This window comes from Numida meleagris, chromosome Z (assembly GCF_002078875.1).
Source record: "Numida meleagris isolate 19003 breed g44 Domestic line chromosome Z, NumMel1.0, whole genome shotgun sequence".
NCBI lineage: Eukaryota > Metazoa > Chordata > Aves > Galliformes > Numididae > Numida > Numida meleagris.
This window is the reverse complement of record NC_034438.1, coordinates 31244163-31316251: the sequence shown is the minus strand read 5'-3', so window position 1 is coordinate 31316251 and position 72089 is coordinate 31244163. Positions and strand designations below refer to the sequence as shown.

The 72089-nt window shown below is 38.6% G+C and overlaps 2 protein-coding genes across 2 annotated transcripts; both read right to left on the bottom strand.

Moving 5' to 3' along the window:
* Window positions 11067-34612, bottom strand: LURAP1L (leucine rich adaptor protein 1 like). The gene is made up of 2 exons (XM_021381089.1): window positions 33998-34612; window positions 11067-11819 (listed from the first exon to the last, which is right to left on the bottom strand). Exons 1-2 carry the CDS (start codon window positions 34214-34216, stop codon window positions 11445-11447), a joined length of 594 nt encoding a protein of 197 aa, XP_021236764.1. The 5' UTR covers window positions 34217-34612; the 3' UTR covers window positions 11067-11444.
* Window positions 60233-70289, bottom strand: TYRP1 (tyrosinase related protein 1). The gene is made up of 7 exons (XM_021381223.1): window positions 69825-70289; window positions 66991-67313; window positions 65498-65702; window positions 64012-64179; window positions 62468-62647; window positions 61012-61158; window positions 60233-60482 (listed from the first exon to the last, which is right to left on the bottom strand). The coding sequence occupies exons 1-7, from the start codon at window positions 70204-70206 to the stop codon at window positions 60277-60279; spliced, it is 1611 nt and encodes a 536-aa protein (XP_021236898.1). The 5' UTR covers window positions 70207-70289; the 3' UTR covers window positions 60233-60276.

Sequence of the window (72089 nt, the reverse complement as noted above, 5' to 3'; positions counted from 1 at the left end):
AAAGAAGTACTGACTCTTAAAGTAATAGAACAACTCATGCTTTTTGATTACCATTTTTTGACGGAATCCTAGTACGATAACAATCTTAATGACAGTATCAGAGAATACTGCTGCTTGATTATCTCTGCAAAGATTAAAAAAAAAAAACAACAGAAAATTGAACTATGTTCCTGCAATGTGATGATTACAGAGGCATTTCAGCAAATAAAAACATGAATCGGAGATACTAAGAGAGACTTCAGGAAACTGTTTGGTAAAGTTTTATTTGGAAAGAAAGAGTCTCCTCCGTGCAAACTGGAAGTAGAACCACCAAGATTTAGTTCCTGATTCACCCAGGCTTTTAAGGACAAGAATAGTCCTATTGAAGTCAAGGAGATTACTCACATACTTGAAATTAACCACATACTTAAGCGTCTTTCTGTAATGGACGCCTACGCTTGCAAAACAGTAGTAGGAAACATATTTGCCAGAGAGTGGCTACAAATCAACTTGTAATGTTTGTTTGTAGAGATTGTCAGAGCTTTCCCATGAAAGGTAGACCTCTGCACCTCACTGACTGCCAGGATAGCTAAGGGTAAATAGATAAAACAGATAAAATAGTCCTTTGACTTGTTCTTTAAGAACATTATGCTAGGGCACAGAGTAACCTCTTTTCCACTTGTCAAGTGAGCCAATCTTTTTTTCTAGATTTGATTTCGTAGTATCTGAATCATAGTAAGTGATCTTATTACTGTAGGAAATCCTCCTCCTGGGAAGCTCTTCTAAAATTAATTTAAAGAACAAGTGCTGTTCAGATTGCAAGATTTGCTAATGCAGTTGCTTAAATATGCCCCAAATATTCCAACAGTATTCTTCAAAAAAGCTTGAAAAGAAGTCCCCTGTCACTGTCAGTGATTAGCATTCTCAGGTGAAAAAACTGAATTTGAAAGGGACAATAGTACATTCTTTCTCATTTAACTTAAATTTGAGCCACAAAACTAAAGAGCCATTCTTCTAAAGACACCTAATACCTGACAAATTACCAAAATGAGGCTATGTATTCAATAAATGACTAACTTATTCATCCAGAAAAAATATTATATTGTATTGTATTATATTATATCATGTCATGATGTTACATTATATTGTATTGTATTGTATTGTATTATATATATCAGACAAAATACTTGGAATGTGGAAAGTTTTATACGGTACTGAAATTTTTTTTCCTTAGAAGCTGAAAATCATAAGTCATAACTGAGACTGAGATACCTATAGCAGAGAACAGCATCTTGTCAGTAGAAAAAAAATTGTTCTTGATAAAGATATGCAACTCTAGATACTCTGGGTTGTATTTCACACTGTACTTTGAACTTCCCGCATTACCATAGAAAAGAGTTAAACCTTTGTGTTTTATCTCTCCATATAAAAATATAAGTAAATATTTTATTTATTTATTATTTATTTATTTATTCATGGCAAAAGCTAGACTTTATTACCCACTTTTCTGATGTTTAAACACAAAAAACCCTCTATGTATGTATTTGTATTTGTGTATGTTGGGTGCTTTACAAACTGCCAAATCTTAAATAGAATACTGACTCTTGCTGAATTAAGGAATTACAGAATCTACAGACTTTGTCCCCACAGCAATATTTTTTTGGCAAATACTAAAGCTGTGTTTACTGTACTGTTTAACATAAACCAGCATTTGGCAAAACCCACAGTGAACAGAGAAGTGAAGGTAGATTCAGTTGTGGCCAGTTCTATTTCAGGATTTCTTCACTGATTTTTAAAAGTGGTGTGCTAGGGTTTCTTTCTTTTCCCAAGGAAGAAAAGGAAAGAACACTGGGATGAGGGACAGAAAAGGCAAGCAAGTTGTCACATTTTATGGGATTCATTAAGTTATTTCCTATATGTGTAAAAATAACAAATGAAAGGGAATGATGTCTTCTGATTTTATGCCTCAATACCCCACATCATACACAGCCATGACACTTCCAGTGATGGAAATGAGATTTGCAAAATAAATGTGATACAATTCTCTTGCTATTTCCTGTCTTTCATGACTGGTCCTGCTTTGTGCTTGTGGTTCTCAACCACCGTCTGGAACCTACACTGAACCAGCATCTGTTGTCACTGGCTTTGTTATAACCCTTTTCCCGCTTCCTCCGACTCCTAATCTTTCTCGCTACAGTTGTCTTCCATATTGCATGCATGCCAACAGCCCGTGAAGTTTTGCATCAAATAATCTTGCACTGATAGAAACGTGTGTTCCTTTTCTAGGCCTGTTTGTGAGAAAATTCAGCAAAGCAAGTCATGAGTTTTATCTTAGAACGTGGCTTCTATCCAATAACGTCAAATTTGTCGAAAGTGTCTGACTGAAGCCCTTTATTATCACACACTGGTGAAATGATTTGCCTGAAAGGGTAACAGAGCATTAATAAAATGAATGAATTGCACATTGTTCATGAGAGCGTATAATGGTACAGTCTTCTGAGTATTGTACATTTCAGTAACTACCCCTGGCCCTATCTAATTAATATTCATGTGCATAAAAGCATAAGAATCATCTTTGAATTGGTAGCACAAACCAGTCATTCCTAGGATGCCTCACAGAATGTATTTCCCAGGCTAGATCATATACCAGCTTGTGTTGAAGCATAGCAAAACATCACTTTAATATTGTCAGTGGTTCATCATGACATGGTAAAACTGGCAATCAGTGCTATAAATCTTCCTGTCACAATATCAAGTTTAACATACATTTATAAATGTGGAGAAAACTAAACATAGACTTTTCATGGTCCTGATGGCCATACAGTTTGTTTTCTAAAAGAATTGACATGTTGCCTTGCAAATCTTATATTATTTTTGAAAATGTCTGTCTTTCTAAAAGAATATTACATCTTTATGAATTAACAAGGGCTTAACGGTTTTGCTAGAGTTTTGCTGGCCAAAATGATAAAGGGTAGAGAAACAAAGCTCTATAATTTCTTGTATGTGAAGGGAGAAAAAGAGAGCAACAAAAATAAAACAAATTATGTAGAATTGCAAGGAAACCTTGGTATGAGAATGATTTTCAAAGTAAATCTACTTGAAGTCTGAAGTTTCCTATTGGGGAAAAAATATATATATATTAAACTATACTATGTATGCTTATTTAAAGGTGTAGAAATGTCAGCATTTCAACAGACAGCCCAAATCCAACCATAGTTTTAGATGGATCAGCATTATCCAGTGAATGCCTTACTAATCTGAAACTTTTTGAGGAGCTGCCTTTGTACCAGCTCTGATAGCCAAGCAATTGAAAATACAGACAGAAAAAAGAAAGAGATTTTATTTCCTAAGCCATGTGTTGGCAGAAATGGCTGAACCATTCAGAAAGAAGCTCACACCAACCAAACTGAATCAGAACAAAAACACAACCACCAGTCTCTACAAATAACATATCAAATTCCCTGTCCTGTGTAAGGAAATCCATCTGTGTGGCTTCCAGGACCTTTACTTGTGCATAGGTCAACACCACCAGGCCACTGGTCCTCTGCCTATTCAAATTATTCACTCCATGTTGACTACCTTGCAAGTGTGTCCCAGTTCATCAAAAGCTGAAGTCTTTGGAACGGTTGTATACTCTCAAAGAAAATACTAAGAAAGTATGTTCCCTTTAGCAAATTCAAAGGTATATTCTGAATTTGAGTTCATTTCAGAGGAAAAAGAATACTGATAATATTGTCATAGCTGTTACGACACCCTTCTGGTTTCTGTAGTTGCCACAGTAATTTTAGCTACAGCATGACCAGTGGAATAAGACAGAAATCTTTAGGTTCACCTTAAAAAATGTATACATATAAAATTACAGTCAAAAACCTTTCCCGAATCTGCTTCTACTGGTGATAGTGCTTCCTGAAGAAGCAATCTGCTCCATGTGAAGTTGAAAATTAGTTGGTAGCTTCCCATACAGCACTATGACTCATTTTGGAAACATGCGCTGATATCAGCATGTCACATGCCAGAAAAAAAGTGATCCAGCACTGACTTTGGGTAGCTTCATAGACTGAAGCAAATATTTACATTACTTCAGGCAATGGGCAGGTGGGGTGGCACAATGAAAGCCATATTTGTCCTGAAGATTATGTCACTGCTCCAAACACAGCCTCTCTGTGCAAAAAGCAGGGAACATTTTAATTGCCCTTCTCCTCCCCCATCATCAAAATATTTTTAGGATTACTTGTCTGTGCAAACTGTTTGATAGCTAGTTGTTAGGAAACAAAAGACTGTATTCTTGAGGGAAAGAGGCAGTCTTCAGAGCAAAGAAAATACTTGAAGATGCACAGAATGTGAATAGGTACTCCCTAATTTAATCATTTGTTATATCAGCTGGGAAGTTAATAACTTTGCCTGAAGAACTTGATTGCAAAATACATAAATACTGGCAGAATGCTCCAAGGTTCACAAGAAAAGCCTGCCCTTTAGGAAAAATAGCACTAACTGCAAATAAGATATGACTCTCATATAATGAATAAGGAATAAAAAATAAATAACAAATTATTAATGACAAATTAAATACACTTTTAGTAAATATTCATATTTCTGTACTACTTTAAGATAACTGTAGCACTTTGCCTTCAAACATTTGAGTGATCCCCTGGAAATCAGTGTGACTTAAGGCATGAGAGATCTATGGAGTCAGGCTGTCAGCTGATAGTCTTGGCAATTATATTTCATGGTTTAACTAATAACTAAGACTAGAGTTCAGAAAATGGTTTGCAATGGTAAATGCACAAGAGGCATTCAGATTTGTTTAAAACCTTTAGGCTTCCCCCTGCAAGCATGATGCCATCATCAAACAGATGATGTGGTCAGCTTTGTCTTTACCTGGGAGATGCATATCACCAGATATACAGAGGGCTTGGCTGTTTTTCTCCACTCTCTCTCTCTCCTAGATTTTTTATTTGTTTTTGTTTTCTTGACCTCTTCGCTCCCCCCTACCCCAATAGGCAGCACAACTGCATTAAACTGCATTATTACAAGTAGCATTTCACACTGTATTGTTTAATTCTGTTTTGCTTGATAAGTCTATATCTCATTGTTTAGACACACATTCAGGAAAACCATAGGAACATTTCTGGCAGTAAAACCTGAGCAAACTGTCTACAGATACTCTCCCGTTTAGCGTTTGTTACTCTTTTTCTATAGCATTGATTCTTGGAATTTTACTTTGAATGCAAATTTAAGAAGACATGAGGGTCAGAATTTTTTTTTTTTAAATGAAGTTAGCAGTGACAGTGACACTGCCCAACAGTTAATAATTTAACACAAAAGATTTGAAATTTTATTGTGCACTTTGTCTTTTGAATTTATAATTCATAGACAAAATTCACTCTGTTCTATCAATATATTTTTTCTTAATAAAATCACAGCAATATCCTTTCTACATTTAAAAAGTTTCCTGAATGATAAATACAATGATCATATGCAAGAATCTTAATGCACCATAACGTTATAACCGTTAGTTATAAAACTTTGTCTACAGCAATGCTGACTAATTCGCATAAATGATATGTGTTCTGGGCTCAGTCTGCTGCTTTCTATCCACATAGATGTCACAAAGAGATGTGATTACAAATAAACAAACAAACAATAGCAACAAAATAGCTCAGGGATACCAACACAGTTTCAGCAGCCAACTAGTGAGGGAGAGGGAAGTGAAGCTGTGTTACTTATTCTCAGACATTTTTTATCATGTGGCCCTCTACGAGTAACTAAGAGACTCCTTTTGAATGTTTCTTTCAAGACTGAGTCAACAAGGCTAAGCAGGATGGTAGAAAAATGTCAGTCCTGAAGAGTAGGTACACTTGCTGGAAAGGCATGCTTTCAAAAAGATTTCACAGCAATTATCTTAGTAGTAGTATGCAACAGCATACAAAATTCCATGGGGAAAATTTTTACTGTAGATACATTTATTAGGCAAAGTTAGTCCCTGCCTGATAGAAAGCTCAAATGCAGACAGCATTATTCCCTTTTTTCTTAATGTAAGGGAAAAGCACCTATTTGTTTCAGGGCAGGATATTCTTACACTGTTTCTATAGAAAATCCATGACTATTCTGGGAAAGACAAACTTTCTGTAACAGAGCACAGTTAAAGTAAAATAAAGCCTCTTTTACTGTAAGGTGATGGATGTTTTCTATTGATCCCACTGGGTTTACTGGGTGCACGTTAATTCTTTATATCAAAGACACATCCTTTAGGCTTGGTTTAGAAGCACCGGCAGTGTGGAAAATACTAGCACAGGCTTTCTAGACAGCTTAGTGTCTGCTTAAGATTCATAAACAAAAACCTCACAGTAGATTATATAGGCATATCTGAGATGCTACATGGTGTAACCAGACATTATTTCAGACTGCACTTCACCTGCCCTGACTAACTAGTTCTCTTCTTCAAAGAGAAATGCAGAGAAAGAAAAGTCTGAAGCTTCAAACTTTCAAACATTTCACCAGCACTTTGAGCCCTTGAGCGGATGCATTTTATGACTCCCTGTAAAAGTCACAGCTCATTTTAACAAGATACACCAGACTTCACCCTTTTTTATCATCCTATTCCAATTTGCATGGTAATGATAGCACCCCTTCCAAAGGCAGAGATGCTGTTTTATATTTAGTTGCCTAGAACATCATTTGTGGCCTACTGATGGATCTAAGAGCTTCTGATCAATTCTACATGCTTTCACAGCATTTGTGAAGACACAGTCAAGCAAACTTGAGATCAACACTAAATCTGACAGCTGGCAGAGAGTTTCCAAAGAATTTTAATTGCTATTCTGGAACTGCAATGAAACTTCACATCTAGACTGTCCTGCCAGAATCTTTAAAGCACCAGTTTTCAGATGTGAAAGTCTGAGCTTTTCATCTCAAATAGTTTGCTTGTGAAACACAGCACATGCATTTACTATTTGGTTCCCCTTATCAGCTGGAAACAGTTATTTTAAAACAGACAGCATACTGAATTTATCTTTTGTATTATCCACTATTGTCTCTGAATTACACAGCTTACATAGATAGCAGAGTGTCTGTCAAAGACAAAACTACAGCAGCATTGAACAGGTTTTGCTCACTGCCTGTGATTTCATAAATTGTTTCAAAATTGTCTGTCCTGACTAGAAACAATCTAAACGACAGAAGAGCTTAAGCTATAAAGAAGTAAGCAATAACAAAAAATAACCTCTTCTGGCTACTTTTCCACATGTCTTCTGGAAAGAAATCTGCTTTTCTACATTTGAAACACACATAGGATTATTAAGTGCTTTCAGATACTATGCCTATGCCCTATGCCGCTACTTTTTTTTTTTTTTTTACATGTATGTAAATGTATACATTTATATGGATACTCAAAGCAAAAAAGAACCCAACTCTGCATGAGTTGGGCATCCAGATCACTTTTTAATAGACAAAGATTTTATGAACCAAGGTTGATCAAGTCAAAAGGAAGCCCGAAAAGATACGTAAACTGTTTAAAAGCAAAACTAATTTCCCAATGGTATATTTTGATACATATCATTGTACTTTTTCAGTTGTATATATAGGGAAATTTTAGTTGAACTGCAAATTATTGGCTCCGTAGGAGATAATTAGATTTCAGTTTGTCTTAAGCTGGAAGTCAGAGTAAATGATTATCTTCTAGCTATGAACTCTTATTAAATGCAGTTAAGAAACCTAAGCCAAACATAGATGTCTGACGTTTTTATGCTTAAAAAAATAAAAAATTCAAGGTGTTCTTGCTCCTGGACACAAGAAACATATTTCCTTCTGAGACTTTCCTGGCATCTCTGTTTTGTCCTTTGCACTCTTTCTCCACTTCCAATCAAGATACATACAGAAATAAAATACATGGAAAAGATGTACAGGAAGAATTTCATTTCACTATTTCTAGTAGTAGGCTATTTTTTTTTCTTTTTTCTTTTTTTTTCTTCTTTTTTCCTACCAGCTTTAATTCCCATGTAAATGAACTTTTCAATTATAATGTGATAAATCTATCACCAGTGCAATTACCCTTGATCCAGTATTACAGCTGTGAGTGGGTGGGTGACAGTTACAGCTTGTGTTTTCTTTGAAGTTATTTCAGCATAACTGTAGGGGAAATTTGAGAAGGTATGTTAATAATATTTTTTACTTTCCTTCATAGTAGAAAGATTTTATGTGCACCTTGGCGTACTGCCCAATCATAGAATCATAGAATCATAGAATGGCTTGGGTTGAAAAGGACCTCAAAGATCATCAAGTCTCAACCCCCCTGCCAAGTGCAGGGTCGCCAACCACTAGACCAGGCTGCCCAGAGCCACGTCCAGTCTGGCCTTGAATGCCTCCTGGGACGGGGCATCCACAACCTCTCTGGGCAACCTGTTCCAGTGTGTCACCACCCTCTGTGTGAAAAACTTCCTCCTAATATCTAACCTACATCTCCCCTGTCTCAGCTTAAAACCATTCCCCCTTGTCCTATCGCTATCCACCCTCACAAACAATCGATCCCCCTCCTGTTTATACGCTCCCTTCAATTATTGGAAGGCCACAATGAGGTCTCCCCGGAGCCTTCTCTTCTCCAAACTAAACAAGCCCAATTCTCTCAACCTTTCTTCATAGGAGAGGTGCTCCAGCCCTCTGATCATCTTGGTCGCCCTCCTCTGCACCCATTCCAACAGCTCCACGTCCTTCTTGTGCTGGGGGCCCCAGGCCTGGACACAGTACTCCAGATGGGGCCTCACAAGAGCCGAGTAGAGGGGGACCACCACCTCCCTCTCCCTGCTGACCACTCCTCTTTTAACTTAGCCCAGAACATAGTTGGCCCTCCGGGCTGCCAGCGCACACTGCTGGCTCATGTCCAGCTTCTCGTCTACCAGGACCCCCAAGTCCCTCTCCGCAGGGCTGCTTTCAAGTACTTCTTCCCCCAGGTTGTATAAATACCTGGGATTGCCCTGGCCCAAGTGCAGCACCCTGCACTTGGCCTTGTTGAACCTCATTAGGTTCTCGTGGGCCCACTTGTCCAGCCTGTCCAGGTCCCTCTGGATGGCTTCCCTTCCTTCCAGTGTATCGACTGCACTGCTCAGCTTGGTGTCATCTGCAAACTTGCTGAGGGTACACTCGATTCCATCGTCTATGTCATTGATAAAGACATTGAAGAGCACCGGTCCCAGGACTGAGCCTTGGGGGACACCACTCATGACCGGCCTCCACCCTGACATAGAAATATCTCAGTTGGAGAAGAAAAGACTGCATATATTGCACATTCATTACATTCAGGTGCAGTATACATCCCGACAGTTAGCTTCCATGCCAAACAAAAAAAGTAGAAATACTTATCCAAAAGACTCACAGCTTTAAACTATGGCATTAGTTTTGTTCCCAAGATTCATACAACTTAGAGTAACAAAACCTATTTTGCATTCACAGCTGACGTTCTATTTTGCAATATACTGAAAAATACATTTTCCAAGATTTTTCTTATGACTTTTCCCCAAAATTATGTCCAGCTGTCATAAAATGGGGAAGGAATAAAAAACACTTTAAAAGTTAAGCCCACACAGTATAGCAATTTGAGGGCTCACCTCTGTTCTACTTCAAACAATCTGCAATACCCTGGTTTATCTCAGAAGTTACTTCTGAGGTATCTGCAAAACTAATTGACTGAAGACACCTCAGATTGCTAAGATGCGTTACTCTTGACAATCATGCATTTCTTCACTCTCATTCAATTTGAATAAATCATAGTGTCTGAAGTAAAATACACATGTGGCTTTTTAAGTTTGATGGACACAGAAATCTATCTATTCTACTGAGAAGTAATGGGGTTATTCCCAAAGCACAAATTATCCCTTTTCAATTTCTAGACTTTTTACCATTTTTTCCACATTGGAGGTTGATAGAGCCTGGATAAAACAGATTCCATGATTTGGAAGAACAGAACCTTACTGGACTGTTACTCTTTCTCAGCATCAACCAGAACAGTTTGACTGCGGCACTGTTGACTTCATTGCTTCAGAATGTGTAAACAGTATTTTGAATAGGTAGTCTGGCAGGATTCTGGGCAGGATTTTCGTGCTTTATTGGCAAATGTAAAGAGATAAGACACTTTCAGATGATATGTAAGTATCAGCACCTCCTCCATCAGGAAGTCCTGGAAAGCTGGAAATACAAATTCATTAATCTTTTTATGAGAGTTCAGATCAACTACATTTTTTTTTTCTTTACTGTAGGACAAAATCTTTTTTCCTTATAATTCTGAAGCAATTAAAAAAGTTCTGTTTCCTATTCCTCCGCACAAAAGCATGGGCCAGGGATTCTCAAAGCCTGAGTTTGTTACCATTCCTCTTCTCAGATGCTTCCAAAGTAAAAGACTAGCTTTTGTATGACAATGGACAAAAAGGTTAGAGGAACCTCATACTGTAAAACAGGAAACAAAAAGACAGCAGGGCAATACTTTCTCCTTTTAATAACATTTGGTAAAAATGGAGTGAACTTGTTAGGGGTGGGATAGGAGTGTGCGTACAGAAGCAGAACAGGATATGTCTTTTAGCTAGTTTCTCTTGTAAAATAATTCACCAGTACATACTAAATCTTTCAAAATTTCAAGGTAAAAACTTTCGAGACTTTTTAAAAATAATTCTCCTGAGTAATCTTGGCCCAGTATCCAAACCATTAGAATTCGATACCTGAATGTGGGATGTCTCCACTTTTTCTTACAGATATATATTGTCCCAGTAAAACAGCAGGTTCAATGAAAAGGAAAGGTACAAAGCTCAAAAATGAAACACACGCTCATGCAGAGCTTCCAGCACTGGAGTGCACTTCAAGACAAGAACTTGAGATCAAAATTAGACAACAATCATGAGAACATTCAAGAAGAAAGAAACTCCACATAGAAATGTTTAGGATACCTTATACTCCAAGAGAAGACAGTGTGACTGAATAAAACATCATTATTTAAAAAAGGAAAATAATTTTGTAGAAATATTTCCAAGATTCAGATTTAAGGCTCACTAAGAATAGTGTCTTTGGAAAGGCTAAACCTGGTAGTCAAGAAAATTTTCCACAACTTGTATTTATCAGAAGATATTTTATTGCCAACAGGTACAAAATTGATGCTGTCATTCCCTGAAGTCTTATTTTAAAGATAAAGCTTCTCCTTCACCACTTTCAAAGACTTGTAAATACAGTAATGTTAAAAAAAAGGCAACAACAAGAAAAATGGCAATAATAAATTAAAAGAAAGAAAATGTGAGGAGGAGAGGAGCAGACAACTCGCTGAGAAGGAAATGCATTAGAAGCAATCAAAAAGCTCTAAAGTGGGATCAAAATATCATAGTATTTTTTTCTTCCAAGAGAAGTTTGGGGTTTTTGCATGTGAAATAAAATAGCAGCAAAGAAAAAGGATAAATACAAGTGCATATATGTCCCACTGGAACTTGCGTTTATTAACCAAAACAGTAGTACTCATCTGAATCAGTTTTGGGATGCTTATGCAGAGGTTGTGAGTCCTCCATAACAGAAGAATCACTGAACTGGTCTACATCAGAAGGTGTTTCGTGACCAGGAACATCATCAACTAAAGTATCCAAGTAACTTCCCACTGATATTCCATCCAGACCATCACTACAGTCTTGTAAACTGTTACAGCTGCCGTGGAAGGATGTGTCCTGACTTTCCAATAAGCTGCATAGGCTGCCACTCAAACTGCTCCCTCTGCTGGCAACGGCTTTCTCTTCAATCATCCACTTGATTGATTCAATACTTTCATTGATGATGAGTAGTTGTCGCATAAGCTTGACATCAGTGGCTCGGAGATTAATCTACAAGGCAAAAGCAATAAAAAAGATTACTGACTTTCTCTAAAATTGAACTCCAAACAATGGGCTGGAGGCAATAGTTGGATTAAAAGCTCACATTCGACCTCTAAGACAGATCTACTTAAATACTCAGTTAAAAGCAAAAACAAAAACAAAAAACAAAAGTAGAAGTATTTATACATTTTTGTAGAATAAAAAAATCTCCAAAGTTGGAAGGGACTCACAAGGATGATTGAGTCCAACTCCTGGCTCCACACAGGACCACGCAAAAATCAAACCATATTTCTGAGAGAGTTGTCCAGATGTTTCGTGAACTCCGGCAGATTGGGTGCCATGACGGCTGCCCTGGGGAACCTGTTCCAGTGTCCCACCACCTAATACTCAATCTGACTCTCCCTTTCAATGAAGTTCAAGAGGGAATCTGATCAGGCTAAATAAGCAGTGCATTAACAGAAATGGTAATCAAAAAGATTTGCACACAAGGTACTACAATGTTATTAGATGAAAAATTGCTCCTATGACAGTTTCTGGGGATTACTTTTCTTATTCAGAGAAGCAAGACACAAACCCATGTCCTCTTACAACTACTTTCAGCAACCTAGCAAATATAAGTAGCTAGATGTTCACCTCAAATTCTTCTTGTTATGCCTATTAGGGTAATCTAAAATTTTCAGATGTGTGCTATTTGGAAAAAGGCTCGTGGATCCTTTAACATTTATTCATGCTGTACCAGAGCTCATGTTGTAAGCTGCAATGCAAATTCTTTAAAGTTGAAGTAGATGCACTTACTTATTAAAACTGTAAATTTCAAATTATTTAAACTCATATTTGATGAAGGTTCACAAAGTCTGCAAGAGTGGCAACTTGTGAAAAATAACTAAATAAAAATACAGACTGAACACAGAGTCCTACTTTGCAACTTAATTGCCGTGGCTGATGCATACAAATAGAAGTGTTAAAAGTAAAGGATTAATGGTAATGCCTAATGCATATACCATGTTAATGGTGAAGGCATATTACAGTGCTGCATTTCACAGATATAATAAATAATCTTTATGCTTTTCTTATTAGACAAACCTAACAAATCATTTTTATTGAAATTTCCACAATTTGATGACACATAAAGGTGAGGCCTAAGTGTTTAATTAGTAATTTCTTTCTTTCTTGTTATCTGAAATATGATGAGTGTTTGCAAAAAAATTATCTGGAATCTCCTATTCACCACATGAAACAAGTGATAACACTGGAAAGGTAATCTAACAAACCAAGGATGATTCAGGGTTTGCCTACACAGTCAAGTGTGGAGAGCCATAAGGTACTGCCATTCCTGGTGTGATGTGTGAAACAACGGCTTAGTCACACAAGTGCGTCTCCTGATAAGTGCTAAATCCTGATAAGAAAACAATGCTAGCCTGCAGCCTCACCAGTGCTACTGCCCTTTCCAGTAGCAGCTCAGAACTACTGAACATCTGACTTACTAACAGAACAACTTCCACAGTGAGATCTGGGCCTAGATAAGCCTTTGGCACGGTGCCAACATAGGGCATGCTTGTTTAAAACCACTGGAAGAAGACTTCATGAATACACAGGATATCATGTCCAGCATGTAATCTGTGTCATATTTCATCATGTTCTTTAATTGTACTTATCAAGCACGCTACATGCTTGATACATAAACAATTTAAGACATGCACTGAGCATATTTCTCCACATAAATCTGTGCCACAATCTCTAATATATTAACATATATTAAATACTTTTCTTCCATGGATCACTAACATCATAGCTTTCCAACAATTCAAAAGACAAAACAGTACGTTGAAAATTTGGACAGCTTTAGTCAAATGAGATACAAGGAAGAAAACAAGTATGATCTGTTATGCCAGACAACAAACACTTTATGCTATTCTCCAGTTCCATGGTTATTACATAAAAGTCGTTCTTTCCATGCTCAAATGCCAATTCTTCTCAATATCCCAAATTACACTGGCATTTTTCAAAAAAACATCAATGTATTTTTATTCTGTTAAATACAACAGAAGATTGCACTGGCTCTGGTTGGGATGCTTCAGAGTGGAGAAACTGTGTTTTAGCTCAGTGAGCAAAACAAAGAGCACCAACGTTTTAGTTATTGCTGAACAGTCCTTGTGCAGTGTCAAGACCCACTCTGTTTCTCACTGGCAAATAGGCTGGAGATGGACAAGAGGTTTGGAGGGGACACAGTTGAAACACTGACCAGAAACGACCAAAGGGGATATTCAGGGCCACATGGCTATGCTCGGCAATAGAAGACTGGTTTCATTTTCCAAGTAGCTGCTGCTTGGAGACTCTCTGGCCATCAGTTTGCTAGTAGGAGACAATGAGTGATTACTTTTCCTTCTGGTTTTGCTAGTACCAGACCATCTGTATAATTTTCAGATGTGCTCCCAGTCTTCTTATCCAGTCCCTAAAAAGACTTCTGTAGTACCCTCACTCCAGTACCAGAGAATTCAACATAGCTGATCTTGTACTGTGCAAAACAGCTTTACCTCTTACTGTTTTAACAATAATAGTCCATCTATCATTGTTTCAGATGTGAGGTTTTGAAAACAGATTGACCATTTTGTATCCCTCCTGTTCAAGCCAGTTATTCTCCTCCTACCCATAAATCACTATAAATCATTTGCTCAGCAACAAGGCTGTTGTGACAGCAGCAAATTACCCAGCTTCTCAACTGCAACTGTAGACTTCAGTAATTTTGTTGTATATAAGCATGTTTGGAGGCCACAATTTCCCAAAAGGCTGATTAAGGCAAAGTTTAGTGGAGCTAGCACCAATACACCACTGATGAAACAATCACTTTTAGATACAATGGACATCTCATATATTTCAGATTCAGTTCAGAGGAAGTAATTTTTTGCTCTTAAGATACCCACAGCTTCAGCATTTCTGCACAACAGCCTTACTTGAGTAATTCTTTGCATTCCTGCTGACATGATTCCTTCCTCCAAACTGCCATTTAGTCCCAAGTCTCCTATACCAAGAGTGTATTTTCCCAAAGCAAACACTAAAAAGAAGTCTACCAAGTGTCATTTTTCTTTAAGAATATTTATCTCATTATTTAATAGCATAAAATGTTACTATGACATTTCTTGTCTCTTATCTGCTTTGGCCCAGGCACAATCACATATACATAGCTGCAAGTTATGTGTCTGTTAGAGCAAATAAGTCTGTTCTAAGGGGGTTCAGTTAGAGAGTCTAAACACAACACAGTCTCATTACATTTGACAGCTTCATCTGTTATGCACAGTAACAGGTGCACTTCAGAAAAAACCTGAATGTGTTGAACTGCAGCTAGTATAGGTATTCCAGAAGAGTTTAAGGTAGAGCACAGCTCCACCGTTAAGACATTGTGGTAAGACAGAGAAACTAAAATTCTGGTTACAGGCTTGCTTATGTATCCTGTTGGTTGTTTGGATAATCACAATATACAGATCCCTCAAAAGATCTTAAATGTTTAACATTGAACAGATAGTCATGGAAAGAAAAAATACTGAAATGAAGGTGACAAGTGAGCACCTCTTGGGTAACACAGTCTGGTAGCGTAGTCTGATTAGTACATAACAGATTAGCATTCAGACACAATCAGACCTTCAGTCTGGAAGGGATACCTGGCCTGAACCACCCGTACAGGTTTTAGACACACCCTCCTCCACTGGTTGTTCTAACAAGATATTGCTTCCCTTACACACATAGCCCTGCTTATGGTCTTCTATAATCAGAGGTGCAACACTGTCAGTACACACCTGACTCTGTTACGCAGAGAATTTATTTATATATGCATATATATATGAACGCATACGTGCGTGTGCACACACGCATCTATGTACACACACATAGAAACACATAGATATAACACAGACATACACAAATATTTCCATTATTTCTGTATATACCATGTTTTTCAGAAAGGATGTGAACATGTTACGGATTTTAGAATAAAACTCACAATGATTAGTGCTGTTAACAAAGACAATTAACATCTCTTGGCAATGGCCCAGAATAATGCATTAGCTGTCCTAGTCTAGTCATTTTACCTTTGCATCAAAGTTGCACTTGTACCTTGGCAAAACGGATTTGTGTTTTTCTACTGTATGTTCTGCTGGTATAGTTTCCAGTCAGCTCCACACACTGTGAGTCTCCCTCCCCCCCAAACCAAGAAAGCTAAAAAATCTGTCAAACCTTCCTGCATCACTAGTTCCGTTCTGCAGTTTGCTTTCTTTTAGATTCCTGGAATCATGTGCTTCTTGTTCTTCTCGTAACTACAGGAATTCTGCAGTGATATTAACGACAATTATAAAATCTGGTCTGAGGAAAAGATATTCCTAAGTTTATTTAAAGCTATTAATTTCATTTTTTTACTCAGCACCTTTATGCTGTGTGTTGCAATGAACGCAGCAGCAAAGGGAAAGAAAATGAGCAAGTATTTCCTTTAGGACTGATCATTTAGACAGAGCACAATGAGGTAAGTCACAGTAAGACAAGGAATCTTAAATCTACAGGCTAATGCATTTGAGGAGTTCAGAAACCAAGCTCTGCACAGGATCTCTTGCAGGACTCAAACAGTGATCAAGGACTGGATAGCACAGAATCCATCCTTCTGAAGCAGTATAATTTCGACAGATATCACACAACAAGTGGGAACTGCATGAGAGTAGTAGAACAGTACGTCACTGCAGGCAGCTTGGTGGCTCAAAGCATGAGCAAACTTACAGAAGGAATTCACACAATAAAAGGTTAGATGCAATGGGTACGGGAGCTAATTCCACCTGTTCTTAATACTGACACATCCATCTGTACTGCAGTTTTTACAAACAGAATTTATACTAAGAGAATCTTTCCATGCTACACAGGCCTTTGTGACTACTACAGTTTAGGAGTATTAGTGTTACTGCCTCCTGACTTTCCAAGGGTGTGTCAGGGATAGCTTTCTGCTTTCCCATTCAGTTTCCCATGGCATTTAGGGTAAACAGTTTTACAGTTACCCACCTACGCCCACAACCCCTTTCTTTCTTTACCTCAGTTTTCCATGAAATAATGAATTCCATGAATTCATTTGAGATATAACAGATATATATATGTCAATGTCCAAATAATAATTTATTTTGAATTCTGAGAAGTCAGCTTCTTCATGAGAACGAAGCTTATTTCTGTTTCTCCTGACCATACTTTTACCATTACAAATATTGAGTAACAATTTCCAAAGTAACTAAGAAAAATAATTTCCACAGAACTGACTGTCAGAGACAAAGTAAGCAGATCAAATTCAGTAAGCAAATACAAAAAAAATTTAAAATTAATAAGAAAAACATCAACCTATTCTGTGAGAGAATATGCATAACAAGCTAGAAAGACAATAACCAATATCTTCCATTTAACGTATCTAAAATAAAACCACATATTACAAAGAAGGATAAAACTTCTGATCCTTAAAGATACAGAATAATTAATAGGCTGTGCATGAGTTCCAACCCACTTTAATTAGTACATACACATGTGCAAGATTTTAAATCTCTTGCCTGCTTCAAAATTGTCTTACTTATTCAGGATGTTTGCATGAGGTTCTTTACATAACTAAACCACTTTGGGCAACGGTGTTTCAGGATCAAGATGAAAAAGCTGAGTGCCTAGTCTGACTTCTGAATTTCAATACAGTCTTCAGCATTACCTGTCAAAAATCCAGGGAGATTTTACATCATAGAGTGCAAGCACACAAGTTAACCATACCCATCTGGAAGCAGTCTACCCAGAGGTGAAACTGTAACTGCATGTCAGAATGTTCCACATCAACTCCATCACAAAGTGAACTAGTTTACTTTAATTCAAGCACTACAGAAGTTCAGTCTAGTCCAACCATCCTGATACTGTATCAGCTCTCTCATTTAATAAGTTTCTTAACATGCATATAAAAATGAGGTGGAAACAAAAGTTCAGCTGAGATTGTCAATAGGTTGAGGTAGATGCTCCATTTCTCATCCATGCCATGTGTATCAGACTGTGGTTTACCTCACACTGATCTATGTAAAACACACCCCTTCTTTAAATTTCAATCAATAGTTATATATGTGTGAGGGCTGTTCTGAAAGTAATGCCTCCTTTTATTATGTTTGCCCACGACATCAGAGCCAGATGTTGGTGGTATGGCAGTAGAGGTTGAACCTTCCCACCAATATTCCATTACATATTGTTGCCATGTGACAGATGGCAGCAGAGGGGCACTCTGACAAATTGGAAGTGTGGATGAAGCAAAGGTATGGAACTGAACTCCTCCATGTGGAAAAAATGGCACCCACTGACATTCATTGGAGCTTGCTGAATGTTTACGGAGACCAAACAGTGTGCAGTGAGCTGGTGGGTGGTGCATTTCAGCACTAGTGACAGCAAAATGAAACACAAACCATGTTCCAAAGGCCATGCAGATCTTTATGAGCATGGCACGCAGGCTCTTATTCATGCTGGTGAAAATGTATAACTAATGGTGGTGACTGTGTTGATGAATAGTGTTTTGTAGCTGAGAATTTCCTTCATCAAGCAGTGCTACTGTGGTCTTTGTATCTGTTGTCATTTCCACGGAAACAAATACGAAGCGTTACTTTCAGAGTGACCTATGTAGATTAATAGCTTTCTGCACTTCTATTTTCTTCTAGCATAGACTTGAGTCACAATGCATTGCTGAAAGGTTTTCCCATTTCTTCCTTGTGTTTTTCATGCTTGTGGTAATCCTCAAGCAAAACGAGGCACATACAAAGGCTACCTACACAAATTTCACTTTATCAGATCTATCTATGATTTGTAGTTACAGTTTGCTGATCAAGTTTATTTCTGCAAACAGAGCAAATTACACTGACCTTTCTCAGCTGCATTTTTGTAATGAGTCACTATAAAGACATTCTGGCAGGTTACAGAAGCATTCTTGACAGCTTACTTTTTCCATTCTTTTGCAAAAGCGATTACTTGTTTTTATGTTTCTCATAAAGACTCCAAAAATTAAAATTCATAATATATCTTCTAGGTAGCATTCACTACAACCACTGAAGTCCCAGCTGCTAGAAAACAAGCAGTTATTAAGTCTTCAGCTTCTGTCTGTGCCCTTGACTTTGTTAGTTTAAAAAGAGGTTACAGCCTAGTCATGATCTCTTTTCAACCTGCTGCAATCCCAAAGCAATCCTGCACCAAATGTTTACAAAACGTATTTCTGCAGGTCCTTGTACAAAATTTGGTAGCAACATAACATAGCTTTGCAAACACGGTTTCTAAACTTGGAAGGAGAAAGAGAGGCCATACTATCTGATGCCAGCTAGAGAGTATTCTCCTTCTGTAAACAGAACTCTGTACCCCAAGTCAGAGGAAGAAAAAACACCTGGAACCAAAATCTCATTAACTAAAACAAGGAGGTGGTTAGGTCAGATCTGAGCCACCACCAACGTAATCAGGAGGTACAGCAACTCAGTAAGCACTGAGTGTAAGTAATTCAATGAACTAGTTTCAAAAACATATCTTACGAATGTATGAACAAAAGGATATGCTAGTATGGTTATCTTCTGATGTAATAAACTACAGTATCAGTCACTTACATTTCTCCTACAAAACTCTATTTTCATATATGAGTTTTATACATACTACTTGATCCCTTCAGACATGGCAGGAAAATACAAACCATCAAGTTGTGCAATTGTTAAATTACATTACCTCTCAAATAAAAAAGTGGATTTCAAAGTCTTCTTCCTCCTTCCTGGAATCTACATCACCCTTTCCTTGCTTCTGTCTGTGGGCAGCCTGTCATTTGCATTAATATATAGTAAAATCTCCATGCTTCATATGAAACATTAATACAAAATAGTACAAAACATTAGTACATAAACCATTAGTACAAATATATACATATTTTTTAACATTATACTCTTTGAGGTATCCTATGCACTTCAGTGTAATATTTAATTCTCAGGGGAAAATTTTTTTTTTTTTTAGGTTTTTTTTTTGTTGTCTTTTCACCTCATTGTGAAAAAGAAGAAACTGAGCATAAAATCTAAGTAGATATAATGACTGTTATCAGGGAGAAATATGCCATAGAGCTAATAGCAAATAACAGAAAAAAAAGAGGTATTTGTTTAAGTCTGTACTCTCTTCCTGCCTCAATAAAATAAAGGCTAAATCAGAACTTTAAATATTGAAGTACCACATAGAGAAAAATCAAGTCTCAGAAGGACGAGTGAATACAAAACTTGCGCCAGATTATTTTAAAGCTTAGCTGAATTTACATGAAAGGGAGCAGTGAGAAACTGTAGCTGTTTGAGTAAAAAGCTTCTAATGCAGCATGAAATTTTCACTCAATATTTCTAACTATCCCACACTGTAGTCATAGAAGAGACATATGACCTTGGAAATTTATCTATTACGACAGAGGTGAAAGTGTCCAGAAAAAATCCATGGTATGGACCCACATATGTTGACAGACAAGATAATGCCACTACAAACATCCAGGTCAATAAGCAGCAGAAGCAAATGGTGTCAAAAAGTGTTACTGTAGATAGATGGACAATCACAGCATCATTGTGGTGTGTTCTGGCCATCTGCCACAACACAGGACTGTACGTTTCCTCTCCACCAATGTAAGACAACACTGGAGTGCAATAGCATATTGAAACAGGTTTTCTTTTTCACTGTGTTTAACTGTCTGCCTTACTTCTGCTTGTCATGATCAAAACATGCTCCTAAAAATGCACAGCAAATACTGCAAAAAATATCTGTTCATTTCTGAATTAGGCTAGGTTACTGAGGACTTCAGCCCTATACTCAGTCCTTTAAATTACTTAGTTTTAATACTAGCACTGTGTAAATAGGTGGAAAAACACAGAAGTAAAAGAACAGTGATAGAAGACCATGGATTTTTCTTACAGGTATATACAAAACTTCAAAAATGATGCTTGTACATAGACAACAGTGATTCTCAACTTATTACTCTTGTTAAGAAAAACCAGAAACAAAACCCAAGCCAAACTAATGGACCAAACAAAATCACCTCCAATAATGCTTGTTTAATTCAAGTCAGAACTGAGACATGACAGTATTACTACTGGGAATAAATCTAAACTTTCTTGAAATTCAAGTCTAGTTTTGCAATATTACCAGAGAGATACAAGATTAAAAAAAAATTCAAATATTTGTCTGAGTCTCTCCAGAGTTTAAAGTCGCATTCTGTTTGTAAAAATTCTGTGGCCTTGGAGATGAAATAGGTTTTATTAAAGCATATTTTTAATCAAAGAGCCAAATCTTTACTAAGAGCAAAACTCCTGTCTCATTTAATGAATGTTTATCTGAATAAGAATAAAAAGGAACTTCAAGATAGCCTTGTAATTATAAGTGATCACATGTCATCTCAGAACTGCTTTAACACAGTAAAGAAGTGACATGCTGATCTGTTTCCTTCTCTATGGAAAAGTTACAAATGTTTCTGTGTTAAATCTTTTAAAAAGTATGTAACAAAAATTACTGTACATTCTATCAAATAAGTCTCTTATCTTTCTCCCTTTAGTTAAATTCAATCTGAAGACTATTAACAGTTTAGTGTCTTCTAGATTAAGCCTTACTTTTTCTTTTAAAAGAAAAACTTCACCCACCAGTGCAACCAACATCCTGCAAAATTACTGTTTATAACTATATGTACATTAGCTTTACGCTCATCAGCATGTACTAGCAAATTCGAGATCTCTTAGATAAAATGAAGCAAAATCACCTATTTTTGGTCTTTCAACCAAAAATATGCTTCCAAACTTCCAGATATCTATAAATAGCTCCTTTTATCTCTTTCTTACTCATTAAGAAAGGGTTGAACAACTAGCAGTCAATCTGTATCTAGGATCTCATGTTTAAAAAACTAAAAGCAAACAAGAAACTAGTACCATTTCAGCAAGCTGAAATGTTCAACTTGGCCAACTCAACTAGCCAAGTAGGCTGGCTGCTGCAGACCATATCTTCTGCAGTTTTTAAGTCTTTTTCATAGGTATGCTTCTACATAACACACTGAATTAATGTGTTCTGGAGGTTGCAAGGCATGCATCAGTACAGGTTAGAAGCTGACCTTCTGGAGAGGAGATCTGCAGAGAAGGACCCGGGTGTTCTGGCGGGCAACAGGCTGGCCACGAACCAGCAGCGTGCCCTGGTGGCCAAGAAGGCCAGTGGTAGCCTGGTGTGCATTAAAAACAGTGTGGACAGCAGGTTGAAGGAGGTGATCCTCCCCCTCTGCTCTGCCCTGGTGAGGCCACATCTGGAGTACTGTGTCCAAGTCTGGGCTCCCCTACTGAAGAAAGACAGGGATCTCCTAGAGATAGTCCAGCGGAGGGATACCAAGATGCCTAGGAGCCTGCAGCATCTGCTGTATGAGGAAAGCCTCAGAGATCTGGGACTGTTCAGCCTGGAGAAGACTGAGAGGGGACTCTATAAACACTTATAAAATATCTGAAGGGCAGGTGTCAAGAGGATAGGGCCAGTCTCTTGTCTACAGTGTCCAGCAACAGGACAAGAGGCAGTGAGCACAAACTGGAATACAGGAAGTTCCATACGAACATGTGGAACAACTTCTTACAGAGCACTGGACCAGGCTGTACAGAGGTTACGGAATCTCCTCCTCTGGACATATTCAAAATGCACCTGGACACTATCGTGCGTGAATTGGACTAGATGACCTCTAGATTACCTTCCAATCCCCTGCGATTCTGTGACTATCCAGGTAAAGTGAAAGCACATATTAAAAATCAAACAAACAGAAATTCTACGCTTCTAGCTAAAGACATCTCAAGTTAAGGTAGTAGCAGTAAAAAAAACTCCCATGGCACTACAGACACCTGTCTTCCCACATTTTTTGATCCCCACTCTGGTTAATAACCATCACCCATTCTACCTGGTGCAGATTTCAACTTCTCCTAGACCATTCTGGCTCAAGTTGTAATGTGCTTTAAATACCTGAGCATGTTCTTAGAGAAGATTTCTACATAACAGATGACTGGAACTTAATCCTAGTTCAGCACAGAATATTAATCCTTAGTAGTAAAACCAGTTTCCAGAAGTAAGAGTGCAGTGGAAAGGAATCCAGGTAATTGGTTACGTTCACCTTTACTCTTTCTACTGAGGAAATATTGGCTAGTTGGGGTGCAGAAATAAAGTGCAAGACTTGCATTACATGGCTAGGAAAAGCCTTTAACAATAATCAGACTGACTTGGGAAACAGACAAGGAAAGCTGGGCCACAACTGTGCTGGACTCAGTTTGAGAAATGTGGCTTTACCTTAAAAGGGTTGGACAGAGCTCTTTAAACGTGTCACTGAAGTTCAGCAGAACACAGATTAAAATAAACTAAGGAGAGAAATGACCAAGCTAAAGAAAAAAAAAAGTTTAAACAATGAGGTGGGGTTGGGGTTGCTTTATTTTTTCCTCTGAAATGGGAGGACTGCTGCCCTGCACAGGTGAATAGGAGCTGATGGTCACTGTGAGTTAATTCATCTGACTACAGAGAAAACAGCAACTATCCCCACTTCACTGTTTCAGCCACAGCCAGTTAATGACAGGAACTAACAAAGGAGTAAGTAAATTCCATTGGAATTTGGTGTGGAGGAAAATTACTGTTGTTTTGGTATGCTAGTAATGCTGCTCTTCTCTTGCAAAGAGTCTTTATTCTCTACTCTTGAAGGATTTACAGTTTTCTTTTACAAACCCTGCAATTCTAGGAACCTGCCACAGGCCACCACTTCAGTCTGAAGTATTTCAGTGTCTGGGAAGAGTCAGGCCTATTGATGGTGACAGGGTTTGAAATGCCACTGTGAAGGCCAAATGCATTTGTAATCATAGATCAGGAAAGTCCTCAAAAACTTACTACTCTGATTTCATGTTCATTCCCCTCTTAACCAAGCAGTTTTGACAGATCTAGAACAATAGTTGGAATTCTTCTGAGTCTACAATGACCCCTGGTATAAGCTCTCAAATTCGGCAAGTTTTTGCACAGAATAATCCAAACTTATTTTAGTTAGAAGACCTTGCTGCCCACAGAAAGGATACTTCTGCACAAAATTACATAAAAACTCTGTGTTGCCGTAGTTTTATTTTCATGTGTGCTTTGCTCTAAATATGTATTTTTTGGCTTTGACCAACAGAAACAACAGCCTGTGTTAGCATCCTAACTTAGAAAACAAATTTGGGCTTGTGATAGGACTGAAGAGCCACTGTTCTCTAGGCAACTTTCATCTCACTTGTTTTCAGAAGTAGAAAAGTGATGTAGAAACCATGTCTACTTATATAAAAATGCTTCAGTTTTCTCGTTATTAGGACTGTTTTTTCCTAGTAATTTTTAATTACTGGAAGAGTCAAGGTCAGAATTTGAAGCTTCATAAGCTAAATTTCTTTTCAGCAAATACCAGCTATTATCAGGGCTGTGTATAATGTTTGCTATGCCTTATACGCACATATCTTAGTCACAAAAAGGAATTCAATCATTTCAAACAGAACATTTCTTTAAACTAATAGAGATTCTGCAGAAGATCAAAAAAAAATGACACTGACAGAAAAATGCAAAGCAGTGGAGCTGTTCTTAACTCTTGAGCTTAAACAAAGGAGCTTGGAAGTGCTTAACCCATTTGTTAAATCATAAGTTTTGGATGTGCACCTCCTTCTACACCTAGAGGGTGGCAGGCCAAAGAGGCAATGCAGTAAAATGACTCTCCTTTTGGAAGCATTTTAGTCATGAAAGCAGCTAGTATCTAGCAGCAGTGAACAAAATTACAAATTAAGCCAGTAAAGTGTTTATTAAATCCAAAACTCCCAGTATTTAAACAGCAATTCGGCATTGCTTCACAGGCACTAAATGCTTTCACTTCACCTGGCACTGCACCCAGCAGGCCCACACAGTATTGCAGGGAGTTTGTTTTACAGCACAGTAAATGAAACATTCAGATAACTTACCCTGGCGGCTTAATGTGTCTGTGTTTCCTATTACATAACAAATATGCCGTATCATTTTTTGACAAAGTATTAAGAATTGCCAGGTTGGTGGGAAGGGAGAAGAATTAGACTGGTGTGTACAGGGTTGCATAGCTGCGCCTGTATTTCTCTTCTCCATACTTACGGAAGGTCTGGGTAGTCATGAAAAACAGAGTGGCTAACAGTAATGCTTGGCATATATATATATGTCACTTAAAACTCTCTAGTGTTCTTTCCTCAATTCCTCTTATGGAAGGAGAAAAATATCCTTTGGAGCAAAGTCAAGGAGGAAATCCTCAGCTGGATTTTATTTCACACACTCATCATTCTCTGTTGGAAGACAAAGGCACTCATTGCTGGAGCAGTGTGTAGGGTATTTCTGAAACAACTGACCATCCATATCTGCTTCTAGATTTGATAAAATCTTGAGGTGAGTTGCTCATATCTCTCAAAGCTCTATAAATGAGGTCTACTAGAATTCCATCCAGCTGGCTATAATGAACTCTTCACAATAAAGAGTCCTGTGGAGCTTGCAAACTATTGAGGTACTTGACTGAATAGCTTTTCAGAACTGGAAGACAGCATCACAGGATGTGCTTAATGGGTCCACTGCTCACTTTGGACATAACCCAGCTCTCACTAGAGACAAATACAGACATGGAAAGAAAACCACTGATGCCTAAGCTGCACACAACTAATGACAAAGAGAAAACATTTAAAAAACTATGAAAAATAGGATTATTTCAACTAGTAAAATTACTATTTTCCTCCAAAACACATCCTCCAATAATAGTTCCCTTATGAAAAAGAATCCAGACATTGCAGGTACAATCAATAGAGATGCCTTAATTTGGCAGAAACTGCTACATAGCTGTGAATTCAACAATTACTGAATTACTGAGTATTCTAGTCAGGCACCTAAGGACTGCAGAACATATGGCAATGCAACTAGATTACAGTGCATGCCTTTCAACAGAAACACAAAAATACTCTCTGTCATCATAGGTTCTACTAGTACAGCTACAGCTTGTTATAGACACAAAATAAAAGCACAGATCACTCTAGAGATGGCAAGGTCCACATGGCTCTGCTACAGTGCAAAATCAAGACCCAAAACTACCTATTCAGGGCAAGACTTACTCCATGATAAACAGCATTACTATGGTGAGTGTAGGTAGAAAAGTCTTTCCAGCTAGATCTGCTATGCAGTCATTCAGCTGATAACAGAAGAGAGCACCAGTCATATCCTTAACTGCAAAGTATAGATGTGCGAGAATGTCTTACTTTCTACATTAAAAAAACATAATTGTTTTAATTATTAATCTCCTCCTTGGCTCTTACTGCAGACAGTATTTCAGAACAAATATTTCAACTTCTTCCTCAAATTCCGCAGGTGTCACTCCCACCTAGTTCTCCCCAGTCCTTCTCCAGTCCTTGAATAACTTAGCCTCTCTGCCACTGAAAAGTTAATATTTATTAAATGACTGAAAAGGTCAACATTCACAGGTTTAGAACTCCTAGTACTAGGTTTCCCTTTTGTCATTAACTGAAGTTATACAATGACAAAGATGATATTCCTGAACAGTGCTTGGAAACAAGGCCACAGCACAGAAGGGCAGAACAGCTTAATGTACCAAAGTACACCCAAGACTTTCCTAACAAGAAAGCCAGACACATGAAATGTCTTAAAGAAGTTATTTTTTCTAATGCACCCAGGAAACTTACTGGCCCAAACCAGGTAATCCTGTTCTTTATAATTGCTCTGCTGACAGATGTCCTCACACTTCAGTCCAAATTCAAGTTTCTCCTGCTTCCTTCTTTAGTTTTTTTTTTTCCTAACATCTGTAATTAGCAGTTCTTCAGCACTGAAGATGTAGTTAATAGCTTTATGATAAGCCTACAAATAGCCTTTCTTTTTTTTTTTCCAGTTATTTTGCAGCAAGGCTCAGTCAAGCTACTTTCGGTCATCAGGACTCACAAAGTCACAAATTTTCTATATATCTCCAGTACAGAAGGTTTGCATTCATTAAAAAAATATGCTAAGTTTCAAGCACTGCCTGTTACCTATGTTTCAGTTAGAATTTAAAAACACCTATACATAAAATCACAGACTTTGTAGAACGAAGAACCTCTGACCTGAGGTGACCTTACTATTACTACGCATAGAGATTTTACAGCCTTCTAAGAGTCTAGGTGCCCTACTAGGTACTGGCCACAATCCCACACTACTAAGGGTAATGGTAATTGAAGCCAAAATTCAACAGAAAATAAACAGTCAACATGGTGGAAAAAAGTAATCCACCACTAGTAAATTCAGCACTGAATTTCACAGTCCTAGTTACAGGGGTAAGGACTGGAAAGGAAAGGCTACAAGTCTACATTTGCACCTAAATTTTCTTCTTTTTTATTACGAGATCTCCTACAAAATTTTATGTTCAGAGGACTTTATCTTTACAATTAGTAATCTGGGAACCACCTCTGGTAGCTGGTTATATGTAAGATGCCCAGCTGCGATGGTTATAAATGCAGGTGAAAATCCAAGAGAGAAACTGCACTTGACTGCATCAAATTTCAATTACAATTCAGCAGGTCCTATCTTCTCTCTTTATACTCCTGTATGTTCATCGTCATTTGCTCCAGATTCTAGAATCCGGTCTCTTTTCTAGGACATGGACAAGAATGAAACTCTTAGGAAATAAACATATTAAATGCTGAAAGTTTACGAGGCTTCAAGCTTGAAAGCAGAGACCAGACAAAGAATCTTGCAATTCTTAAATAAAATGAAGTTAAAGTGCTTTTTTTTTTAAACAATTTACTGTTAGGGATTTTTTTAAAACAAAAATTAAAAGTGCACTTATGGCCTGGTCATCTCTGGTAAGTGTATGTATCTGGTATTGTGCATTTCAAGCTTTTCCAGTTTACACAGAAAAGATTCTTTTTAACTATTGTTAGTCATAAGTATCCACATGAAGTCATGCAGTTCTGCTGATTTCAGCAGAAAGTTTGCCATCTATTTGCAAAAAGATACTGTAAGTCACTTAAACTGCAGAGCTCTGTGCATATGCCACTTAGCTTTCAACAAAACCCCACATTTTTTCATTATGAATTGTCACTAATCAGATTTTAAAAAACAACTTCAAAGCCACATTCTACCTCCATCTTTGAAACAAAGTAATCAGGAAAGAAACATTATGAAATGATAATGTACATTTTTTCAAATCAGGGCTGTTAAAATATGTTATCTGTAATCTGACAGTCTAACTGGATCTTTGAGTGTAGTGAAGTATCCATAATACTACTGTGACAGTCTCTTTGTAATTATTACATTTCAGACTGATGCTGCTAGGTCAGGTATCTGCAAGGTTTCACTGACTCTTGGACAAGCAGTAATTAATAAAGTAAGCATACATGTATTTCCTGGGGACTTAAATCCTTCAGCTGCTGGTATAGCTGAGTAAGAATGACCAGAAGTAGAGACTGAGTGAAACACAGAGACATTCCAGAATTCAAGCCTTTATCAGGCACTGCATGAGATTTGCTAGTAGAAGTATGCTTAAGTGTAAATTTAAAATTAAATAAACTTGTTCACCTTGTCCTTCTGAAGATGGTCTTGAAAGACAAATAATTTGGCAAAGTTCTTGCAGAAATTCATTTCTTGATAGATTTGGTCATTTTCCCAAAGTATCAACCTATAAATCCCTTTCAACAAAAACACTCTGCCCACTCAAAATGCTACCTAAAAATTGCTAAGTCCTGCACCACACCTTGCAAATCTGAGGCTACAATAGAGAGAACTTGTTACCAAGACCAAAGACTACCACCATTTTCAGTGAAATTCCACTGGACCTATGGAAATAACTTAACTTCTATTTCTGTTTTCATTCTAGTCCTAAAAAGAACCTCACTTCAGGGATTTACTGAGTAACTGCTCACTAAGAAACTAAGGTTAAACAAACCTCCTACCCAGGCTTGAGGCTTAGCCACTAGTAATTTCATAGTTAAGATTTTATCTTCAATCAAGTGTTTAAACAAACATTCCAATTAATCTAACAGAAAATCAACATCTGATACAGCGCTTTGCACTGCTGACTAGACACACTAGAGCAATGAGGCTTTTGAAGAAGCAGTGGCAGTTAATCTCAAAGGTTTTCAGGATTACCAGTGCAGTGGCAAACACAGCCTTGCCTGGAAAAACTGAAGATGCCCTGGCCCAGCAGGTCCTTATTTCAAAAAATAACTAATATTTCAAAAAAAGATACCCTGTGCTGTTTTGTGTATGAATCCATTAGCTACCAAAAAAATTGGGCTCCAGGGAAAAAGAACACTCAATGTAGCAAAAGGATCCGAGTAATCCAAATGCAAACTCAAGGCCTCAGTCAGCAGATGTACAGTTTTACCCCTATGCACCTGCCAATCTGTCACGGTCAAAAGTGGTACATCTAAGTTAAATATGGATACGATTACATCTCTTAACATTCTTCTGCAGCAGATGACACATGAGAGGTAATCACATACACCATTTAATTCGTGCTCTTCCAGGCCCAAGTACCTGGCAACTTAATGACAGGCATCTCAAAGCTGCCACCATCTATTTCTTCCTCAAAAGAATCTGAACCAGCAGATATAGAATGTTTATCTGAAGTGTGATAAACACATAACATAGTTGGAAGAACAGAAAAATTGATTTCATTGGTGACAGTAGGAAAACGTGCATGAGATGGGTGGGATGAGATGAGATTTCCCATTTTAAAATGAGGAAGAGTTACACCTACTTCTGTTTCTGTACAGATGAATTTGCACTGGCCACTGGAAAGATACATATGCCCTGAGATAAGGTTTAAAGTCCACTCCTAAGCATCACAACCAGTTTCAGGTGTGCCTTCCTTGTTCTTTACTGTCAGGAGAAAAACAATAGGGTATCTGTAGACAACACAGGTACTTTGTGGTAGCTATGAGTTGGAATGAGGTGATAAAAAATAATTAACAGTAAAATATATCTGTAGCACAATGAAAAGCTTTGGTATCATCATGATTTAAATGCAATAAAAGATCAAATTTTACTAATGTATTATTTTTAAGATTGCTTTGTTTCTCAGATTTAGTTGAAATTTGTCAACACAGACTGGTCAACTTTAAAGATGAAGATGTCAGTACGCTTATTAGTCTCAAGCCTTCTATATGTGACTATACGAACAATCTTAAACACAAGTAAGAATATGAAAGAGTCTGAATAACCTTGGATTACAAAGACGTATAAAAAAATTCTCTAAAGCCTCAGTCAAGTGAGCAAAAAAACCCTGCATGTATGTATCTGAAAATCCATGGGCAAGATGCAGAGGCTGATACCATAGAGCACCTAGGAAAAGGTAGCATGATGGATGTATCTTGATTTTCTAAACTTCTAATTTTTTCAATTTTTTGCATGTTTACTACTGCACCAGGTATTAACTAGTTTTCTGCCCATTCAAGGCCTCTCAGGTATTCATGAGAGCCAAAGAATAATATGGAAGTAATTTACATGAAATATTGAGAAGACAGATAGAATTTTTAGTTCTGTTTTAGGAATGATGTTCAGAAGAAGAGAAACAAACACAGAAACGGTTAGTTTTATCACATACTGCTTTTAAATTGATTGTATCTTTACAGTGTCACAAGAAAAACCCAGAACGGACAGATTATGAACCTGAAGAAACCCTCCAGATAGAGAAGACTCATCAAGTTACTAGAGAGACTTGAGGATAACCACAAGAAGACAGTTCACTTCCAAAATGTGGATTACAGAAAACAGATGACAACACAAAAAATATGTAGATAGTGTACCTATACTTCACCTTGTACAATGAATAGTCATTATAAAGCTTAATGGGCATACACAGAATAGAAGTCAGATGGCGAGGTGTGTAACAGAATTCTTTCGACTTAAGAAGTAAGGCAATAACAAGTATTGAAAACTTGGGCTTCAGGAGAGCCAACTCTGGCCTCTTCACGGATTTTCTTAGAGGTATCTCATAGGATACAGCACTGGAAGGTAAGGGGACCCAAGAGATTTTGTTGACATTCAAGCACCTTTTCCCCCAAGCTCAAGTCTGGTGCATCCCTAAGAGTAAGAGTAAGAAATCAAGTGAAGGTGGCAGAAAACCTGCAGTGATGAGTAAGAAGTTCATGGGAAAAGTCAAATGGAAGAAGAAAGTCCACTGAATGTGAAAAATGGGTCTGGCTGCATGGGAGGAATATACGAACACTGTCAGGGCATGCAGGGATACACAGGTATACAAGGAAGGCTAAGGCCCACTCGGAATTAAATCTGGTGAGGGAGGCTGAGGACAACAAGAAAGGCTTCTTGAAGTATGTCAGTAGCAAAAGCAAGGCCAGGGAAAATGTGTGTCCACTGCTGAATGAGGTGAGTGCCCTGGTAGTGGAGGACACTGGGAAGACAGAGTTACTGAAAGCGTTCTTTGCTTCAGTCTTTAGTGCTAAGACTGCCCCTCGGTAATCCCAGACCCTGGAAGTAAGAAAGAGAGTCTGCAGAAAGGAAGACTTCCCATTAGTCCAGGAGGATCTGGTCAGAGATCATCTAGGCAAACTAGCTGCTCCATGGGCTCTGATGAGATGCACACACGAGTGCTGAAGGAGCTGACAGAAGTGACTGCCAAACCTCTCTTCATCATTGAAAGGTCATGCAGAATAGGAGAACTGTCTGAGAACTGAAGGAAAGACAATGTTACTCCAGTCTTGAAAAAAAGCAAGAAGGATGAGAGAGGAAATTACAGCCTTGTCAGCCTCACCTCCATCCCTGGGAAGATGATGGAACAACTTATTTTGGATCACCAAGCAAGTGGAAGAGAAGGTTATCAGGAGTAGCCAACATGGATTCACTAAATGGAAATCATGCTTGACCAATCTGGTAGCCTTCTATGATGCCATGACAAGCTGGGTAGATGAGAACAGTGGATGTTGGCTACCTTGACTTTAGCAAGGCCCTTGACACTGTCACCCATAACTTCTACATAGGAAAGCTCAGGAAGTGTGGGATAGATGAGTGGACAGTGAAGTGGATTGAGAACTGGCTGACTGGAAGAGCTTGGAGGGTTGTGATTAGTGGGCATAGTCTAGTTGAAGGCTGTAGCTAGTAGTGTTCCCCAGGGGTCAGTACTAGGTGTGGTCTTGTGAAACATCTTCATCAGAAGGGATAGAGTGCACCCTCAGCAAGTTTGCTGATGATACAAAGGTGGGAGGAGTGGCTGAGGCACCAGAAGGATGTGCTGCCATTCAGTGAGATCTGGACAGGCTGGGAAGTTGGGCAGAGAGCAGCCTTATGATGTTTAACATGGAAAAGTGTGGAGGCCTGCACCTGGGGAGGAATAACTGCATGTGTCGGTACAGGTTAGGGATGACCCACTGGAATAGAGCTCTGTGGGAAGGGACACAGGTGTCCTGGTGGACAATAGGTTGGTCATGAGCCAGCAGCGTGCCCTTGTGGCCAAGAAGGCCAATGGTATCCTATAATGCATTAAAAAGAGCATGGCTAGCAGGTCAAGGGAGGTGTTACTCCCCCTCTACTCTGTCCTGGTGAGGCTACATCTAGAGTATTGTGTTCAGTTCCGGGAACTTCTAGGGAGATTCCAGCACGGTGCTACTGAGATTACTAGGGGCCTGCAGCACCTTCTTTATGAGGAAAGTGGGAGATCTTATCAATGCTTATGAATATCTAGAGGGCAGGAGTCAAGTGGATGGGGCTATGCCCATTTCTGCCGTGTCCAGCAACAGAAGGGGCAATGGAAACAAACTGGAACACAGGAAGTTCCATATAAGCAGGAGGAAAAACTTCTTGACTTTGGTGGTGACAGAGCACTGAAGCAAGTTGCCCAGAGAGGCTGGGGGCTCTCCTTCTCTGGAGATAGTAAAAATCTACCTGGACATTTTCCTGTTTACATGTGAAAAAAAGTAAGTCAGACATTAAAATGAGAGAGAACAGGAGAGGTCAAGGATGCTGAGACTAAAACATGTTCATTCTGAGAACTGGGGGAAAAAAGAGAGACGTAGGAAGAAGAAAATCAGTAACTGAAGACTGGGACATGAAAATTTATGCATAAATTAGAAGACGAAGTGACCAACTTACAAGGACCTTCCTACCTACCCACCACTAACATCGTGCTGACACACATGGTGCTTGCATCAAGCCACCTCAATAAGGTGCCAGCAAAAACTTCACCCCAACAAGGAAACCAAAATGGAATTTGATCAAGTCAGCTATGTGACAAGAACCACGGGAAGAACTGTTACCTGAAAAAGTTTCTTGAGATCTCACATAATGGTTACACTCTGCAAAAAAAAAAAAAAAAAAAAAAAAAAAAAAAAAAACCCACTGAAGCAGAATAGGTGCACACATGTGAAGAACTCTGCACAGTCAAAATTGTACCTACTAAGTGCCCAGTATCTGCTCACTCGCTCATTTGCTTGCAAAGAGTGTAACGGTCCTTTTCATTTAGCGTTAAAATGGCAATTTCATAGCACCACTGAGAAATTTCATCTGACGAGGCAGGTAAGCTTCTGTTTTAAGACAGTAAGTATGTGAGAAGTTCTGAAGTAAGTAGTCACAAATTTCTCAGTCACGTTATAAATAGGCATTTGATGAATGACTACTGTCTGGAACTAAATAAACCTCTGAAGACCACTGTCTAGAACTGGAAATGTTGAACACTGGGCTGAGCTTCCAGCTCCAAGACCTCCAGAGTCTCTTCAGATACGAGATGCCCCCAGGAAACAGGTACAATGTGGAGAATACATTTAGAACAGAAGGAGATGAAGGTGTTATTTTATTTATTGATACACCAACACTCAAGGCTTTTAACTAGCCGACAGAGGAAGTGCAAGTGGCAGTGACCCACCCAGCAGTTAACTGTCACTCTGCAAGAACCCCGGAGAACCTCTCTCCCTCGGGCCGCTCAGGCTCAGCCGCCTCCCACCCGGGCGGTCTCCCCGCTGTCCCCCGGCCGCACTGGGCCACGGCGAGGTCAGGGCCCGCGGCGCCGCGCAGCCGCTCCGGGCGGCCCCGCCTGCAGCACGGGGGCGCTGCCCGCGCGGACGGGCCGGCCCCGGGAAGCTGGGCCTGGGGGCGCCGCCGTCCGCAGCGCTGTGTGGGCTTCCTCGGAGCTCCCTCGGCGCCCGGCTACTCACCATCTCCTGCCTCAGGAAGCGAAGTTTGGTCTCCAGACGCGCGAGAGCGGCGGCGCGGCGGCGGCCGGGGGCCGCCGCCGGGCCGCGAGCGGGCTCGGCGGCGGCGGCGGCGCGGCCCGGATGCTCCTCCCCGCGCAGCGGCCGCGCCAGGCTCTCGGGCACTTTGCGCCCCAGCTTCTGCTCGACGTCACGGAGGTCGGGGGCCGCGCCGGGCTCCATGGCTTGCCTCGGAGGGGCCGCGGCGCCGGACGGGGTCGGCGCTACCCGCGGCCGCCCGGCCGTTCCACAGGAGCGGATGCGCGGTAATCCGCGGCAGCGCCGGGGCCGGCGCCCGAGCCGCGCGGGTGACCTGCCACAGACATGAAGTTTCCCCGGCGCGCCGCGCCGCGCCGCCCCCCCGCTTGCCCCCGGCCCTCTTTTGCCACCAAAAATCTAGCGAGCGGGAGCGAGGGGAAAATCCTCCCCCGAAGTTGCTGGGTAGGACGCGCCCCGGCCCTGCTCCCGCAGCGGAACCGCGGTACGCCCTGGCGGCTGCCCGCCCGCCCCGGGCAGCACGATCAGAGTCATCGCGCGTCCCGGCCGCCTGCAACTTTAAAGCCCGCTGGCAGGTGGAAGAGGCGCGCCCCGGCCGTCCTACCGTAATGCCTGGAGAAGAGGCGCGGCTGCGGCGCGGCGCTCCCGCACGGCCGACGGGGCAACCCGGCCGGCGGCTCCCGCCAGTGCTGAGGGACTGCGCGCTGCTCCGGGGCAGGGAGGGAGAGAGGCGAGGGGAACTTTCTCAGGTGCGGAAAGTGAGGTGAGGTTAAGTGAAGAGAGAAAAGAGAAGAAAAGGAAAAAGAAAGAAAAGAGGAAAAAAAGAAGGAAAGAAAAAGAAAAGAAAAGAAAAGAAAAAAAAAGAAAAGAAAAGAAAAGAAAAGAAAAGAAAAGAAAAGAAAAGAGAAAAGAAGAGAAAAGAAGAGAAAAGAAGAGAAAAGAGGAAAGAAAGGAAAAGAAAGAAAAGAGGAAAGAAAAGGGGAAAGAAAAGAAAAGAAAAAAGAGAAAGGAGAGAAGAAAGTCAAGGAAAAAGCAAAATAAAGAAAAAGGAAAAAAAAAAAGAGTGAAAACAAAATGGATTAAAAAAAATGAACAAAAAATAAACAAAGGCAGCTTGCAGAGCTCTGTGACCTTAGATCACTTTCTTACAGGGGTTGGAGTGTATGTACAGAGTGAATGTTATTCCCACTTCTTGGGCAGGTTTCACTGCAGGCAGGCTGATGTCTCCCTTCTTCCACCTCACTATTGTTATTTTTTGCACCTTCTTCCCTTTAAAAAGCAAAGTGTGTTAACTGTACAGGTGACTGTAATTCTGATAACAGCTTATGTGCTAGCTGTGCTGATAGCAGTGCTAGAAGTGCTGTGTCATTCCTTGGCATGATGCATTGCTCTGTAACCCTGTTACAGCACTAAAAAAAAACATTTTACACACGAATTGTGCCGCGTGACCAGTCCCATCCATGGGCCTACTTCTTACATGTTGGGGGTGTTGAGTGCCACTGGTCAGGTCCCTTGTAGCAACTAGCACCACAGAAAGTGGTGTGGTGGACTTGGGAAAACAGAATATTGTTACAACAATCTAGATATTCCCTGTCCAACAATTTAATCAGTTCTTTAAGAGTTATTGATTGGAGGGCTTTGGAGGAGTTTGGTATGGTCAAGCAAAAACCCTGCTGGCATGAATGAGAATTTCATAGGTGCATTGATTTAAGGCCAGGACCCTTATAGTCAGTATAATAACACCATCTGGAAATCCTTTAATTGAGATGCAAACAAAGACATTCATGACCCTTGTGTTTTCTGGGACTGTTAAGTTCAGATGACAGGAAAAACATAAGTACTCCTGTCAGAAAACAATGCCCAAAACAACCACACACACAAAATCAGAATTGTCCTTACTCCTTCTCCCTACCCATAATATGTGTCTAAAGTTCTGTTTTAATTTCTATCTGTTTGGAGAACTGTTTCTGTATATACTCAAATCAAAATGATTTGTGCTGTTTTGTAAATTAACAGGGATTGTGCTGAAGTTCTTACTGTGTGAACTATGAACATCTTGTTAAATGAAAGTTTACGTTACTGTTGCCACAGTACTGAACTATAAAAGGAGGCTTTGTTATAAGAGAGGCTCATTATAAAAAAGGTATGGTTCAAATATATTTGAACTTTCCTTTTAAAATGAAAATGAAGATAAGAGAAGAAGGAATCCAAAGTTTCATTTAATTTTTAAAAAGTGTTGCTATATCCAGATGAGCAACATTCAGAAAATAAATTATGTGATGTAACTTACACATTTGTGAATTTATGCTTTACTATCTTATGCTGTGATTCTCACTCCTTTGCATTAGTATAGCTGTATGCAAATCAATGGCTTTACTCTCAAATTACAAAGATAAAAATATATGCATATGCTAAATCCACCCTCTCAGATCCTCAGGGTTATCACATAGATTGGTAGACTAATCTATTTTTCAAGGAAATACATAGATTTCTCTTTAAGTAAACAAAAATGATATCTAAATTGTATTTTCATCCTGTGAGATCCACAATCTTCATTTTAATACTATTGTTCTCTTCTGCGCTGTGCTTTCCACTCTTCAAGTGAGATATGGCATTGTTCTGAATCCTTTGCTCTTTGAATGAGGCCATGTAGAGCAATCTTTTCTAGTGTTTTCAGTGTTTTTAGCTCCTTTAGCTCCTCCTACCACTTCTTTATTTATGTATCCAGAAGTCCTGATAGTTCACTCTTTCAAAGAGTGAATGTTTATGTATACAGGAGATGAAGCTATCCAATCTCTTGATGGATAGGCACTCAACTGTCAAGGCATTTCTTCTGCCTCTCTTACTGGATATAAAAGCCAAGGAATAAAATTTCTTCACATTTCTGTACGGAGCGTTGCTTCAGACTTCCCCTGAGTCAAACTGTGGTTTTACATTTCCTAAAATAAGAAGTTGGAGAGGGTGATCTGTTAAATGCTTTGAAAATAAACCAGTGGTACTAAAATGATTCTACTCTGTAGTTTTTATTGACATCTTAAATCTATGAGATCTGGAACGTGATACTGTGTTTGTCCAGAAGGGTGAAAATATTGTAAGCAAAACCCTAGTGCCATCGCATGTCACACCTGCATTTCCCAAATATCACATTGTCAACTTGACTTTTTGAACCTCAGGTTCATGGTTAGCCAGGTTACTGCTTTTCAGCCTGTAACATAAGATCCTTATTTTTGTGATTGTCCTTTGCAGGATTTAGCTCTTAAGTGATTGCTGAGTCTGATCACACAGGAGATGTATGGGCAAAAGTCATTAAACAAGACAGAAATGGGCATTGTGAGGAGGAAGCGTGTTCCAGTTTACACTTACTTTCCTTTCTATAAAAGATAATGCTTATCAAGGAATGCTGGAATGCAAAGTGAAAAAGGAACAGCAAAACAAATACAAATTCATTTACAGGCATGTTATACATAAGGGATGAGAAGTATCAGGTTACTTGTAGCATCACTTTTAATAATGACATATATTTATAACACATTTCTTTTTAATTTGTAGTAAACAAAATATTTAAGATGTCTCAGGGCTGAAAAGTAGTTGGAATATGATCCTGCAGTACAGGAATTTTGTTGAAGCCATATACAAAAAGGGCATGTATAGTCAGGCCTTCCCTCAGCTAGAATGCTATCCAAGATGAATTTGACTTAATGATGCTGTAAATATTAGCTCAATCCAGAGACTGCTCAATGGTTTCCACTTAGCTGGATGGGCAGTCAGACGGATTTGGACCTTGGGCCACATAAAATGCTTAGCGGTACTGAGCTAGTGCTCGGATGTTGTTGGCATAGGTTTATAACTTTCTGAAAGTTATACAGGGAGAGTGTCTGGAAAAGTGGTCAGCAAGTATCTAGGGTCCATTTGGGTTTTCTGCTTCCTTATTCTGCTGATTTTATTAGATATGTTCCTACAGTACAGCAAAATGGTTGATATTTAACCTGAGGTTACATCATATCCTATCTGTAGATGATTAGGGAACAACAACAACAACAAAAAATTATTAAGGATGCCCAGTTTTGTGGTGGTTATTTTTCATTATGTAACAAAACGGATTTTTTTGTAAAATGAATAAATGATTCTCAGTAATAAAAGATGCTTTTCATAAGTGTTAGAAAAAGACTACACTGTGTTTAATGAGGAGAAAATGTTTTTTGCATTGCTTATGCCAAAGAGCTGGGAATCTGGATGAATAAACCATAATAGATGAGTTTTTAGTAATCTAAGTTTTGAACGAATCCTACATTCTCTCTGAAGTAAATAAGCTTTACATAAACAATTTTTATTAGTGGACCTTCCCTTGAAGGTCAGAGCTACTGAAGTGGGGCCTTTGTTTTCTCTTCAAAGGTTGCAGGAGATTTAAAAGAGTTCCAGGTACATGAGAACACAGGGTGTGGTAGTCTGGAGTCCTGCCTTACCTGCTTTTAAGTAGTTACCTCACTAATGACGATATTCTTTGTCAGAAGCTTCTAGGAAGCAACAATTATTTGTTTATTCAAACCAACACCCAAAGGAGGGTGAGGTGATTTTAGCTCGATGTTCATTGGCCATGCTTTGGTGTCACGTTGTATGACTCCTACTCAGGCAGGATAATACTGAGTTTCTCAAGTATGTCCCTTAGGAGAAATGAAGGTGCTTGAGAACTGAAGAAATACTGCAGATGAGTAAGGCCAGGTGAACTAACATCAGAAGCCTAACAATAACCACTAAGGTGACTGTATTATTTAAATCCACTAACTAAGCCTGGTTCTTGCTTACAGAGCAGGAAAAGCTCAGGTCATACCAATGTTAGTACTTTCATCTGGGAAAATGCACGAGGAAGTACTTGGGTAGTACACCCCAAAACAGGCTTTCCCCAAATTTAAGACGATACCCACTTTTAAGAAAAAGAACTGTGAAAGTCCTCAATGGCAATCATGGGCATCCTGCACTTAGAAATGCTATCTCAGCAGCAGCTGGAGTACTGCTGCAATGCTCGGTGCCCAAAGCCCCCTGAACAGAAGAACATTGTCACAGGTGTGGAGAAAGGAGCAGGGCATTTCATTTCTGTCAGCTTTCACACACTGTCTCAGTGATGCCTTCTAAAAGTGATTATTCCCCTTTCCTGAGCTCCTTGCCATGGGCTAAAAAAGAGAGCAAAAATAAGCATTTGGGAACAGAGTTTAATATCTTGTTGGCTTTGTTTAAAGGGAGGAGGCGAGACTGCTGCACTTGCTGTTTCACTTACTTTTAAAAGAAGCCAAATGAATCAGAACCGAAGGCAGAGAAGGTCCAGTTTTTAAATTTGTTCACAGCAGCTTGTATTCATCCACCCTGCTGACTTCAGAGACATTAATTACTGCATGTAGAGAACATACAAGAATACCTAATGCCTTGTTATTCTTTCTCTTCTACTTTGTACATGTACATATATTATTTCATTAACTATTACAGCCATTGAGTGGAGACTGTAGATACCAGTTATCCATTGGTTGCTCTGAAAGTAATGTCGCCTATTTATTTGTATAGAAATGACAACAGGTACAAAGAGCACAACAACACTATTTGATAGAGAAAATTCTTCACTACGAAACACTATTTTTCAACATATGCATCACTATTAGCTATGCATTTTCACCAGCAATGAACAAGAGCCTACATGCGTTGCTTGTAAAAATCTGCACCAGCGGAGGTTACACACTGTCGCTCTCACCACTGCTGAAATGCACCAGCACAAGCTCACTGTGTTCACATACACTGTTTGGTCCCCAGAAACATACTACAAGTGCTGATGAATGTCAGTGGGTGTCATTTTTTCTGCATGGAGGAGTTGTTACACACCGTCGCTTCATATGCACTTCTTTGTGAGATGCCATATGTCAGGCTGCCCCTCTGCTGCTGTCCGTCACATGGCAACAAAATGTAATGAAATATTGGTGGGAAGGTTCATACTCTACTGCTGTACCACCGACATCAGCCTTTGACGTTGTGGGCCAACATGACGTTGTGGGCCTGAGCAGTGCAGTTGATACACTGGAGGGAAGGGAAGTCATCCACAGGGACCTGTACAGGCTGGAGAAGTGGGCCCAGGTAATCCTAATGAGGTTCAACAAGGCCAAATGCAAGGTGCTGCACTTGGGCTGGGGCAATCCCAGGTATTTATACAAACTGGGGGAAGAACTCCTTGAGAGCAGCCCTGGAGAGAAGGACTTGGGGGTCCTGATGGATGAGAAGATGGACATGAGCCAGCAGTGTGCGCTGGCAACCCGGAAGGCCAGCTATGTTCTGGGCTAAGTTAAAAGAGGAGTGGTCAGCAGGGAGAGGGAGGTGGTGGTCCCCCTCTACTCAGCTCTTGTGAGGCCCCATCTGGAGTACTGCATCCAGGCCTGAGGCCCCCAGCACAAGAAAGACGCAGAGCTCTTGGAATGGGTCCAGAGGAGGGCCACCAAGATGATCAGAGGTCTGGAGCACCTCTCCTATGAAGAAAGGTTGAGAGAATTGGGCTTGTTTAGTTTGGAGAAGAGAAGGCTCCGGGAAGACCTCGTTGTGGCCTTCCAATACTTGAAGGGAGCGTATAAAGAGAAGAGGGAACAATTGTTCATGAGGGTGGATAGCGATAGGACAAGGGGGAATGGTTTTAAACCTAGACAGGGGAGATTTAGGTTAGATATAGGAGGAAGTTTTTCACACAGAGGGTGGTGACGCACTAGAACAGGTTGCCCAGAGAGGTTGTGGATGCCCCATCTCTGGAGGCATTCAAGGCCAGGCTGGATGTGGCTCTGGGCAGCCTGGTCTAGTGGTTGGCGACCCTGCACTTGGCAGGGGGGTTGAGACTCGATGATCTTTGAGGTCCTTTTCAACCCAAGCCATTCTATGATTCTATGATTCTATGATAACAAAATAAGAGGCATAACTTTCAGAGCAGCCCTCGTAAATTTCAGTCTTAACTTAAAAATATATATACCATAAGTGAACTTCATCTTTGGTTACACTTAATATAAATGCCTTAGGGGTTATGATAGGCATATATCTCAGATGTTACTGCCCTCAAATATATAAGGCTTCAAACAGTACCAAAGGCAGTAGAACTGTGGGCAACACCCAAGAACATGCAAGCGTCACAACATCCTCTAAGTCCAGAGGTTTAATTTTTTTACTTTTTCCCTAATTACAAAAATCATAATGTTTTCCTGCCAAATTGTACATCATGGAATGATGGCTTTAGATCTACTGACAGTGCTTTTCAGTCTCCTTTGCAAAACAAGCCTAACGAAGCCACTGACTGAAAATCTACTCCGATGTTCTATATTCCCAGTGCATAAATAGAACTCTACTAGGTGCTGTGAAATTCATACTTTGGATGAGTTTTAGAAACAAAATGAACAAGAGAACTCTAAGCAATGCTACAATCCAGATTGAAGGCTTTTCTTTTTCCTGGAAAATAAAAAATATCCTGTTTCCCCCAGAGCTGTGCTTAAATCCTCATATCAGACTCAAGCGTTGGATTACGTTACATCTACAGCAGAGAGCTGTGGGATCAGACACATGAGGAAGCAGCAGAATAGCTGCATCCTGTGAATCATGCTCATTCTTTACTGTTTTGACATGTCACAGGAGGAAATGTGAGAATTGCCTTGGGGAATTTCTAAATTCTTCAATTTTCTTCCTTCCTAATATCACAAATGCATTGTAATGCAAAGGATGAGTTTGAGGACAGCCTTTGCTGTGAAATAGAATGTTACTGTTTTATTCCAGTGCAATTTCCAGACAATGCCACTTTGGAACTTTGGAGCCATTATCATTTTTAATGCTGAATAAGTTGACCATGCACACAAGCACCAGTTGCTGTATTCTAATAAAATCCTGGCCTGTGCAGTGAATTGAGAAAACAGCATCTGGTGCCTACAGTGAAACATATCTAGCACACCAGAGAAAACCTGAGAGGACAATTTTTAGCTTGCACCATACTTAAGTAGAAATGTTACTTGAAGACGTCTTTGGTCCTGGAGAAGAAAGAACAACCAAGAAAACAAGCTAGGTGCATCAGCATGGCACAGATAGCCTAAAAATACTGGCATTCAAGAGACTTTAGTTCAGAGCGCAGGCCTTCTGAACACTGGGAGAATCACTTGAGATCTGTTTGTACCACATCCCTGTCTGTAGAATGAATCAAATGGGGGATGGGTGGCCTCATTTAGAAAGCTTGTTCTGGATATGATAGTTCTTGCTTGTCCAGATGCAGAATAACTAAGTGTGTTGTTATTGTAAGAGGTTATCATTAGTTTGGTTTCTGGAGCTTTTCTTCCAAAACAAACAAACTAACTAACTAACAAATACATTTAATCTATCTTTGTCCACAAGGTGAAGGATTTTCAATGATACTGAAAACTCACCCACCACTGTGTGGCCTAGACGTCCAGGGTCTTTACTCACATAATTACCACAGATTCTAATGAAAGTATTCCATGTATTTCACACCAGAGCCAAAAATGCCCTTGCAAAAAGCAACAGCTTTTGTTTAGCTTTTATGAGAGAAGAACTACTTCCAGTCCTTCTAGCAAGTTATACTGAAGCAATAAAATCCAGTGTGTTTCTCAGAAATTTTCATAGCAGCATGCAGAAGAACTGTTCAGATGACTGACAGGACAGTTCAGTAGGGTTGTTTCAGAAACTGCACTTTTGCATGTTGCTTACTCTAACAACCAAAGAAAACAAAACACAAAACATTTGGAAGCACCTGCCCTGAGCACTAAGGAACATGTTACCATTCCACCACTCTTTGTATTTTTCTTCTTGTCAGACACGTTCCGCAACCTTGCTTTCTGTTTGCAGCCTTATGCAGTTGAGTTTTGGCCACATGCAGTCCTATGCTTTTACATCTCTGAAAAACAGCTGCTTTGCTTCAACCTCCATTTCTGCATTATCAGCTTTCTACATTATCACATCTATTGCAACTGCTTCTGGTCCTGCTATGAATGTAGGAAATATTTAACTATAGAAAGATTGGGAAAGTATGCTATTGGAACAAACATGCTCATGTAAATGAAACCTTCAAGGATCTCTTGCTCACCATCTCCAAGACTAGCATACATGACAAAGTAGTAGATCCATGTAGTGCATGATGTTTTCATGTTTTTGAGTGAAAATACTCAAACCATTTGTACTACATTCACTGCACTGCAAGTAATCCCTCCTATTTATTTCCATGGAAATTACAACAACTAAAAAGAATGCAATAATGTTATTTGATAGAGCAAATTCTCCACTACAAACCAGCCTCTCAACATAGTCACCACCATTAACTATGTATTTTCACCAGTGATGAACAAGAGCTTGCATGCTCATTAATATCTGCATGGCTATCCAGAGTGTAGCTTGTCTTTCACACTGCTGTTATCACTGCTGAAACTCACCACCCACTTTGTCACTACGTTCAGATCCACTGTTTGGTCTCCATAAACATTCAGCAAGCACCAATGAATGTGAATGGGTGCAATTTTTTCAGTTTGACACCTTTGCTTCATACACTCTTCCATGTCAGATATCATTCTGTCAGAGTGCCCCTCTGCTGCCATCTGTCACATGGCAACAACATGTAGTGGAATATTGCTGGGAAGGTTCAGCCTCTACTGCCATACCACCAACGTCTACCCCTGATACCATGGGCCAACATAATAAAATAGGAGGCATTACTTTCAGATCAGCCCTTGTATATTACTGACCTTAGTGACTTGACATTTTACTTCAAGTATTTGGAGAAAATAAACATTTTCTGCTATGGCAACTGCAAGTGAAGGGCCTTTGCTAAACTGCTTGAGTTTCCACTTACGGTTTTGCCCTCCTACCCCACTCGTTGGTAACCAATGACTTCTTCCCACAGCAGATGTATCCACTTCAGTAGTGGTTCCAGAAATCAAGTGATTGGAAGTTTGGAAAGTGTTGCAAGAATATATATGAATCTGTGCAGGTCAAATCAAATTGTCTTGCTCTGTACTTTAAGTATTTTCTTTAATTTTGTGATTACCCGCTTTATTTTCACCCCCATCTGACCTCTTCCCATTCAATTACTTCATGACTTAACCTTATTTCTCTCACCAACATCTTTTAGCTCCTATCCTCAGCTTACTTACTTCAATTTTACTCTTCTTGACCTGTTAGCACTGAACTCACTACTGAATGTCTGATTTCCCTTCTGCTAATCAAGTCCCAGTAACAAAATCTAAACAATATCCTTTTTCTCATTGTTTCTGCTTTTCTAGTTACAGACGAGACAGCTATTGTATTCCCCATTATACACCCCAAGCATTAAGAACCATTATATAAGATCAAGGTGCTCTTTATTTTACTTCTTGTCTTTTCTCTTTGCTTAACCTCAGTTCCTTTCCAGATCAATTTCCAACATTTGTTGTGTTCTGAATCTCCTTCACTTTTCATCTGATAACCCTTTTTTCCCCTTGTCTTTCTCCTGAGTGCTTCCCTTTACACTCAGTTTCTCCCTGTCCTTAATCCACATCTGATTTATGATTATGATTATGACGATTGTTGTTGTTATTCCTTTTCCAGCATATAGTACATTTTTAATTCCCTTACTTCCTGAAGTTCACCATGGTAGGCTTAGTAAAAAGTGAAGGAGAGGGTAGTTTTCTGCTTTCAGATCCTGCACATGACTCCTCATTATACTTGCTAAAAGCAAGCATCCAGATCAGTAGTCAGTGACCAATGTAATGCTGCATATGCCTTCTCAATGGGCGTATGTAGGGCAAGGGGACAGAATAAGCCTCTCTTGCCCTGCTCTCTGAGGAAGTACTTTACATGAGGAAGCATACGAGAAAGCATAAATCACTGATGCCTTTATGAGTTCAGAGTGGAGAAAGCCAGAAAGCACAGGTGAGTTACTGTTCTCAGCAGCAGTCAGGTTTACAAGATATGGCAGTATATTATACACATTTTAACTGGAATGCAAAGAGGTGCTAGAAAAGACATGCTCAAAGAGAAGCAATAATTTCCAAAGGGAAAAATTAAAGCATCTATCTATCTAAACATAAAAAATTTGCTTGTCCCTCCCCAGCTCCTCCCCACTCTTTCCCCTATTTTCTTCTGCAGGTGAAAAGTGGTAGACTGTGTTTTATAACTCTTGATTGAGTTTTCACTTCTATCTCTACCTTGTCAAGCAAGAAATAAAAAAAAAGAAAAAAAGAAAGACTTCACTTCTTCACTTATCTTATTTCATTATTTGCCAGGAAAGTCTACCCTTTTACTAGATATCAAGCTACAACAAAGTTGCCTGAGGCTGTTGCAGGTGGAAAATGCTCAGAAGACCAAGAGAGCACATCAGTGCCATGACCAATGCTTCCTGGCAAGCCCATTGTACTATCCCCTGCAGCTTTCTTCCTCTTTTAAGGGTGCCAATATTGACAAATATCTGGCAAACTTGTTGTTTTAGTACTGTGAAACATTTAGAGCTAATAATGAATTTATAGAAACTAAAATCATGCTGCTGTACATTCATCACACAACCTTCACAAACTTCATTTACATCAAAAAAAGAATTCCACACACCAAAAAATCATCACAACACTGACAAGGATAAAGAACTTACACACACTCGACCCCTCACCCCTTCATCACATTACAACAGCACAAATTCTCCACCTGAAGACACTGCTACAAATTCATGGATTTAGGAGTCATGGTTTGACCCTGCAAAGTATTACAACAAAATAGCCTAAGGTATGTCTCTATGAAACAGTGGATTACTGAGAAGTTGGCCCAACCATTTTTCTCAAAAACAATTTTTTGCCAGTTTTATACATACATTTTCATATTAATCTACAGGTATTTGCCCAAGTTCAATGGAATTATGGAAGAAAGATTGTGTTTTAAAAAAGGGCTGTCATTATTACTAGGCACAGAACTTAACTGGAGACAATGTGAAGCTACTCAGAGCTTCCGGAGTTGCTAAACAGAGCTCATATGCTCACTAAATTATTCCTGGGAGGACAGCCATTCTTATACTCAAGAGAAGTACCAAAGGAGCTAACTACAGTAGGTTCAAGCAGAGGTCAGCTAGGTCTGATATACTGGGTACAGAATAGAATCTGCAGTCTCTTTTCCACTCTTTTCCAGACCTGAGTGGAAGCATCTTTTCATTTTACACTGAAAGGAAATCTCTTAATTTGGAAAGTGGTAGCAAAATAGTTAAATCATGTCTGAACCAAGAGATTAAAAGAGAAAGCATGGGATGCAAGATGATTAATACAAAGAACAGCAACAATAATAATACATATATTTGTGCCAATCCAGCCAATAAACAGAGAGTAATACAAGACTTTAGTTATTAGGCTGATTCATAAGGAACACCTGACTTGCAAAGCCATTCAAATTTGTTTTGCCTCATCTTGGCCGGACAGAGAAAACTTTGTGGCTTTATAACGCAGTTACAATGTTTTACTACTTTCTGGCACCATTAAGACATTAAACATCCTGAAACTTTTGTATGACATGAAACTGAGTCATTTGAGGGCATATATTTTTGGTTTCAGTGAAAGCACAGTGAACAAATTCCTATTTTTATTGTTTTAGCAGTAAATGTGAAAGGTATACCACACATTAGTTATGTTAAGAAGTGGAAGATAGGGTTGTTCTTGCTCCATAATTATGTATTTATCACTATCATTATGCTCATTTCTAGCCTTCAAAATAAAAAAGTAACTCCTAACTGCAGGAGTTGGGCAGATATTCAAGGAAAAATGACTGCAAAAACAACAACAAAACAACAACAACAAACAAACAAAAACATAAAAAAACAAAGGATAGTAGTTATAACAGACAACACTTCATCATCAGAACTTATGCAGTCTCAGGGGTAGCTAAGACATATTATTGCCACTTTACATCAACTCAATCTCAAGATAGAGTACCCATCCACTCCTTTTATGTAAATATGCTAAATATGTTATTGATATCTAAGAAGTCCCATGCATAGAAACCATAAAAGTACAGCTTGACACTTTGACACCCATTGAGACTGTTTAGTACATCTAGAATTGTTTCCTGTCATGCAAACAACCATAAAAATTCTGCTGGATGCCATAATTTAGCAGCTGTCTCCTTGATTCTCTTTCCTTCTCCCTCTGCTTCACAAAACTACTGACCATTTGCAAAACTACTTCCTTTGCTACTTTTATGTCCTCAAAGCCTCGGACTGCTCTTGCAGTGCTATGGCTCCTAGATGATATCTGAAAAGATTGTGTTATGCTCCATGTTTAATTTCGCTAAAAAAGGAGTATTAGTATATTCCTGGCTATCAGCAAGGAGCTGCTCTGCAGGTCAAATTTTCACAAAATCCAGTGTCCACCCACTCTGGGAGGGCTTAGAGGGTGAGTGCAGGAAGGAAGACTCATGGGTACAAAGTGCTTTTTACAGTATCAGAATTTGTACAGTTTCTAAAGGAGTACATTTTACAGTCTATCTCCAAATATGTAAATTCAAGTACAACAGATTTTCCCTCCTTACTTTAAGTGCAACTAAATAAAGCTGTTTCATTTTCAAGAATTTGAATTGGATTTATTTATTGATTTATTAAATATTCTGTGTTCTGATACAATACCAGTTCACTTCAGGAACTAAATATATTCATTTTGGTCAGCAAGCTAAATAGTCCCTTGGATTTTCAGGATTTCATAATGTACATTGAACTTCTTGGTTTGCTGCTAAGACAAATCTTAATTCCTCAGAAATTTCAAGGCAATAACAGAAGTGTTGTCTCCTGAGCTAAGAAAGCAGTACTCTTGTTCAGAGCACAGTGCTAGCTCTGCTACTAGCTCTGAGTTTTGTAAAGAAGTCAAGCCTCCTGAGGAGAGGATAGCAATCCAAACCCTGACCTGGCACAAATCTTCTGGGCCCTCCTAGCAAAGATATCACATTCATTATTCAAAGTACAATGTTTCTCACCCTCCCCAGCCAGGCAGCGGAAGAGCATGGGAGGTCAGGAAGTGCATGTAAAAAGGGTCATGAATGCTGTCCTACTTTATCTTGCTGCTGAAAGATTCACTTTTGACATTATTTATTAAAGACTGTTCTTGTGCATCCTTTCCCCTTTTCTCCTTTGTACACTACTTGATGTCAGCTACTCTTTACTTACTAGATAAACTAGGCAGATGTTTATTCACTGAAGGAGTGGCTATGCAGACAGTCTCCAGACTTTGCAGAAACACGATGAGCTCTGTTTAGATTTACAGTGATAGAAAACACAAGATAGATGTCAGTGAATGTGGTGCTGAAGGCTGCTTCTATTTATTGTTGGAAACGAGAAGCATTTTCACAGCTGCCATGTACAGAAAATTCCTTTATTACAGACAGCTTGGATATCTTTTGGAGGAATGAAATAAAGTAAATGCATTTAGTTATTGGCAGGAATGACTCCTCATCCTCCCCCAAAACAATTATTTTAAGTGCTGGAAGGAGAGGAAGTAGCTCATTAGTTTAAGTAGCTTAAGTATGTTTCCAACCCTCCTGTTTCTAGTGGGAAAATATTAAACAGGGAACAAACACATTGGGATCGATAGATTTCCTGTTTTCAGCTTTTAACAGGAACTTCAATGACATATATGGGCAGGGATCAAGGGGAAAAAAATTCCTACGTTGAATTATTTCCTGCCTTGATAGGTAAAGCATACCAAAAATGTAACACATTCCTGATTTGATTACACACAATTTTCAGCTGATGTTTTTCAAATTATACACTTGTGAAGTACAAACAAACAAGCACAACCATGTACCAGTGTCCACTCAGCTCAGCCAAGATATCCTTCTCTGTCAACATAATACTTTGGTTTGATGTGAAATGTAGGTCTGTTCTGATTGTAGTAAATTTGAAGCAAACCTCCAGCCTCAATTCAGCTTCAGCACTGTGGCTCTGTGTCACCATCCAACCAGCAAGCTCAACTAGGATAATCTGTAGATCCAACACAATGGCCTCATCAACCTAATTTTGCCTCCTGGTCTCAGCCTCATTCCCTGACTGAACCTTATCCTAGCAGTTAGTCATAAATGATCTTTAGCCACTCACTTGACATTCTGAAGTCTAACAGTCTCATTTGCTCTCAGATCAAGCACGCTCATGATGTAGATTTAACTTGTGGGATTTTTTTTTGCTTGTTTGTTTTTCATCTGCTAAATGAAGTTCTGCTAACTCAAATTCCACCTGTCAGATCAGTAGATGAGTTCTCACTGGTCTAAGTCCTAATATCATGTTAAACCAGTAACTCTTAATAGCCCCTATGGGTTTTACCACTAGGTTTATTTTCTTTAGTATTGACCTGATCTAAAGTCATCTCTTTCACCAGACAGCCCCAGTTCAGATCAGGAAACCCGTTTCAGACTTTAGTATAGTGCTCGCCTTCCCCTCAAAGGCATTCACTTTGTCACATACTCATCAAACCCGGCCAAGACCACAACAGCCTATATTTAAATGCTTCTTCACGACCTTGGCCACCTAATCTTCACAGGCACCTTCACTAGGCATAGAACGAACCCTGAAAACTCTTCTCTTTAAAAATAATTCTTACCACTTTTCTGCCCTGTGAGCATTAATGTTAATCCCCATACTATCATTGCTTTTGTTAATCAACTGCCTAGAAATTTGCTTTATGCCTTTAGTCAAGTCTGAGAAAACTCATAAAATCTTTTGAACTGGAAGGGACCTTTAAAGGTTATCTAGTCATAGAATCATAGAATGTATTGCTGGAAGGCATCAGTGAGGTCTCCCAGAGCCTTCTTTTCTCCAAGCTAAACAAGCCCTACTCCCTCAATCTTACTTTATAGGTGTGGTGCTTCAGCCCAACTCCCCTGAAATCAGCAGGGACATCTACAGCCAGATCAAGTGCTCAGAGCCTGGTGCAGTCTGACCTTGAATGTCTTTGGGATTGGAGCATCTACTACATCTCTGCGCAACTTCTTCCAGTGCCTCATCACTCTTATTGTAAAAAACCTATTCCTTATATACAGCCTAAATCTCCTATCTTTTAGTGTGAAACCATTTCTCCTTGTCCTGTCACAGCTGACATTGCTAAAGGGTTTCTACCCTTCTTTCTTATAAACCCCCCTTAGATACTGAAAGGCTGCTACTAGGTTTGCCTGGAGTGTTCTCTCCAGGTTAAGAAGTCTCAGCTCTCTCAGCCTGTTTTCACAGGAGAGGTGTTCCATCCCTTGAATCATTTTTGTGGCCCTCCTCTGGATGCTCTCTGACAGGTCCATGTTTCTCCTGTCCTGAGGACTCCACATCTGAATGCAGTACTCCAGATATGGCCTTACCAGCACAAAGAAGAGGTGCGGAATCACCACCCTTGTCCTGCTGGCCACACTTCTTTTGATGCAGCCCAGGATATATTTGGCTTTCTGGGCTGCGAGGGCACAATGCTGGCTCATGTCCCACTTCCTATCCACCAGTACCCTCAAGTTCTTTTCCACTGGGCTGTGTGCCCATTCCTTTCATCCTCCAGCTTGTACTGATAATGGGGGTTGTTGTGTGACCTTGTACTTGGCTTTTTTGAACCTCATGATGGCCCCTGGCCCCATTTCTCAAGCCTGTCTAGGTCCCTCTGAATGACTTTGTGTCCCTCAGGTGTGTCAACTGCATCCCACAGCTTGGTGTCATCTGCAGACTTGCTGAGGGCGCATTTGATACCACTTTCAATGTAATTGTTGAAAATATTAAAGAGCATCAGTCCCAGTACTGACACCTGATGGATGCCAGTTGTCAGTAATCTCCATCCAGCCACTGGGCCATTGAGCCAGATGTAAATCTCAATCAAGTTGCCCTCGTTTCTTGAAGTCACCTATCAGTGTCCACCTGCAACCCTGCACAGGTTCCTGATTGTGGTAGCTTTAACCTATCAGCAGTAAACTGTAATTACACATACATGACCTGTGATATCATCCCCATGGTTTATCCTTAGCTGCTGGTGCCTACATGCACTAGACATGCAATTATGTCATTAACCTATATGACTATAAGCATTAAATTTGTCTGGGCAGTCCCTACAAACCTAAATGTAACTCCAGTTGATTCTCTCCTTCTGGCTTTGATTGTTTAATTCAAAATCTGACTCAGGCACGTACTCTGGTATGTTTTAATAGCCCATAATAGTACCAGTTGCCTAGCACAAACTGTAGCCCTAGTCACCTCTCCTGGAATTTTCTGGTTCTAATTAGCCTGCTTGCCTCAGGATAAGAGTCAGATTTCAGTCTGGTCAGGTGACTAAACCTCAAGTCCAGGTTCAGGTTTGATTTTAGGCTAAGGTTAATTGCAGCCTCTTGATTGTTACCATTGCTGATCTTAACTTTACCAGGTGACTCTGAGTGTGTCTGTCAAGTCCTAAATATAGTCAGAGATTTCAGACATCTGCCAAAACAATTACTGAGCTTACTTTTCCAATCTTTGTGAACTATAACTGCAGTTGTTCAGAATCTCCTATTTCCTGGCACCAGCCCTTCCCTCAACTGATTGGCTCTCTCTTACGTTAAATCTAGCAAGGTTATGTCAGAAAGCACCCACATATAACCGCAGCTGAGAAACGTATCAGCTGAAATTCTAACACTAGCTGAAATTCTAGAATAGACTTAGGAATTTAAATTCTTTTTCTGAGTTGAATTGAATTGATCTCCTGTGCTTCACAAAGAGGCCTCCAGAAGTAAGGTCTATGCTCATAAAAAAGGTTATGAGCCAGGGATATTCAAAAGTGGAAGTTCTACAGGTTGACTCTCTGTTGATTAGACATTTGGAAGGTGTTTTTATACAGATAAAAAAGGCATTTTCCTTATTAAATGATTAATTCTAAACCCCGAACTATTAGGGAATCACTTAAAATATGTATCATCTTGTCAAATAAATAGACATCCAAGTGTTTGCCTTACAAACCACAATGCATTATTCTGAAGTTACTCTAGATATGAAAACACTCTCTGGCCTACAGATAGTTTTCACTGAAGTTCAGGAAGAAATGGAATACCTCACTGACTAGTTTTATGATGTCACAGATATCCTTTCAGACTCCCATGCCTATGGATAGAGTAAGGCTGTAGAAAAAACGTAGTTGTGACTTCACTCTTTTCCTGGCTTCTTGGTTTCAATCTCCTCTCATCAAAGACTAATCTCTACACATGCAGTCTAAAATGTATCCATCTCTTGGGGACTATCAGCAGTGAAACCCTGAGACAGGTTTAAGTGGAAATTCAACACCGATGTCTGATTGTGGACAATAAGCTTTTCCCTCTTCTCTCCCAGACAGCACGCGTGGGACAGCAACAAAATTTTACTTAACAGCTACTGGAATCCATTTGCTAGTCGGAGTTAGAAACACGATGTAAGCCAATTGAGAAACCAGGTGTTTTGCGAGGGAAAGGAATGGCTAGCAGGGGCGAGGAAGGCGCTGGGGCTGTCGTAGGCATAGCTGAGCACCTCCTGCGCCAAGAACAGCTCTTCTCCCCGGGGCGTGGAGGGGAGCTGAGGCAGCGCCGCCTGGTGGCGAGTCCGGGGCAGGGCACTGCTCCGCTGCCTCCGGCTTCCACTCCGATTCGACGGGCAGCAGGGGAAACGAGCGACTCTGGATGGTCGGGAAGATTTGCGAAAACCCAAAGCTGATTTTCTTCTGAGACTTCTGAGAGGCTGTTGCCTGCAGAAAATGATGATTAGAAGAGGCAACTTCAGCTTAGATTTGGAACTTTTGAGAAAGTTATTAGAAGGCACTACACTTACTCATTTTTATTTTTATTTTTTCTTGCGGAAAACACATACATGCCAACCAATAAGCGAGTTTATTTGTTATTCTAAAAACAAGGCTGGTTTAGAGGTGTAGAAGAAAGAGCTGCTTGGACTATGACTGTGTAAATCATGGAACCATAGAATCACAGAATGGTTTGTGTTGCAAGGGACCTTTAAGAAGGTCATCTAGTTTCAACCCTCTGCTATAGGCAGGGACATCCCCCACTAGACCAGGTTGCTGTTTAGCTGTCTTTTTTTTTTTTTTTTTTTTTTCCCTCAGCTAAGCAATTGACTATCGTCTTTTGGAAAGAACTTTTCAGGTGAAAACTTTGTATGCGCGTGTTCTTCCAGAAGGCAAAATTTTCCCTCATATAAGTGAGTTCAGCTGCATGCAGAGGGCCTGCTTTCAGCAAGGTATGATGCCAGTCACCACAGTCCTTTGAAAACTCAGATAGTGAATGGGTATTATGCATGAAGATGAATTTCCCCTTGAATAAGCTATCAACAATTACCTACTTCCTCTGTCCTTGTTAACAAAGGTCTCCTGAGATGTCCAGCCCTCCAACACTGACATCACCACTACCAGGTCAGATGTTTTCCATGTGCAGACTATTTGAAAATACTTGAAAAGTATTACTTGAAAAGCATTACTGGGCTGTGTCTGAATAAGGATTGAGAGAGGAGGCAGAACAGGACGTTTTTATATTTTTTTACAGCAAGGAAGGGTGAACTACAATGAACAGTCAGGGTAAGGATCTGCTGCACCTTGCATGACTCAAGCGAAGGTCAGAACTGAGGCCCCTGCTCCAGGGGTTCAAAATGCAGCCCCTGGGAGTGATATAGGACATGACCCTGAGATACTCAGCCGCAGAGTATTCAGGCCAGATAGCCACTTTTGGCTGATTACCAAGAACTGTGTTTGAACTTAGTTTTCCACTCTGCTATCCTTCAGTGTCCCTTATTTTACCTCATCTCATCTTCCATAGTTAAGAAGACAGACTTTATCTTTCCTGTCACTTGGTTAGCATCTAAAGGGCAAGAGCCATAATGAACATTTATAGCCATTTGCCTCTAGTTCAGAAATAGTTGTCTTTCCTTTTCTTTTCTTTCTTTCTTTTTTTTTTTTTTTACAGAAACAGCACTTACATTCTATGATAAAGATAAAATGTGAAGTACTGTACTTTCTGACCCTAAATCTTCACTCCTAGAAGAGACATTTAAAGAGCCATTAAAAGTAATTCTCACAGTCCTCAGATTGATGACGAGACATGTAGAGAAGTTATTCAGAAAAGAAAACTCCATCAGTGAAATAGTTTCTGCCTCTTTTCTGTAGTTCATGGCCTAAATTTGTCCACTTCCAAATTAATTTTGATTAATAATCACCATACGTATTACAATACTTTCTGTTAGAATGTAACCACATATGGGTTTACAAGTTTTCTGCACTGCAAGGCTGTAATCTTTTTAGTTTTCTTTTGCAGAGGGTAGCACAGGGTAGCATACAGGCAGGATACAGTGGCAGCAAGAACTGCTTGGTTGTCTGTGGGGATCCCCTGGGAATGGATGCACTTCAGAGCACTGGAGGTGCTCTAGGTTGGAATCTAGGGTGACTCCAGCAGCTCCACCTGTATCGTGCTGGGGTGAAAATCCAGGTGATGAGTGGCAACTCAGTGGTGTTGGCCAGATGGAAAAAATCTGTATCCAGCCACATTTATGCCAGGCTAGTTATCATCAGCATCACTTTTCTGAATTCTTACCTCAAAGAGCTAATACATTTTTGTTTGTTTGAAGGCTCTGCTGTTGCAGCAGTTGGTTTATCTTCCAAGACTGTCAGAAGAAAAGTTTTAGCAGTGTTAAAAGGACAAATTTAGATAATAAATTTCCAATATCAAATAATATCAATGTTTGCTAAACCCACATTTTCTTCTTGTTTGCATAAGCAGGGATAAAAAAAAAAAAAGAAAAAAGAAAAAAAAAAAGAGAAAATATTACAATCACTTTTCTGCCTCTGCTGAAAAAAAAAATCAGTTTGATTTTCTTTCCCCAGTAGATTTTGTTTACTTGCCGTCATGATAAAATAATTGTCGATATTAGATGGTTAGGTATTACCATTTCTTTTAAGAATTTGCATTTAAAAATGCAAATTTGGAAAAATTTAAATAGTTTGGAAAAATTTAAATAGTTTCCCAAACACAAAGTAGCTAGACCTCTCTTAGAGTAGGAAGCTGAGGAATACAAATCAACAGAAATTTTTAGTGAATTGCTTTTAGAATTCAAAGTAATTTTTTAAGTTTGCAAGCAGGAAAGTTTTCTTTCTAGGTTGAGTTGTTTGTCGACGCGCCACCCTGTGGCGAGTAGCAAATCCCGTCAGAGCGGGTGGCCCTCTGCTGCGCTCTCTCTGCTTGGGTGTGCAAGGGAATCTTACCACAAGCAATCTTGAAGGTGTGGTGTAAGAATATTGTTCAAAAGGATATATAAAATGGAAATTTCAGCCTACATCAAAAACAATTCTTTTGTTTTATGCTCGTGTTTAATGCAATTTCTTAGTAGTTATTAGAACAGGTGACATTTTCTGCTACGTAAATAAAAAAAAGAAATATTGATGATCCCTGTCACCTAAGTCCAGCCTAAATCAGCGTTTGCTCTTTCAATTCCTTCATAGCATTATATTTCAATTGCTCAGTTCTATTTCCTTTTATTTTATCCTTCACCTGTAACTATGCTGCTCATACTGAGAATCATTCCTATTTATTGATTTGTGGAAGATATTACAGATAATCAAAATTCTTCTTGGAGGCCTTCAGCCTTGATATTGTTTGGAGGTACTTTTTTCAGGTATATTATTGTCTGGTAGTCTAGAGAGGAACATTGTTTTTCCTGCAAACTTCAAGCTTAATAGCCCAAGACAATTTCTGTTGCAATACAACTTTCAGTTCCTGAACAAATACTTTCTTCCTCTCTTCTCTTCTCCCCTGACATTTTTTCATTGGAAAAAACAAATTCTTCAGGAGAAAGCTTTTTATCAATATCAGTAGTTTACTCTTAACCTTTCTGAACTGAAGCAAAATAAAACTTAACACCAGTAGTAAGCAAGAAGGTCGTGTCAACATCTTAAAATCTTAGGCAGCCATCAACATATCAAGCCTATTTAATTTTGCATTATTACTTCTTCCTTACATATTAATCGTCCTTGTTCACTCAATGTACCGCAGTTCCCTGTTCTACCGAATAGGAGCACTCGTTCCTTGATGGGATTGATTTTACTAGTTATCAAGTCCAAATCCATACTTGTCTGATTGACAAGGCTCTTAAAGTCAGTTTGTATGTGCATGCAAACATAGCATTCTGCATTAAATTACAATTTAGATCCCCTTATTTGACCCTAGCATTTGGAGGGACAAAGGGAAAAAAGATACAGGTAACTGCAATTTGCAGTGGCTTACCTCATATACCTTTGAATATCAAGGACAGGAATTACAGGATGACATTAAATGATGCACACAGTTCTCTATATGTGAAAATCTATACCTAAATCAATTCAAGCTTTCTTTTAGTTGGAATTCTGATATTTTAATTCCCTCCAGTGAAAACCAAGAAGCAGATATTGTGACTGCCATTCCTTTTACTATCTTCATAAAGTGGCACCTGAACAAAGCACCTGCTGAGGTTAGGAGTTTCTTTCTAAATTGGAGGTTAAATGAGATTTGAAGTTAAGATTAAATTTTTAATGAGGAGATCCATAAATTTAAGTTCAAATTAATATTTAGAAAATAATAATTTCAGTTTTAATCAGACATCCTTGCCAAATTATTCTTTTCTTTATAAAATACTTAGTTGTGAGGCACTTTTTGAAGAATAAAAATATTGCGAAGACTAACAAAGTATACTTCAGCAATGCATCTTGAGAGTCATTCCAATTCTAGGTCAGCATAATGCCACTATTAACCAGCACTTCCAGACAAGAAGAGGTGAAACTTTCAGAAATATTTCTCTTTGTTTAAAAAAAAAAAAATCTCTGTCCAAAGCAGACATTCATCTTTTAAACTGAAGGGATATGCAATACATTTATGAACAAACTATGCTACAACATGTGAACAATTGTGAACCTTTACTGTTTTCATGCTAGTATCACACTGGTAGCATAAGGTTTTCTGCAATAAACTTGTTTTATTAAAAAAAAATGTTCCTCAATGGCAAATTTTGCATGTGGGAATATAAATACATTTTACCAAAATACAGGTAGGGAAGATATCGCTACTGTACCATCTCACTTTGTCTTAACAAGCCTCAGCTCATAAAGTTCACAAGGTATTTCTCCAGATTTTCTATATTATTATTATTATTATTATTATTATTATTATTTCTTTTATTATTTTGTATGATCATTTTCAGCACAGTCTTAGAGGCATTGACTAGCCATGCACGGATGTTCTGTGCTTTTTGGGAAAAACTAAGTAAGTCTGATTCAGTCTTTGTAATTCAATATTAAAGGGCTGCAGGGGGCTGGTAACTCTGGTATTTCTTTTGATACTGTTTAACTATCTTTTGACTATCTGGTCAACTCAGATCTCAGATCCCATTCTGATTCCTAGCTTTTCAGGGCTAAGCACACGATAATTTATCAAAAATTTCATCATCAACATAATTCCTGAATAAAATTTGGAAATTATCATATCTGAGAAAGCTATTAAGCTTGGTAACACAGTGTAACTTTGATAAATCTGTGCTATATTTTATCCCACTGGTGTTTTCATGTTTTTGTTTTTTTTTTATGGAGCCTGTCATGATACTGATTCTAAATTTATAAGCTTGTAGTTGCACAGGACTTTTTTACTTTTCCTTCCATGGGGAAGGAAAAATATCACTGTTCTCAATTACATAATAATTAGCTGATTTAATAAAATGCTTCAAACACCTTACAGATGTGCTTAAGATATTTTGTACGATTTTAAGAGTTCTTGGACAGAAATCACTTGCAGTCTTGATGCAGAAATAATAATTTTAATTTCTATACTGTAAAGCAATTTCTGTACTCTCATTCCACAATTACCTATTTCTTCCAAGATAAGTATGTTCATCTTACAGAAAAAGAAGGTTGATTATCGCTGACTTAGAAAAATATACCTGGATCATTCTATCTAGGCTCTTCATTACAATATTTCTGTCATGTATGTAGTCTCTCTTCTTGCAGATTCTCAAAACCTTTCTCTGCTCAAGGATCAGGAAAGAATCTGAGTTGCTTTTTCTTTTTTTTTAATTCACTAATTACTGTCTACTTTTTAATAAGAAAAATTAATTTCAAAAGAAAAAACTTAGGTACAGTTAGAGAACTAAGGAGGAAAATAAACTCAAAAACTCACTAACATCCTCATTTAAGAGGGCTCTTAAAAGGCCTAGATATTTTTTTTTTCATGATACACTCGCTGTTAACTATGTGAAAACAATGACAATATGGCATTTTATTAAGCTAATAACTTTTTGTGGAAAAAAGCTCTATCACTATTTACACTCGAGGCTTTCAATTCACTTCTCATCATCATCAACTTTTTTTGCCAATTTCCAAGCGATACATAAATTTTATGTATCTTATTTATGTGTAAGCTTCTGTCTGACAGAACTTCAGAGATTTTTACTTACATCCAAATCTGAGCTTCCTTTCAATTTTGCCCTAATGGAATCAATTCCTTGCTTTCTATATAACAGCTGTTTTTTGCATGGTCGTCAGTTCAAACCTTCTTAGTTACCATATTTTCCAGATATTTTCTTGTCTCCTCTTCTCTTTGTGATTTTTTGCTACCTGATCTTGCCTTCACAAAATTAGTAAAAGACTTTAAGTTATCTATTTTCTGGTGCATCTTTGCCTTTCTTAATTCTGCTAGCAGTTTCAAATTTCAAGATTAAACTAGATTTCTTGTCATATTAGTTCAGGAGCAAACACTAAACAACTTCAGTGGATGGCAGGAATGTTTCTCACTATACCTAGGTGTAATTCAGAGTACTGTAAAAAGTTGCCAAAACAGGGACTTGTGAGATTCTTATCAAGGATGTGTCATGCACACAGTTCTCCACATTCCTTCCCTTTTTAATTACTGTGCTTGCCGTTTCTTTTCTTTTTAAGTCTTTCATAAAAATCTGCCTTGCCTCCTTAATTTATGTGTGGCAGTGCTAACTGGTAGGCAGGTCTTCTTGGTCCTTGAACTACAAGACTCATCGCCTGCTCAAAATGTAAGCACATGTTTTCACTTGAAGTACTGAATGGCTTTAATGTCTGAAGTCCTTTTAAAAAGATCTGATTTTGCCATACCATTTTCCTTCTGTAATCGAGCTTCTGTACATTTCTTTTCATCCACAGAAGTAAAAAACTCAATAATAAATCATATCCTCTCCATGTTATAAATGAGTAAAATGAGTCATGGTGGTAAAAATACATTACCTAAGAACATTCAACAGGTCAGTAACAGAGCTAAGAAAAAAGTCCAGGTCTCTTGACCTCGATCCAAAGCACGCTGGATAACACTACTTTAATCCACTGAAGTGGATTTTCCAGTGGATTTTCCACTGAAGTCTATTTTCAGCATTATACCTAGGGACTTTTGTTAAAAAGATGTATAACTTTAAATTCTCTCAGGAGGACAGAACTGAATTAATTTCTCTTATTGCTGAGGAGAATGTAACCTGTCAAGGAGATAATGGGAGAGAGAAAGAGAGTAGTTGAGTGAATAATAATAATAACAATGATAATAATAATTAATAATGTTCATAATAGAAAAAATGCTGCTACCAACTATCCTTTCAAAGGGTTGCATTCTTCAAGCAGTTGTGTTTGAATGCAGAGCTGAAGTGTCTGAATACTGGATTGGGTTCTCAGTGGTGATCTCCTTTCAAAGACAAACAAAAGCACTGGGTTTTCCAAGAGGAATGGTGGATTTCAGGCATAACATTCCTCTCAGCATTCCCTTGTAGCTCCATGCCTAGCATACTGGAAGCACATTTTTTCACCTAGCTGAGAGGTCTGACCCGCATTTTCGATTGTGCTTCTGGATCAAGTTGCCTTTGCTACTCAGCTCTGCAATTGCTCAGTCCCAGTCCAGACTTTGCCTTATGCTTTCACAAAAATACCCTGAAAAGAATTCCAGGTATAGAGGCTAAATAAAGTCAAATGACTTTGAGTGTCAGCATATTATTAAATTTTACCAGATCTTTTCAAAAATATGCATGAAGAAAGTCTGTAGGTGAGCCCTGAAGAATGAGTGAAATTCTACTGAAGTCAACATAGAATTAGCATTTCAAAAGGTGATTTATTGACACCCAAGTGTGATGAGAGTGGAGGTGAAGCCTGAAACAAATATATCAAGACAGCTTACAGTTTATGCTCTTTATTTTAAAGCAGTTGGATGACAAACATTTAAAAATATGACAAAATAATCAGTTTTAGTCACATGCAAAAAGTGCCATCTCTTCATACAACAGACTGGCTTGGTGTTGCTATGCCATCATAATCATCTGAATAGTGTTGATACTGATCAGTGAGAAGAGGCTGATGCAACTCGTCCCTATTTTTCTTCACACGTACAATGCATGCAGCAGCAGCAAAGATAATTGCAACAAGAATGAGTGCAGTCACTATTGCAATAGTTATCATTTCTGTTACACGGAGAGCTCGACCTGGAAGAAGGAAAGCACAAGAAAAAGTTATTAAAAGTAAATGCTATTAAAGGGACAGGACAAAAGTTAATATCTGTCACGATTTACTGAGTTTTGAATTAGAACTAGCTGAAATTTTGGTTGAATATTTGTTCCAAAATGTGAGAAAATTTTATTTTCTCTTGTTACACTTTGAAAATGGGCCTGGACCTCTCTTCTGCTGTCTGGTTTGCACTCTCTCATGTAACTTAAGGAAGACACATGCTTTAGAAATAAGGACATAGTGAAAATTTTAGATCCAAATAAGAACTTTCTCAAAAACTCTGGTGGGTAGTGGTAGTACATGTCTGTAATGATTAGCTATGAATTTCTACTAAAACTCAAACACAACTGATTTGAAAGATCAGATGAGCAAAGAGAAATAGGCCTTTACTAAGGCATCAAATACTGTTAATGTAATCTGAACAAACTTTGTTATATGATATATAAGCTTTAAGGGATAAAGACACGATGAGAGAAAAAGAGTTAACACCTAGGTTGGACAGTTTACCTGGCCACTCAATGTCATAGCTATATCCCAGGTTTTCTGGTGCAGTAACAAACATTTCATTATTGGTAACTGGAGGCCAAAAAGGCACCATGTTGTACTCCCGGTTATGTCCGATAGGGGCATTCTCCAGGGGATATGTTGAGATATCTAAATCAGAAAGTTAAATCAGTTTAAGTTTAAGTTAAAACTTCTGTAAATAAAATCAAAATCATTATGTCATTTGCAATATTTCAGTTTCTTGAAATAGTGACTCAGGGCTTTTGAGAAGCTTCTTTCTTCTCCTCTCCTCCCCTCCTGGTAAACTGTAAAAAATTAGGCCTGTGCTGGACTTCTCATTTCTTTTTGCTTGAAAAAGGAGGCACACATACATGAGGACAAGGAAACCCTTTTTGCTGTGATCTTACATTGCAACAGCATCAGATCTCTTGAGAAGTTCAGTTGGGCAGCTGATATGACTTCCAGTGGAAGTTTTCTAGAATTTTATGGTAAATCAGGAAAAAGTCAGCTGAAGAAAAAAAAGCCACAAGCAAAACTTCCATTTCAGTAATACAATGCAAAAGCTTGTGATAGGTCATGTAAGTACCACAAAGGGATACAGTTTCTTCCCCAAGAGTTGGCATGGGAAAGTCAGTGCTGTAGGTTTTTTAAGCTGCACAAAGAAGTCTCAGTTGTGCAACAGCAACTGTCTTCTGTAGAAGGAGGAGGGGGCTGGATTTTTTAAGAGTAATACAGTTGCTTCTTTGTGCAGACCAGAGCTCAGATGTTTGGGTTACATAGAATTCTCTCCCCAGTTCACTGATGCCAATTTCTTGCCTTCCTTGTTTTTTTTTTTTGCTTCCATCTTTCCTTCCATCCTTTCTTGCAGTTCCTTCCTTCTGTCCTTCTTTCCTCATTTTCATTCACTTTCTCCTTTATTCCCTTCTTGCATTTCAGAATAGAAGAAGAAAGGGCAGCAACAGTTACAACAGTTACCACAATTTATATATGAAATATCTAAAAAGGAGTAAAACAGATATGAATATGGTTCTGGAATTCTAGTAATAAATTGAAAATGTGGTCAGAATCAGTGGTGAGGATGTGCAAGGCAACTGATTTTGTTTGTCAGGAGGAAACACAAATATTTACCCTAAACAGTAAGGGAATATCCACAGTGTTTTGAACTTAGATGGTTACACTGTCAAAGACAATGCATTTGCTCACTTTATTTTCTCGAATTGTGCCTGGCATCTGTGTTCAAGTCCCTTAACAGACAGTGATTTGAAAATGGATGTCAGAGGGTGAGGAAGCAAGCTTTATTGCTATTTCTCCATCTTCATTGACTTTACTAACTGCTAGAATTGTAGTCCTCTCTCCTAAGCTTAGGGGCATCTTGCTGTCCCACAAGAAGCTGCTGACATCTCGTGACTACAAAGACCGACAAAATCCCCTCCCAGCTCCACCCATGAGCACATCTTACCAGCAGAATACCTTCTCAGCCACTCATCAAAAACAGCATCTGTAAATGTGTGCAGGAGGACAAAAATGGGATCATTTGGTGATAAATGAGTTTGCCCTCCTGTTCCATTCAAAAATAGGTGGGCCAGGTTGTGAAGGCTTCGAACTGCTGGGTCGTATTTCCCTGAAGGATCACTATACCCTGAATACACAAACAAAGAGCAACACAAAAAATTCCAGTGAACATTCTGTTTGGAAGCTGCAGCCCCAACTGGATATTTTTCTCTGAAACGCTTTCATGTTGTTGTGCTGCCTTGTTTGTCATAAATGATTAGGTTATTCTCCACATATTGGCACTTGAGAAATGTCCCTAGGATGCATAATTCCCAAGCGTAATTCCCACGTGCAACTTTCAGACTAAAATATGCTTTAAGAAAGAATGCCGAGAATGTGGAGTGCAAGGCTGCTGGGATCTAAAGTAGAAACAGCCAAAACAAACCACATCATAGCATGAAAATGAAGTTTTATATTTTGAACCCAAACATCTCTCAGTGTAACTGAAATAACTTTTGGCTGCTGGATTAAGTTTTAGGTTGTTACCTTCTACTGTAATTTGCCAGCTGTTAGGTTTTTACCCATCATTTCCTTGTATACTGTTAGCACATCTCAAAGAGCTTCACATGCTGTTTTTTTCAGAGTGTCCCTACAAAACACTGTCAGTGTCCACCACCTCCAAAGCCATAGGTCAAGATCTGAAGCATTCTGAAAAACTTACAATGTTCAAATTGAAATTGTCATTTCATAAACTCTTCTCATAATTTTCAAAATTCTTTGTAAAAATCTTTCCATTTAGAAAGTCTTGATTATTGAAGTGCAGAAGAAAACACCAGGATGCTGGCTGAATAATATGGCTCAAATCTGTAGGCTGGTTTCTGTGCTGGGATAAGTATGTTCATATCCCAGTGACTGTAAATTTAATTTTAAAAGTGTAGAGTCTGGAGAAGAAGGGCAGAGCTATATGGCTGAGAGAGAATGACCTGTCTACCAGTAAATCTTGCAGCATGTCTAGCAGTTAATCAAGGAGACCTCAACTACTACTACTTCAATGCAATTCCAACATGTACTACCAAGGCTTTTTCTTTCTTTTGTTTGTTACAATTAACATACAATAATAGCTTCTGTGAGCACATTTGTCTTGCTTAAGGATGATAAGGCTTCTGCATCTTTTTGTGGTCAAAGGCTGTCAGTTCTACTCTATAGCAACATATTACTTGGAGAATTGTACTCAGGATGGATATCAGCTAGATTCTACTTAGTACACCAGTGGCACACTTTTAAGAATTTTATATACTTCAAGAACTGACATACATTATCTATTCATTCAGAGTAATTAATACAGTAATTAATCCAGACTTATTTCCATTAATAAACTAATACATAGTTCTAAGAACAATGTATTCTTAGTGTCCTTTAAACTGTCTCCAAGCTCACTTTCAACAGGAAAAATGCTGAGTCTTCTCCCCTGAATTATTTGGAATTGTTCCAGGTCCTGTTTGTATTGCTTACCTTCTACTGTGTTTCGGAAACTGTCCGTTGAATTGGAATAAAAAGGAGGAGTGTCAAATATACCAACTTCCAAACACAAAGCAACATCTTCAGGCTCTGGGAGACGTTGTACCATGGGCCGTGCAACATTTCCAGCAGGATTTCTGCGGATGGGACCACCCTCAGTGCCTGGAGGTGGAGAGAAGTGAGAAAACAAAAATGATGAAGAGCACTAGACCAAAGAATGCACCCTTCTGATGACTGAATTGTGGTGAAAATAACAAAAGAAAAAAAAGATCTCACAAATGACTTTTAAACTAAACCAAAGAGTCAGATCTTTCAGGAAAATAACCTGAATCCTCACAAGGTTCTGTGTGCTAACCTGTGTGCTACTCCTTTCATAAAGCATCTAGATGCCTCTTACTGAAATTTGCGGTTCTACAAGTATTTTGGGAGAATTTCCTATAGTTGTTCAGCGTGATCTCTTGATGATACCTATAATAATAATTTGTGGACATTCTGATAGAGTAGCTGGGGAAAGGATTGTAGATGGCTAGGTAGGCACTGCATTCAGTATTATTTATTAATAATACTCTATTTCCATGCAGATGCTGAATTTTTAGCTCTTTTAGTTGAGAAAATGTAATAAGATTCATTACTCTTCGTATTCAAAACACACTCAACGTAGCTAACATATGTATTTACTTATTTTTTCTCTTTAGAAACAGTAAACCTTGAAGGCTGTAAGTGGAGAAGTAAGAAGAAAGCTTAAGGTTCAGTGAAAACGCAACACTGCCATTTCAAATTATCTATGGCACAGCAGTTATGCTTAAGAAGGAACACCACTCCTTTGAGGATGGGCTGAGAGAGCTGGGGCTGTTCAGCCTGGAGAAGAGAAGGCTCTGAAGTGATATGATAGCAGCCTGTCAGTATCTGAAGGGGGTGCTATAAGAAGGAAGGGGACAGACTATTTAGCAGGGTCTGTTGTGATAGGACAAGGGGAAAAGGTTTCAAATTAAAATGGGAGAGATTTAAACTGGATATAAGGAAAATGTTTCTTATGATAATTGTAGAGAAGCACTGGAAAATGTTGGTTGCCCAGAGAGTTGGTGGATGCTTAGCTCCTGGAGACATTCAAGGTCAGGCTGCACAGGGCTCTGAGCAACCTGATCTAGCTGTAGATGTTCCTGTTCATTGCAGGGGATTTGGACAAGATGACCTTCAGTGGTCCCTTCCAACTCAAATTATTCTATGATTCTGTAATTTCTTAAGAAGTGGAGTCAAAGCATTTGACTCATACTCTGTTACAAGCTGTTTAGTGCCTCAGTGAAAGACAGGTGATAACTCTTTATTATATCAGAAAACTGATGTATGAGTATTGAGCCAAAAATATCCAAAATACACTTTAAGTCTTTTTTTTTTTTTTAGCTGAAAAGAGCTATTGCCATGTAAAATCTTATTATTAAAGAAATGTTTTCTCCAAACATCTTTCACTTGTCCCACTTACTGTTACAAATGGTTCCCAAGCTATCATAGTCTTCTATACTTTCACACAGCACACGCCACTGAGAGAAGATTGAATTCTGGCTGATCAGAGAGACATCAAAATTGCTTCTAGCTCCCATCAAGTCATCTGAGCAGATATCACAGGTGTTCTGTCCTGTTGCAAAGTTCCAGTAGGGAAGGCCAAAAGTGGGGTCCTGTAGCATATTCTAAAACACATAAGTGTGGCACTAGTAAATCTCTGCCACAGGCATCTACGATACATACTGCTAGAGGGATTTTCAAAATCTGTTAAATATATCTTAAAAAGATCCAGAGTCCTACTTCATGGAAAGGAGAAAATCTAAGGAAATTTATGGAAAAGCTTTCAGTAATTTTTCACTTTGATACTTTTGCCAGTTCACCAAAACAGATTCTTAGATTGTTGAACTGAGTCTCAAATCCCCCTCTAATAAGCTCCCCTTTTTCCATGAAACCATATTGTGAATAGTAAGAAACATCATTTAATACCAATACCCCATTTTTTTCCAAATATTTTAAAGGCCTTACAGCAGCTATATTTGTAGCATGCTGAAAAAGTAAGCCAATTGCGGAATAAATGAGCAGGTGGAAAAGGAAGGAAAAGAATACTGATCCTTCAAACTGTCATTGTTTGGTTTTAGTAGGGCATGGAATTTAACAATTCTGGAGCATTCTCTGTTTTCCAATATGTATTAATCTGGATGTACTGGGCAGCCTATTCAGTTTAACTAATGATCTAGTTTAACAACATAAGCAATAAGTGTCATCAAGATTTGGAATTCCTCCGGGCTTCTACATATTGAAATGACAATGATATCATATGTGAATTTCAGTTTTGAAGGGAGTTCGACCTGCCAGAACCTAAAAGTGGCACCTCTAAAGCTAGTGGAAATACATGAAGTGATTACATGGGCCATTTAATCATGATCTTAAAAACTCAATTTTCTCTTCTTTAAAAAGAATGATAGTCAATAAAATAGTATTTTTATGAATAATTCTACACAAAGAAAGGGAAACAAGAGAAACAGTTATGAAACAGAGTCACACAAAACATTAATTTATCTAACCAATTGCACTAATTACAGAAATAACATGTGATTCTGAGTCTCTGCAATACTTTTCTTTAGAATTTCTGCTGCTTTAATTAGTTTAAGTTCGTCAAGAATCGTGACCTTCATACAAAACTAGCAATTATGTTTTCTGGTCCAATAAAATACTTTATATGGATTGTTCCAGAATATGTATCCACTTGTATATTGAGTTTTATATAACTTGTGTTTTTGCTATTATTTTAATTGAAATATTATTACTGTTAGCATTTTTATAATGTCTATCTAAAACTTAAATACGTTCCAGTAAATTTAGTGTAATTTTTTGATACTGAAATTGAAGCAAAATGACTTCAATGTGTAGAAAAAGCTGCTGTCATTTCTGTCTATTGGAATATGAGAATGCAAAGTTCTTTGCTAACCTTACCTGCATGTCTCTTTCAAGTTGCAGTAGATGATACCTATGCCATGTGACAAAAGCTGGTCCCTCATGAGAGAAATCAACTCTTTCAAAGCTCTGCTGCCCTGCACCAAGAAAAGTCTTCCTGACAGAATAATAATGAGACCACACAAAGTAGTTATAAATGGAGATATTCTCAAACTGTGGTGTGTTGCCATCTGGTCCAAATATTTCTTCACGTCTCCTTGTGGCAATGACAATATCAGGGTGGATTGTCACCTTGGCTTGGTGAAGAGCATTCACAAAACGTCTCCTCTCATCTGTACTAAGATCCAAAAGATTCCTTCTGACTATGGGGATACAGAAAAAAAAGTTAACATAAACTTGGAAACTGAAGTCTGATTTCAGAAGACTAATTTATTTTGCTCTTAATAAATCTAAGTCCCTTTCTCTTCAAGCATTCCTCCAGATTTTTTGGGGCAGATCAGAGGCTACTGTGTATAAATAGAAAATATTATCAGAAAGGTTAATCTGAATGAAAATAAAGCCTGAAACTTTATTCATCCCTTTCTGAATGTCATTATCTGCTACTGTTAAAAGCAGCTATGTGTTAGTAGTTATATACCCAAACAATGAGGACTGTTCTGAAAGTAATATCTCCTACTTTTATTGCTCTATCCAATAGTGTTATTGTGCTCCTTGTGTCTGTTGTAGTTTCTATGGAAATAAATAGGAGGCATTACCTGTGGAGCAACCTATGTATTTTAAATTATATTTATCCACATATAGACTGGGAAAATTATAAACAAGGGGAGCAGCTGACTTTCTGAAATATAAGAGTATCTGAAAAAGAACAGTCACCTCAGTAGCAGTCTCACAGGGCTGAGAAGATTTCATGCTATGTTTAGACTGAAACCAAGATGAAAAACCACAAAGCTGTTCTTCACAGTGCACTCATTTTCATTATTAAATGTACTGTGCAATCCATAATAGCCAAATGAATCTATATTGATTAAAGAAACATTATGTCTCCAGCATGAATCAGAAAGAAGAAAAAAAGTGAGTTTTTCATCACTGTATAAAAGGAAGTTGATTCAGTGAAGGGTACTTTAGCCTCACTGAAGTTTATAGAAATGCTGTTATAAAGTGTGCTTTTCATCCAAGGACTCTGAATCCTGAAACACATGCCTTTCTCCTGGCAGACTCTAATTTTTTTTTGTTGATGACTTCAAGCAGTAAACTAAAAATAACCATCCAAATTTGATTTATGTATGCATCTTAACATATTAATTTTCCAAAAATACATGTCTGATCCTCCACAGTAAAAATTTTATTACTAAATTTAAGCATGATTTTAGAAGATATGAAGGCACAAAAATGCATTTTAAAGCTATTATATATGGATATGTCAAAATAATCCAATAATTATTTCTAATATCTAAGCAACAGAAGCCAGCTTTATGGATGGGCAGATGTGACCTCCGTATAGAAACATAAAGCATAATAATAGGTTAATTTATCATATTTTAATTCACATTGTTATGCATGATAAATGTGATTTGCTTAATATTTTATTGAAAAATAGAGTAAAAAATTATGTCAGCTACAGTTGCTTTTAGTTTACCCTCAGATTTACTGTTCTAAGTTTCTGCGTGCTAACATTTGGGGTTTTTTTTTGTTACTTTTCAGAGTTATCATCATTGTTAATGGGAATGGGCTTAGAGAATCAGAGGGTGCCACTTAGCCAATCCAATCCATGAGTAACACTTTCTGCTGTCTAGTTTGCTTATTGGAGCTCAAAGGATGAATAAAATCCTAAGGCCTTTCCCATAGCCATCTAAAAGATATTTTAAAGAAAGATGATTGTTAAGGCTTGAATTGGTAAACTTTACATGTTAACTGTTTCTGGAGCATGTGCTCACATTCATGGAGTATTTTCTATATGGTGAAAATAACCGCAGTACTGAGTTTTGATTCTGCAAGAGGCACTGCACATTTAAGTCAGGCACCTGTTGTTTCTCATATTAATGGAATCCATCATTAATTTGAGGGATTATGAATTTTACACGATTTCAATATCATCTTTAAACTTTAACTGATAAACAATAAAATCTTTTTAATTCATGTGGCTTTATGTTAAGAGCAAATATCTGATATCTAGTCTGTTCTTTTTAAAAAAATATCTACCTACAATATTCAGTATTTTTCTACTCCTGCAGATACTTTGTAACCATTTTAATATTTTTTTTTCTTTTTGAGACATCTGTTTACTAATAGTCAAGACTAAAATGAAACTGCACAGCTCTCAGGAAGGTTCATCAGTCACTGCATTGTTTCAGCTGAATAGCTCATAGTCTTGTGTCAAGGCTTTGAAAGACAGTGGTAGCAACTAGGTAAGTAAAAATTTACAATGTGAGGTGTGTAGACTGGAAATGTATTAAGGGACTGTGAATCAGAAGAGCTGCTATCATGTTTAAAGTATTTATAAGATATTGATCATGATATATAGATATGTATTCCTAGATATACTCACAAACACACATAGATGCCTATACGTATGATTGTACTAATAAATAATTCAAAGAACAGAAAATTTAAACATGATTATGTTATATTCTCTAGTGGGCTTGGTCTTAATCTTGCTCTGACTACAGGTTTTGTTTCTTCATTTTATTGTGTAGTCAGTGTAGGTGTTTTGTAAATGAGTTAGCTCATTTAACAGCTGCCTTAATAACACCTGTAGTACATTTTTATAAACATACAAGGGACATTTTATGTTTTAAAGAAAAAAGATAATCTAGGTGCATTTAAAATCAAGACACCAATGAACAGTTTTCATGTCATATTTCTGATGTTCTTACCTATATTGATTCGCTGGCTACAGGTAGGTCCAGTCCATCCAGGGCGACATGACCCACAGTTGTAACCAGAGAAATTACCATTGCACCTGCAGGTCTGGTTGAAGAAGCGTATGGGCCATTGCTCACGGTCATCCCTTCCATCATGGATGTACTGTGGGCCATGGGGTCGTGAGTCTACTGTCACCCGCACACACCGGCCCCTCCCTGTAGACACTCCACACTGGTCGGTACCAGGCCCAAACACAGGGAAATAATCTGGGCAACATATGCCGCTTCTCAGAAACTCGATGGTAGTGCACTGGCGAGGGAACTGAGCTCTGGCTGGTTCAAGCATGTTAAGAAGTAGTGGCAAGGAAAGAAACAGCAGCTTGGGGAGCTGCATGGCAACAGGTTCTGCAGAGCTGGCTCCTTCTGAGGACTCTGGTCCGCACACACTTTCGTCTCTTCTCCGGTGACAGGACACCCAGCTCCCTCTACACCAAGAGAAAGACAGATAAAGAATCAAAGCAAGCAATACAAACCTCCAGTCTCCTCCTTCCACCTCAGCAGGTGCCTCTGAACCAAGTACTTTTATAGCCTAACTGGAAAAGCCAACATTTTCTACTAATTTCTACTAATGTTCCTCCATTCTCTAATTATCTATGTGAAAGACAGCAATAACCTACAGAGATATATCTACTCATTGACTTCTAAGCACTTCCCAAATGCTCATTCATGTTGTACATCTGACAGCCAGATTTACATAACTACCACAAAATATCAAAACTTGTCTAAGGCACCTGTTTTTTGAACTTTTTTTCTTTAAGTTCATATTTTTCCCTCCTGCGTTTAACTAGTGTATCCTATTTTCTAGCTAGTGCTATCCCTCTGTATCCACTTGCTGTTCTTAAAGGCAGTTCCATTGGAAAACAAAGCTACAGTTCCCCATGCATTGTACCTCTTCTGTCTTTCTGACACTTTTCTGCTGAGACCCTGTTGTATCTCTCTGTGTTCTGGGGCAATGTCTGACTCAAAATAAGCACTGCTAATTTCTTTCCTGTTACAGTCTGCTTGCTAATCCGTGTTCTACCAACACAGCATGGCTTGGCCTCACTCTCCCTCTATTAATCTCCCTTTCTACTTCAGTGCCTTTCCCTGGACTTTAAGTACTTGAGCAGCACATGATTTCTTTCATGCTTATCTCCTTGTGATTTTATGAGTTTTAGCAAAGGTCAGAGATAAGTACTTGAATTCAAAACAGAACAACTATGAAGGTTTTTTTTGTTAATTACTTGCAAAGAAAGGTTCATTTGAAAGCATACAAAGAACACTGGGGAATTTTGCATAAACCAGACCTTTTTTAAAAAAATACCTCAAATATTATTTTCAAGATCAGGCTGGAGTAAATGACAAAGATACATTATTTAGAAAATGAGACACTCCGATATTATACTTAGAGTTTTCTGTTTAACCATTTATTTTGTTAATCAAATGAAAACACAATGATTATATTGGAATATTCTGAAATATTAAATTCTGTGTAAGGTAGTGAAAGAAAAATAAAAAGAGAAAAGCAGTCTCTGGACTGAACAAAACACTACTCCAGTATTTGCAGGGACCAAAACTGTTCTTGTTCAAGCTATTTTTCTCTTTCTGATTTATCAGTAAAGATGGTTTTTAGGGAGACAAGAATTTTTTGTCAAGATCCATCTTAACTGACATCAAGACAATAAATTAACACTTTTCTGGTAAAAATTTCAACTACAAAATAACAGGCATTCAGCAGAAAACTGATTACTTACAACTACTTCTGCAGAAGTAAAAACATGAGAGTACACTCACCTCTGGTAGGCCACTGAAATAGTTTTTCTGAGTGTTGCTTATTCTTACCAATCAGTGACGCATGACAGCAATGAACTTTGCCATTACCTTTGGTGTGAAACCAAACACTCTGTAGCTTGATTCAGTGTAGTATTGATGATTTAATGATGTTTCTCCATGTCTCCACATCTTGAATTGACCATCCACTTGCAGGGAGGACTATCTGATGACCGTTACATGAAACTTTTTGCTTTTCCAGCTTTCATTTTATTTTCTCTCAAAGCCTATCTTTTTTCTTTTTTTTTCTTTTATTCTGATTTCTTCTTCTTAATAGTTTACTAGTTGTCAAACCACTCTCCATCACATTTGAAAAGTTGTGGCTGTCAGGTGCGGTCCCCAGGGACATGAAAAAGGGAAACATTACTACCATTTTTTAGAAAGAAAGAAAGAAAGTTGCAGATATAC

Excerpts from the sequence above, each read along its gene's own strand:
- LURAP1L (XM_021381089.1), bottom strand. The coding sequence starts at position 34,216 with ATGGAGCCCGGCGCGGCCCCCGACCTCCGTGACGTCGAGCAGAAGCTG. Across the intron at positions 11,820-33,997 it reads GCTTCCTGAGGCAGGAGATG|ATTAATCTCCGAGCCACTGA; the intron begins GTGAGTAGCCGG and ends TTTGCCTTGTAG.
- TYRP1 (XM_021381223.1), bottom strand. The coding sequence starts at position 70,206 with ATGCAGCTCCCCAAGCTGCTGTTTCTTTCCTTGCCACTACTTCTTAAC. Across the intron at positions 65,703-66,990 it reads AACTTGAAAGAGACATGCAG|AATATGCTACAGGACCCCAC; the intron begins GTAAGGTTAGCA and ends TATGTGTTTTAG. Across the intron at positions 60,483-61,011 it reads CTATGACATTGAGTGGCCAG|GTCGAGCTCTCCGTGTAACA; the intron begins GTAAACTGTCCA and ends TCCTTCTTCCAG.